General features: G+C 47.0%; 6 protein-coding genes and 1 non-coding gene across 8 annotated transcripts; 3 read left to right on the top strand and 4 right to left on the bottom strand.

Annotated features, from left to right (window-relative positions):
• The first annotated feature begins 13743 nt into the window (after positions 1 to 13743).
• Positions 13744 to 17460, top strand: LOC109774016 (protein GID8 homolog). The gene is made up of 5 exons (XM_020332736.4): positions 13744 to 14173; positions 14275 to 14381; positions 15259 to 15390; positions 15506 to 15662; positions 17075 to 17460. The coding sequence occupies exons 1-5, from the start codon at positions 13954 to 13956 to the stop codon at positions 17194 to 17196; spliced, it is 738 nt and encodes a 245-aa protein (XP_020188325.1). The 5' UTR covers positions 13744 to 13953; the 3' UTR covers positions 17197 to 17460.
• An 831-nt stretch (positions 17461 to 18291) lies between these two features.
• On the top strand, positions 18292 to 20615 carry LOC109774029 (pentatricopeptide repeat-containing protein At4g37170). Its single transcript, XM_020332750.4, has one exon. The coding sequence runs from the start codon at positions 18399 to 18401 to the stop codon at positions 20283 to 20285; it is 1887 nt and encodes a 628-aa protein (XP_020188339.1). The 5' UTR covers positions 18292 to 18398; the 3' UTR covers positions 20286 to 20615.
• Positions 20616 to 20857: 242 nt separating this feature from the next.
• LOC109774017 (protein NRT1/ PTR FAMILY 8.3) lies at positions 20858 to 24375 on the bottom strand. Its single transcript, XM_020332737.4, has 5 exons — positions 24172 to 24375; positions 23725 to 23824; positions 23048 to 23265; positions 22252 to 22808; positions 20858 to 21811 (listed from the first exon to the last, which is right to left on the bottom strand). The coding sequence occupies exons 1-5, from the start codon at positions 24340 to 24342 to the stop codon at positions 20995 to 20997; spliced, it is 1863 nt and encodes a 620-aa protein (XP_020188326.1). The 5' UTR covers positions 24343 to 24375; the 3' UTR covers positions 20858 to 20994.
• A 1556-nt stretch (positions 24376 to 25931) lies between these two features.
• Positions 25932 to 30103, bottom strand: LOC109774019 (protein NRT1/ PTR FAMILY 8.3). 2 transcript variants are annotated; one of them, XM_020332740.4, is made up of 5 exons: positions 29916 to 30103; positions 29310 to 29409; positions 28543 to 28760; positions 27722 to 28278; positions 25932 to 27030 (listed from the first exon to the last, which is right to left on the bottom strand). In XM_020332740.4, exons 1-5 carry the CDS (start codon positions 29964 to 29966, stop codon positions 26211 to 26213), a joined length of 1746 nt encoding a protein of 581 aa, XP_020188329.1. In that variant the 5' UTR covers positions 29967 to 30103; the 3' UTR covers positions 25932 to 26210. The 2 variants fall into 2 exon arrangements, with proteins under 2 accessions (XP_020188329.1, XP_020188328.1); XM_020332739.4 differs by having other exon boundaries at positions 29310 to 29412; positions 29916 to 30068.
• A 231-nt stretch (positions 30104 to 30334) lies between these two features.
• Positions 30335 to 37896, bottom strand: LOC109774018 (probable RNA-dependent RNA polymerase 2). The gene is made up of 4 exons (XM_020332738.4): positions 37296 to 37896; positions 32406 to 34309; positions 31907 to 32057; positions 30335 to 31265 (listed from the first exon to the last, which is right to left on the bottom strand). The coding sequence occupies exons 1-4, from the start codon at positions 37830 to 37832 to the stop codon at positions 30456 to 30458; spliced, it is 3402 nt and encodes a 1133-aa protein (XP_020188327.1). The 5' UTR covers positions 37833 to 37896; the 3' UTR covers positions 30335 to 30455.
• A 16294-nt stretch (positions 37897 to 54190) lies between these two features.
• On the bottom strand, positions 54191 to 57332 carry LOC109774023 (protein NRT1/ PTR FAMILY 8.3-like). Its single transcript, XM_020332743.3, has 5 exons — positions 57277 to 57332; positions 56625 to 56730; positions 56183 to 56400; positions 55536 to 56098; positions 54191 to 55456 (listed from the first exon to the last, which is right to left on the bottom strand). Exons 1-5 carry the CDS (start codon positions 57322 to 57324, stop codon positions 54664 to 54666), a joined length of 1728 nt encoding a protein of 575 aa, XP_020188332.1. The 5' UTR covers positions 57325 to 57332; the 3' UTR covers positions 54191 to 54663.
• Positions 57333 to 58061: 729 nt separating this feature from the next.
• Positions 58062 to 60382, top strand: LOC109774030 (uncharacterized). Its single transcript, XR_012182301.1, has 3 exons — positions 58062 to 58242; positions 58353 to 58454; positions 58711 to 60382. It is a non-coding gene; the product is annotated as an uncharacterized protein (transcript).
• The last annotated feature ends 9131 nt before the right edge of the window (positions 60383 to 69513 follow it).

Here is a 69513-nt window from a genome sequence, read left to right as displayed (position 1 = left end):
CTTCCTATCCACTTTGTCTCCCGCCCAATCGGAGTCCGAATACCCTACAAGCTTGAAGTTTGCTCCTCTTGGGTACCATAAGCCAAAGTTTGGGGTATGAGCCAAATGTCGAAAGATTCGCTTGACCGCCACAAAGTGGCTTTCCTTAGGTGTGGCTTGAAACCGTGCACAAATTCCCACACTCAACATGATATCCGGTCTAGATGCACAAAGGTAAAGGAAGGAACCAATCATGGAGCGATATACCTTTTGATCCACCGCTTTACCATTGGTATCGATGTCAAGTTGGCACTTGGTGGGCATTGGAGTGGACGCCGGGTTGACATCACTTAGCTTGAATCTCTTGAGCATGTCTTGAGTGTATTTGGCTTGGTTGATGAAGGTTCCTTCTCTTCTTTGCTTTACTTCGAAACCGAGAAAGAACTTCAACTCTCCCATGGAAGACATCTTGAACTTTGAGGTCATGAGTGCGGCAAATTCCTCATTGAAAGCTTTGTTAGGGGAACCAAAGATAATGTCATCAACATATAGTTGGCACACAAACAACTCTCATTTGACCTTCTTAGTAAAAAGAGTGGGGTCGATTAGCCCAACTTCAAACCCACGATCTTGTAACAACTCGGTAAGGTGGTCATACCACGCACGTGGGGCTTGTTTAAGGCCATAGAGTGCCTTATCGAGTTGATACACATGATCGGGAAAGTAGGGATCCTCGAACCCGGGGGGTTGTTTGACATAAACCAACTCATTAATAGGACCATTAAGAAAAGCACTCTTCACATCCATTTGTTGCAACTTAAAGTTGTGATGAGAAGCATAAGCAATCAACAAACGAATAGATTCAAGGCGAGCAACGGGAGCAAAGGTTTCACCGTAGTCGATACCCTCTACTTGGGAGTAGCCTTGTGCCACCAATCGTGCCTTGTTGCGGATGATGGTCCCATGAGCATCTTGCTTGTTCTTGAATATCCACTTGGTTCCAATGACATTGTGGTTCCCCGTTGGCCTTGGCACTAATCTCCACACCTTGTTGTACTCGAAGTTGTTGAGTTCTTCATGCATGGCATTAAGCCAATCCGGATCTTCGAGTGCTTCATATACCTTTTGGGGTTCAACACAAGAGACAAACGCGTGATGTTCACAATAGTTTGCCAATTGTCTACGAGTGCTTACCCCCTTTTGAATGCTTCCAAGCACATTCTTCATGAGATGACCCTTGGTGGAGAGCTTGGATGCAATCTTGGTGGCACGACGCTCCAATTCCTCCTCGGTGGTGAGTTGAGGAGCGGTCACTTGATCATCTTGAGCGTCGTCTTGAACTTGTTCTTGATCTTGAACTTGCTCGGAGGAGAGAACTTGACCTTGGGCATCAATTGGTGTGTCAGCACCGTCTTGAGCATGATCTTGCCCTTGGTCTTGTTCATGAGGTTGAGGGCCTTCACTTTGTTCTTCGGAAGCGTGTGGGCCTTGGGTTGGTGATGACTCCGCTTGAGTGGAGCATTGTCCTTCTCCTTCGGCCACAAGGGGTTCCTCAATGGGTAGGATAAAACCAACACCCATTCTTCTTATGGCTTGAGGAGGAATTTCATCACCTACATCACAAGTGCCACTTTGCTCCACTTGGGAGCCGTTATTCTCATAAAACTCCACGTTACACGTCTCCTCAATAAGTCCCATGGATCTATTGAGGACACGGTAAGCATGAGAGTTTGTAGCATAACCAACAAATATGCCCTCATAAGCTCTAGCCTCAAATTTAGACAACCGAACACCTTTCTTGAGAATGAAACACTTACACCCGAACACCCTAAAGTACTTGAGGTTGGGCTTGTTACCGGTGAGTATCTCATATGGAGTCTTATTCAAGCCCTTGCGGAGGTAGAGCCGATTGGATGCATGACACGCGGTGTTGATGGCTTCGGCCCAAAAGTTGTATGGAGACTTGAACTCCTCCATCATGGTCCTTGCCGCATCCATCAACGTCCGGTTCTTCCTCTCCACAACACCATTTTGTTGAGGGGTGTAAGGTGCGGAATATTGATGCTTGATCCCCTCATCACTAAGAAACTCATCCAAGGTGTAGTTCTTGAACTCGGTGCCGTTGTCACTTCTTATTGTCAAGATCTTTGCATTGTGTTGACGTTGGGCTTCATTTGCAAAGTCAATGACGGTTTGTTGGGTCTCGCTCTTCCTCTTGAAGAAATACACCCAAGTGTATCTTGAATAGTCATCCACAATCACCAAGCAATACTTCCTACCCCAAGACTATCAAAGGATGGAGGCCCAAAGAGATCCAAGTGAAGGAGCTCCAAAGGCCTCTTCGAGTAAATGATAGTCGTGGGAGGGTGAGCCTTCTCATGTAGCTTTCCTTCGATACAAGCACTGCAAGCACGATCTTTAGCAAAACTAACATTCGTTAGTCCACGGACATGGTCCCCCTTGAGAAGACTTTGCAAAGATCTCATATTGACATGGGCTAAACGGCGATGCCAAAGCCATCCCACGTCAACTTTAGCCATTAGGCATGTCGCGGTCTTAGTGGGTCGTTCCGAAAAGTTAATCACATAGAGACCGTTCTCGACATGCCCAACAAAGGCTACTTTAAGAGTCTTGCTCCACAAGAGGGCCACGGTATCAATATCAAAGAAAGTGGCAAAGCCCATGATTGCAAGTTGACGAACGGAAAGTAAATTGTATGCAAGGGACTCAACAAGCATGACCTTCTCGATCGTGAGATCATGAGAAATGACAACTTTGCCGAGTCCCAGTACCTTAGAAGACGAGGCATCACCCCACTCAACATTGGTGGGCATAGATGGAATCTTGTGCACGTCCACCACCAAGTCCTTGCTTCCGGTCATATGATTTGTAGCTCCACTATCGAGCAACCATGATCCCCCACCGGAAGCAAACACCTACAAGAGATCAATGCTTGGTTTTAGGTACCCATTTTGTAATGGGTCCTTTGATGTTAGTAACAAGGGTCTTAGGAACCCAAATAGACCATTCAATATACTCATGAGGAGAACCAACAAATTTGGCATAAACATGCCCATCACTAGCATGGCATAACACATAAGAAGGATTAAAGTCGCCGGCTTTGTTGGAAGGGGTGGCATTGCCCTTCTTGACACCGCCACCCTTCGCATTGTTCTTCTTCTCCTTGGAAGCACCCTCTCCCTCCTTCACAAAAGTTTGCTTGAGAGGAGGAGGTCGTTTGGTCTTGTCATTCTTCTTCTTGTTCTTGGGCTTGGGTGCGAACCCAATCCCCTCCTTGGCCACAACTTCCTTTTGATTGCTCAAAAGGTCGTTGAGGTTCTTCTCACCTTGTATGCATGACACAAGGCCTTTCTCAGGTTGCTCCTTCAACTTAGCATTCTCCTCAACAAGATGCACATGCTCACAACAAGGGTTAGTAGCATTTGCATTATCAATTAACACCATATGAGGAAAGGTGGCTTTCTCCTTGGTTAGCTTTACTTGGAGTTGATCATGAGACTCCTTGAGGCTAGCATGAACACCCTTCAAGACTTTGTGAGCCTTGTCAATAATGTCAAACTCCTCTTTGAGTCTAGCAAGATCAACCCGAAGCTTTGCCTTCTCGGAGTTTAGCACACGAGAAACAACAAGAGCATGATCAAGATCTTTCTTTAACTTAGCATGATCATCGTTGTGTGACTCCTCAAGAGCCAAACGAAGACCACGCTCTTCGTCAAGAGCATTGGAAAAATCCGAAATCTCATCGGCATAGTCACGACTATGCCCCTCCATCTTAGAGATGGTATCTTCGTGAGCCTCGATCATGTCATTGGCTTCACCAAGTTGTTCCAAGAGAGCAACAAAGTGCTTCTTGGATTTACCCTTGAGTTTACCCATAAAGGTCTCAAACTCATTCTCTTCCACATTTGTCCCCTCATGTTCATCAATGCTATCCGAAGAAGGATGATTAATGATGGTAGTTTTGATGTTGGGGGTTACCTTGTTGGTGGCTTTAGCCATGAGGCACTTGGCGGTGATGTTCTCATTGGGTGAGTCAAAGAGAGACACCCATGGAGTCGTCGCAATGGCAACGGAGGCCATGGCAACCGACTCACCATCTTCCTCATCGTCATCATCCTCATTGTACTCTTCTTGTACCACCAATGCCTTGGGAGGAGTCTTCTTGGTGAAGTTGCTCTTGTTGGGGAACGACTTGGCCTTGTCCTTTCGGATGAGCTTGCCACCATTGTCTTCCCTCTTCTCATAAGGGCACTCCGCAACAAAGTGGCTCACATTGCCACAATTGAAGCAAGTCCTCACTCGTTGCTTGCCCTTTGCGCCACTTGAATTGTTCTTGTTGAAGTTGGGCCTTGAGTTCTTCTTGCTCCAAAATTTCCTTGAAGCAAGCGCCATGTGTACATGATAGGCATACTTCGTATCTTCGAGGTTGCTCTCCTCTTCTTCCTCTTCATCCTCTTCCTCCATACTGACCTTGGCCTTTAGATCAAGGTTGGGCTTCTTTACTCTTTGAGAGCGAAGAACCGCATTGTCGGCGGTCTTGTCCAAGATGCTCATAGCAACGAACTCGTCCAACACTTCACTTGAGGACAAGGTGTGGAAGTCCGGCCTTTGACGAATGACGGAGGACATGGCTTTGTGGTAGGGCATCATTGCCTTGAGGAATTTGTGCTTGATCCAATTGTCGTCCGTGTCCTTACTTCCATGATCTCAGAGAGAGACCGCGAGTTTAGTTACTCTCCGATAAAGCTCACGAGGTTCTTCATCTTCTTTCATTGCAAACTCATCGGCTTCATCTTGCACCACTTCATAGTTGGAGCGTTGAATGCTTGCGCTTCCCCGATAGAGGGAAACCACTTGGTGCCAAGCATCTTTGGCCATGGTGTAGGGCCGGAGATGAGGAAGATCTTCGGGTGGGATTACTTCTTGGATGATGAAGAGAGCATTCTCATTGAATTGATTATCCACGGCTTCTCTAGGAGTGAAGTTACTTCGGTCATGCGGATAGAAACCTTCTTCAATGATTCTCCAAAGCTTAGTGTTCACATGATTTAAATGACGCTTAAAATGATAGACCCAAGAATCAAATTCTACATTCTTCTCAATCTTAGGGGCCGGTCCGGCATGATTCAAATGAGTGGAAGGAAGCGGTCCACCATAGACAAGTGGAGGTTCCACATGGGCAAAGATGCCGGTGCCATTTTTACCACTAGAAGAAGGAGCTTTCTCGCTAGTAGCTTCCCCCTTGTCGGAGGTAGCATCCGTCACCTTGTTAGCGGGATCACCCACTTTCAACGGTGCGGTGGAAAGTTTAAGCCCTTCTAAGAATTTATTAAACATGCTTTCGACCTCGGTCGTCATGGAGGTTTTCAATGTGTCCAACGCCACATTGAATTCCTCACAAGAGATCGCGGTTCCACCATCTCCCGTAGACGAGACCGGATTCACACCGGAGTGCTCCTCCACACCGTCTACGATGTCAACCATACTCTTCGGACGGTAAAGTCCTTAATAAAGAGATGAGGCTCTGATAGCAATTGAAAGGATCGATATAGTTGACTAGAGGGGGGGTGAATAGGCAACTAACAATTTTTAGCTTTTCTTTACCAATTTAAACTTTGCATCAAAGTAGGTTGTCTAGATATGCAACTAGGTGAGCAACCTATATGATGCAACAACAATAAGCACACACGCAAGCAAGAGATAAATCACAAATAAGCTTGCACAAGTAAAGGCACGAGATAACCAAGAGTGGAGCCGGTGAAGACGAGGATGTGTTACCGAAGTTCCTTCCCTTTGAGAGGAAGTACGTCTCCGTTGGAGCGGTGTGGAGGCACAATGGTCCCCAAGAAGTCACTAGGGCCACCGTATTCTCCTCACGCCCTCACACAATGCGAGATGTCGTGATTCCACTATTGGTGCCCTTGGAGGCGGCGACCGAACCTTTACAAACAAGGTTGGGGCAATCTCCACAACTTAATTGGAGGCTCCCAACGATACCACGAAGCTTCACCACAATGGACTATGGCTCCGCGGTGACCTCAACCGTCTAGGGTGCTCAAACACCCAAGAGTAACAAGATCCACAAGGGATTAGTGGGGGGATTCAAATTTCTCTTGGTGGAAGTGTAGATCGGGGCCTTCTCAACCAATCCCTAGAGAATCAACAAGTTTGATTGGCTAGGGAAGGAGATCGGGCGAAAATGGAGCTTGGAGCAACAATGGAGCTTGGAGGTGGAAGAGGTAGCCAACTAGAGGAGGAAGACACCCCTTATATAGTGGAAGAACAAATCCAACCGTTATCCACCAACTCAGCCTGCGCAATGCGGTACTCCCGTACCTGAGGCGCGGTACTACCGCAAGGGCACGCGGTACTACCGTAGGGCCCCGCGGTACTACCGCCCACGCAACAGAGACCAGAACTGCCTAAAATGCACTAAAGCAGAGGGCGGTAGTACTGCTGGCGCGGTACTACCGCTCCCCCTTGCGGTACTACCGCAAGGCAGGGGCTGTCCAGAGATGGGAAGGCACGGATATAAAAAAATTACATCCGTGGCTACTTCCGCAGAGTTGGAGTCGATGCAAAAACCCGACGCGGTAGTATCGTAAGCTAGCAGCGGTACTACCGCGCGAGGCACGGATGTAAAAAATTACATCCGCCCCTTACTGCCGCGTACTTGCGGAACTAAGTCAGATACCACGGTACTACCGCTTACTAGGAGCGGTACTACCGTGGGCCCTTGCGGTACTACCGCACCAGCGGGCGGTACTACCGCAAGGTCCCGCGGTACTACCGCTCTAAGGAGCAGTACTACTGCACGCCCTAGTTCAGCAAGCAAGAGAAATATTTGTATAGACAAGGAAAACATAGGATACTCCAAAGGCTAGAGAAAAGGAGGTGCAAAGGAAGATGTGTACGTGATGAATCCACCCAACCTTTCCAACGCTGACCCCCTTTTAATAGTACGGCTTCCCTACGACTCAATACCACCGAAAAGAAACGAAGAGAAACGCCGTCTTCCATAGCCTTCGAGGGGAACCAAATCATCTTGTGCCTAGTCAATATATCTGAAATATTCGATGCACATGATTAGTCCGCAAAAGCATTGTCATCAATCACCAAAACCAACTAAGGGATAAAAATGCCCTTACAGCAAGGGTAGGCCTCAGGGAGGGGGTGGGGGTTAGGGCATCTCCAAGGCGGACCCGCAAACCGCCCGCATCCGTCTAGACTGCATTGTCCGGACCGCGGAAGCCATCCAACGTGGGCTTGTATCGGTCCGCGGGGCGGTCCAGACACGTTTTCTCCCGCAAACTGGAGACAAACGTGGGGGAGCTTTCCGGAGTCCAGACACCAGACATGTAGGACTCCGACACCCCCGCCCACCCAAAATCCTTTCCAGACCCTGCGAATCCATCCTCCCCATTTTCTCTCCTTCCTTTTTTCTCTCTTGCCTTCGTCGTCTGAAAGTGCAGGTTTACTCCCAGAGGGTGGGGGTGAATGGGAGATTTTTAGAAATTTGCCAGACTCTAAGGAATTTGACGAAGATCAGAGTGAAGAAATAGAAACACTAGGGAACTTAGTCATCACAGATATAGAAAGCATGCATACAAGATACATACAGGTGAAGAACATGTAATTATAGACACATACAAGCATGAGGAAGATGAACTGAAGAAATGAAAAACAACATGATGAAAGTCTTTAGTTCAAATTCTTTAGAAGGTAGATCACAAATTCTTCAGCAGCGAAAATACGTAAAGTAAAGGGTGAGGAATTTGAAACCAGGTAGGCTCGGTGAAGACACAACTATTTGGTAGTCCAGTTCTTCTGTATCAACTGTACGTCTGGTTGAGGCGGCTGATATGAACTCAGAGGACACTTAGTCCTCAACGTATTCCTCTTGACCCAAGGTCACTTAGACCTCGCCTAATCACTCATGGTAAGTCTTCAAGGTAGACTTCCAAAACCTTCATAGACTTGTTCACCGGCACACCACAGTTACTTTTGGGTGCTCAGAACATGACGCCTAACTGTCTAGAAGAATGACAGTCTTTAAAGGTAACAGGCGTCAGATCACACAAATCAATCTCTTCAGTGATGCAATCACTTTGGCTTTGGTTGGGTTTTCCTCACCTAGGTTTATCACAAAGTCGTCAGAGAAAAGGTTGCTCTCACAAGTGTTAAGTTCTCTCTAGAGCAGTCAACCAACAAGTGGTTGTAGTGGGTGGCTATTTATAGCCAGGGGGCAACCCGACATGAGTTGTCATAAATGCCCCTTCTAGACATGACCGTTGTCAGGATAAGGATCCACTCGACAGTTGGCACATGATGCAGCAAGGGTTGGAAAATTGAACTCTTAATTTCGTTGTGGCACTCAATTTCCTCACGATAGGCAGATCGCACTGGCGAAATCCTAACTCCTCAGCATGACCAAATTCGTCAGCGACCAGATGAATTTCGTCATTGTCGCTAGCAAAGTCGTCAACTGTTCCAGAGATTTCCAAAGGCTTCACTCGAGGCGGCTTGTGTATGTATAGGTTTGAGCATCACTTCGACAATGTAAAACAAGTTTCACCAAGACCCACTTTAACAGTACAGTTTTTCTTATGACTCAAAATAAGAAGGAAGAAACTATAAAAACAAAGTCTTCAAGCTTCAAAGTCTCGCATCAATTCTTCAAAGGTCATACCAATTTCTTCACTTGAAGAAATACATTTTAGGGGTCGTCTTCCGTAGGTTAAACCAAATCTTCAGGGACTACAACTCCTGTGTACACTCACAAACACATTAGTCCCTCAACCTATTTGTCTTTAATACTCCAAAACCACTAAGGGGGCACTTGATGCACTTACACCGTTGCTCCACTACCCCGACCGTCACGCCACACCGTTGCCGGAACTCTACGTCTCCATCACCTCCAACATTCTAGCCAGTCTCCACCCCGCTTCTCCTTCGTCGCCGTTCAACCCCTATCCCATGACCGCCCCGCCAGGTACCATCCGCTAGTGTTATACTCATCATGCCCGGCAACTGTTCGATGAATTGTCGGAGCTAAAAACAGTTTCCCTTCTTTCTAGCAATGGATTTCGATTTGTAGTACATATACGAGCACTATGTTGAGTCATCCGATGAGGAGTACTCGGATGAGACAGCGATGATGTTGGCGGTCCTTGAAGACAAGGAGCGTGCGGAGGATCATGTTCTCAATTTCAAGGGCTCGATCAAGGCTCATCGAGTGCTCAATCGCAACAGGGCATGCGACCATTTGACACTGATGGCCAACTACTTTGCCCCAGATGCACTCTTCGCCGACCATTTTCGCCGGCGTTTTAGGATGCACAAGACTGTCTTTGATCGTTTGTACCATGACGTCTAGTCCTATGATGACTACTGTTGGGGAACGTAGTAATTTCAAAAAAATTCCTACGGACACGCAAGATCATGGTGATGCATAGCAACGAGAGGGGAGAGTGTCGTCCACGTACCCTCGTAGACCGTTAAGCGGAAGCGTTATGACAGCGCGGTTGATGTAGTCATACGTCTTCACGATCGACCGATCCTCAGTACCGAACGTACGGCACCTCCGCGTTCAGCACACGTTCAGCTCGGTGACATCCTGTGAACTCATGATCCAGTAGAGCTCGAGGGAGAGTTTCGTTAGCACGACGGCGTGATGACGATGTTGATGAAGCTACTGACGCAGGGCTTTGCCTAAGCACCGCTACGATATGACCGAGGTGGATTATGGTGGAGGGGGGCACCGCACACGGTTGGGAGAGATCAATGATCAACTTGTGTGTCCTAGGGTGCCCCCTGCCCCCGTATATAAAGGAGCAAGGGGAGAGGCCGGCCGGCCCTTGGGGCGCGCCAAGGAGGGGGGAGTCCTCCTCCTAGTAGGAGTAGGACTCCCCTTTAAGCGTGCGGACCCTACGGGTTCGAGAACTATGTAGACATGACCGAGACACGTCTCCGGTCAATAACCAATAGCGGAACCTGGATGCTCATATTGGTTCCTACATATTCTACGAAGATCTTTATCGGTCAAACCGCATAACAATATACGTTGTTCCCTTTGTCATCGGTATGTTACTTGCCCGAGATTCGATCGTCGGTATCTCAATACCTAGCTCAATCTCGTTACCGTCAAGTCTCTTTACTCGTTCTGTAATGCATCATCCCGCAACTAACTCATTAGTCACATTGCTTGCAAGGCTTATAGTGATGTGCATTACCGAGAGGGCCCAGAGATACCTCTCCGACAATCGGAGTGACAAATCCTAATCTCGATCTATGCCAACTCAACAAGTACCATCGGAGACACCTGTAGAGCACCTTTATAATCACCCAGTTACGTTGTGACGTTTGGTAGCACACAAAGTGTTCCTCCGGTAATCGGGGGTTGCATAATCTCATAGTCATAGGAACATGTATAAGTCATGAAGAAAGCAATAACAGTAAACTAAACGATCAAGTGCTAAGCTAACAGAAATGGGTCAAGTCAATCACATCATTCTCCTAATGATGTGATCCCGTTAATCAAATGACAACTAATGTCTATGGCTAGGAAACTCAGCCATCTTTGATCAACGAGCTAGTTAAGTAGAGGCATACTAGTGACACTATGTTTGTCTATGTATTCCCACATGTATTATGTTTCCGGTTAATACAATTCTAGCATGAATAATAAACATTTATCATGATACGAGGAAATAAATAATAACTTTATTATTGCCTCTAGGGCATATTTCCTTCAACTACTTCGTCTTGAAGAAGGACGTCGTGGGAACGATTGGCTTCCCTGGTTACCAGAAGTGCACGATCGCACTACAGATGCTTGCATATGGCACGACCACTGATTTTTGGGACGAGCACCTACAGTTGTCTGAGAGCACATGCGGAGATGCCATGGTCAGGTTTTCAACTGTCGTGGTCGAGGTGTTCGGACCTCAGTACCTGAGAGAACCAAATGTGGCGGACACCGAGAGGCTCTTGGCAATCTCGGAAGCAAGAGGGTGGCCATGTTTGCTTGGATCTCTTGACGACATGCATTGGAAATGAAAGAACCGTCGAAGGCTTTACAAGGGCAATATCATGGTCATGTTAAGAAGCCCACAATCATTCTTGAAGCAGTTGCATTACAGGATCTTTGGATTTGGCATGCTTTTTTTGGCATGCCCGGGTATCACAATGACATCAATGTGCTGCAACGATCATCGTTGTTTGCGAGGCTGACTGGAGGAAAAGCTCCTCCTTGCCACTATATACTTTCAATGGACATGAGTACAACATGTGTTACTATCTGGTTGACGGTATCTATCCTCCATGGGCTACCTTTGTCAGCACTATCTCTAACCCAGTTGGCCAGAAAAAAGGCTCACTTTGTCCAAAGACAAGAAGCAGCTACAAAGGATGTCGAGAGGGCATTTGGAGTTCTGCAGGCCCATTTTGCAGCTGTTCGTGGACCTGCTAAACAATGGGTTTTAGAGACCTTATGAAAGGTGATGACATGTTGTGTGATCATGCACAACATGATCGTCGAGGATGAGGGTGACGATGTTGCTGCAGCTCTAGAATTTAAGAACATGGATGATCCTATCCAACTTCCAGACCAGAATCCGGACACATTTGAAGAGTTTATTCACATGCATCAACAAATTGGACATCGGCCAACTCACGAGCAGTTGAAGGAATATCTGATTGAGTATCAGTGAGCGATTAAAGGGGACAACAATGTTGGGATGTAATATCTGATTTTTTTTAAAATTTGAACTAGTGCTGCATGCGGCTATTTGAACGTCCGCACTCTATGTATGCGGCTAATTGATCGTGCGGACTTAAATAAATAAGGGAGGCCGGATGTATGTGGCTACGGTTGGATGATGGTCTCCCGCATCCGTGTCCGCGAACTGGTCCCTTGTCCGTGAACGAATGCTGGAGAAAATTTGCAGGTTGCCAATGAAGATGCCCTTAATAGGCAGGGGGAGAAGGGGCCATGGGTTTCGTGGCGCTCCGACAATGCTCGGGTGGGCTGGCTTGGCGATTTAGTATGACGCTAATTTTCATGCCAAAAGCTTATACACCTAAATAACTAGAAGATACCCCGCGCGTTGCAGCGGGAATTTTAAGAAAATAAGTTGCAAGAAAAAAAATGACAACTATATTATATACATGTGATAGCAAATAAGTACTAAATGGAAGCGCCATGTGTGCATTATTAGTGAATCAAATGGTGATTCAGATGCATGAGAATAAATTGAATTCACCATAAAATTGTGACTTGTTACAACCTAGAGCACATTTATATACACGGCCCTAACATATTTCTTGCATACAAAAAAATAAAATGAGCATGTTGCATTACTTGATATTTTGCACATGCATATGTATATTTTGGCAATCACTAAATGTTCTTCCCTGAAATATAGTTGACACTTTCCAAACTCGAATGACAGACAAAGTCTCGAAACCCTCGAATCACCAAAAACACTTGGTGTATCAAGTTTGTTCTCCGCCTCCGGTGCATATTAAAAAGTCATCAAAGAGCGAAGGCATGCTCACGTTGTGCTTGAGGAGAAAACGAAGCATCCGCAAGTGGTGTGTGGTGTCATCAATAGACGGTGTCGGGAGCATTGACACAAACCGGTGGAAAGAATTCAAAAGCAAATAACAACAACGATAATAGAGAACACATAATTATACAATGCATTTAAAAAGGGAATACAGATCATACCACCAAGTAATGGCATAGCAAACAGTAATCCATGAAATAATACTTGAAAAAATGGTCCATTTCAGTTGACGACCACAAAGGTATTGTTAATGCAACGTAGTAAGCTCTGTTGATCCAGCTTGGTGTACATACGACCATCCATCTTTCTCTGAAGTAATGAGTACAATTTAAGAGAAAAATCTCAGTAGAACAGCCAGATCATATCAAGCTTTAGTATCTGGAACACAACATCTATATTTAAGCTTTGCATCGACCAATACATGAAATTTCCAAGCCAGACAACTGATGTTGTTTTAGGTACAACATTTTTAAATCTATAGATTTAAGAAGTGGACTGGCAAAAAATGGATCGCGACGGCAGAATCAAACGTACTCCGTGAAGAAGTTGTAGGGAGAACATGATATGGAGAGGATAGGGGTAGCTGCAGATCTGTTCTGACAAACACGCATGACACCTGCAAGCGGTTGGTGTCGACAACAGGGACTTCTGATTCATCCCACATCCTGCAGGATAGTTATAGCCTGTAACTGAAGCGAAAGGAATCATATACAGCAATAGTATCAAACTGTTGTCAGAGTATGACTTACCTGAAGAAAGAGATTGCACGATTGCTTCTCTGATCCAACTCTCCGCCTTATCGCTCCTTTCCACCGAGGCGACCAATTTGGAGCCTTGCTCCCTCGCCTCTATCAGCACGTCGCCCAGCAGTCCACCTGTAGGATCCTCTCTAACAGCCCAGAAGTTTGACAATCATGTACCCACCTTCCTTTGAGCGAGCAGAATATGAAAAAATGAACGAAAATTTGGTAAATGTTCCAGCTTGATGGAACGACCTGATTCTGTCTAAATTAGGGATTAAAGAAAACAGAACTCACAACAACTCTTTGCGGGGATCAACTTCTTAAGAATGTAAGATTCGAATAAGAGGTACATTTCCTCTTCCCCTTTATATTGACGGATATTTAAACTGTGGGGAATTTAGGAAATTCGCTAGAGGTTGCTTAAGAAAACAAGAACTACTCTCCCCACAGCTCCCCTCGTTCCACCGGCCCCGACCTCGACCTCGACCACACTCTTCTGCTTCTCCAAGTCTTCCAATCCACCAGCCTCCCCGCCGCGAAACCCTAGCCCCCGAGCCACCCCCTCGTCGAGGCCGCTGGCGGATGGCGAAGGCGTGACCGGCGCGGACAGCACCCCGTTCCCGCCCTCAGCCCCGCATCTGATGTTCCTCTCCCGCATCGTCCTGCGCGACCTGGACTCCATCGACTCCCCCGCCTCCATGGCGACCTCCAAGAAGGTGGTGACGCGCGACGAGTGGGAGCGCAAGCTCCGCGACGTCAAGATCCGCAAGGAGGACATGAACCGCCTCGTCATGAACTTCCTCGTCACCGAGGGCTTCGTCGACGCCGCCGACAAGTTCCGCGTCGAGTCCGGCACCCAGCGTACCGCTCGCCTCGCCGCCACACGAGTCCAGAATCATCATCTCTCGTGATGCTCGAGGTATATGGACACTGAATCGGCGTTTCTGCGGTTTTGTTTGCAGCGGACATCGACCTGGCCACCATCACGGATCGGATGGAGGTGAAAAAAGCGGTTCAGTCAGGGAATGTTCAGGAGGCAATCGAGAAGATCAACGATCTCAACCCCACGGTTCGGTTCCGTCGCCTCGCAATTTTAGTTTGGATTTGGAAATTGGATTATCAGGAAAGTTAGGATGGATGAGGACGATGGTCCTGCTGTCCTGATATTTTGCTGTGTATATGAGGACCTTGTGGTAGCTGACAATGCGAACAATCTGGAAATATGCCAGGCAATTTGAGTTAACTAATATTTTGAACTAGAAACTTATTGCTCTTCAGGTTACTAGTCTTTGTTTGGATTTTTGGATACAACTAATTGTACAAAGAAGAGAAGGGAGCTTCCAACTGAACGAATTGCACAACTTTCTCATATATAAGTATATAACCCTAAAACTGTATGCCAGATTCATGGTTGGAACTTAGAACCTGGTACTTTAAGCAGAACAATTGCAATCAGACTAGCATATGGCATGGCATTGATTAGTTGTAAACTTTGGGTTCACCATTGTTTAACCCAATGCTGGTGATTGATGAGGTGGCAACCGATTTCTCACTTTTCATAAATACCCTGTAGCACAGTGGAGCAGAGTGTTAACCCAATATGTGTGAGTTATGAGGTTTCTCTTTGAACCATGTTTGTTTTTTTCATTAGAAGTTAGCTCTTTTTCTGCATGCAACCTAGATATGTGTGTACCAGAAATTAAATCTTTGGTTGGTAGCTAGAAAACCACTCCTGCTCTGTTGTTTTTATCCAATAGGATGCTATCTTGTGTATACTTCTGAGGGAAGTTCTGTGTGGTAATATAAAACCGGTGTAGGGTTTTTATCGTGCATTTTTCACAATTGGGTGTGGCCGCACACATGTGTATATTTTGAAGTGATTACTCTATAAAGCTTGCCTTAATTAGATTTTGACTTCTTGTCCCGGTTTCAATTTTGATATGCAGATTCTGGATACAAATCCTGAATTATACTTCCATCTCCAGCAGCAAAAACTAATAGAGTTGATTCGTGCGGGGAAGATAAATGAAGCTTTGGAGTTTGCTCAAGAAGAACTTGCACCAAGAGGCGAAGAAAATGTGAGTTGTAGTGTCTCTATTACTTTAGTTAGGACTCAAGAGTTCAAACCAATCTATATTAATCACTACGCACGGCCATGTTGTGACATTATTTTTCGTTATTGAAATGTTGCAGCAAGCCTTTCTGGAGGAAATAGAGAAAACTGTAGCACTGTTGGTCTTTGAAGATGTAAAAAATTGCCCATATGGTGAACTGTTGGACGTTTCTCAACGCTTAAAGACGGCAAGTGAAGTTAATGCTGCCATTCTCACAAGCCAAAGTCACGAGAAAGGTCAGTAGCACGAGGATGTGAATGTTGTGTACTTGTGATGCCTAATATTTATCCATTTGTCTATTTCATGATTTAGTGAGACTGAGGTGTACCTGCATCCATGTGACATATGAACAACTGATATCAAATATCTTATTTCAGAATATGCTGCCTTTTGGTAAAAGAATCTGAAACTAACAAGTGTATACCCTATCTAGAACAATGGATAGAAACATGACTCATTTATTCTCATTTTGTACCTCAAAGCAAAGCTAATACTAAATTTTGCCAGAATGTCACATAACTACATCTAAATATAAGCAGATATGGCCATGCTCAATACTGGTAACGCTTAAGCTGATCATATGTGACTGGTGATATAAATAAGAAATACTGATAAGCATGAGTCAAATTATTGCATAGGGCTGCTGCTTGATAATCATTTTGAGAAGAAAAAAGTCCATTTTACTACCCTGAATAAAGTGGGTGGTTCACTTTACCCCTTGATCTATTTTTCGGCTTCTTTTACCCCCAAACAAACCCAAACCGGACAAAACACCCCCTGGCTGGTTTTTCTCCACCCGCTGATGACGTGGCACTAGTCAACGGCGGTTTTGACCTGGGTGGGCCCCCCTTGTCAGGTGGTGCTGGGATAGAGCTGCCGCTGCACCCGCCGGTGAGCAGGGCAGGGCCAGGCAGGGTCGGCAGGAGGCGGTGGCGTGCGGGGTCGAGGCGGTGGGTACTCGGGGCGGACTCGCGCGGCGGCGGGATGGCGTGGCCGGCAGGGTCGGCAGGGGACGGTGGCGCGCCGACGAGCAGAGCAGGGCTAGGCGGGGTTGGCAGGAGGCGGTGGTGCACGAGGTCGAGGCGGTGGTGGCAACCATCGGCGGTGGGTACTCGGGGCGTGCTCGCGTGGCGGCGGGATGGCGTGGCCGGCGGGGTCGGCGCAGGGGTGGGGCGATCCGCAGCAGCGCAGGACGGGGCTCCTCTGGCAGGACGCCGGTGCGATGGCGGGGAGATGGCAGCGGCTCCTGGGCGATGCGGTGAGGGAGGTGGGGCGCGGGTGGCTCGGGCGCGGATCGGCCCGAGGCGAGCTCCTTCGGGCGGCGGCAGATCTGACCTGGGGAGAGAGAGAGAGACCTGACAAGAGGGCCCCACCCAGGTCAAAACCACCGTTGACTAGTGCCACATCAGTAGCGGGTGGAGGAAAACCAGCCAGGGGGGTGTTTTGTCTGGTTTGGGTTTGTTGGGGGGGGGGGGGGGGGGGGTAAAAGAAGCCGAAAAATAGATCAGGGGGTAAAGTGAACCACCCACTTTATTCAGGGTAGTAAAATGGACTTTTTTCTTTTGAGAATGTGCCATTGAAAAAAACATGAATTTCAAACTTGCTTTCATCGAAGGTCCTTGTTCCTTATATTTGTTGCATATTACAGATCCAAAGCTCCCCAGTCTGTTGAAGATGTTGATTTGGACTCAAAACCAGCTGAACGAAAAGGCAGCATATCCCCGAATCAATAACTTGTCCACCGCCGCACTGGAAGATCCAGCTATATGAGCTGCGCCCAAAGTGTCCGAGTGCTGACTACGTTAGGCACCAGCAGCCATGTCTGCATGTACACTCTGTCGTAGGTCTGTTGTTCGTTTCATCAGTGTTCTAGCTTAATGCAAAAAAAGAACATCAGATAGATAATCCTGCTCTCTCCTGTTGTATAGGTTGTTCTTGTCAATTTCTTTTTGAAAACAGAGATAAACGTTGCATTTGATTGTTGTTTACAAACTATGTGTTGTTGAACTGTTGGCGATAATGTGTTGCACACCATTCATGTGTTATGCTGGAATGATGCAAAGCAAGGCATCAAGTTCAAGCTTGCCAACTGTACAGAAGAATGCTATTGTTATTTTTTTTATGCAAAGCAAGGCATCAAGTTCAAGTTCTAGCTTAACGCTATTGTTATTAATTTTACTGGTTTCATAGGCATACCATAAGTGAAAAATCATACTACTATTCAAATATGTACCAAAAACCGTTGAAAATCAGACGTCACACATTTTCAAACCGAGGGAGTATCTTATTTGAAGGACCCTGATAACTACCATATGTGTGGCACGAAGCAATTTCGCCCCGGCGTTTTTTGGCAATAAGTTTAGTTACCCGAGGATGACAACTTTAGTTGTGAAGCATTTCAACTTTTGTGTTGTAGATGGCAAGTTTCAGTTTCTTTTTTCTTTTCTTTTTTCGGATGGCAATTTTAGAGTTAGAGGATGGGAATTAAAATGGTATGAGACTTCAAATCTATTGTTTGGTTAGGGGATAGGAAATTTATAAAGGAATAGGCACGTGACTTAAGACTTTAACTCCCATCGTTTTATTAACAAGGAATTGTTTTAATGAGTTAATCTTAACCCTTCATCATAACTTATATTCTCTTCCCTGGTCTAGTCCCTCGTCAACCAAACAAGAAAATACAAATTCTTTTCAATTTTCAAACATAATTCTTATCATGTGCCAGGGATTAGGGATAAAATGACTCATCTCATGTCTAATCTCAATACAATTCCCTACACTAAACTTCCATTCCCCTTCCTAAATATTGCCAAACGCGCTGTCATTTGGGTATTTGAAACAAGTTTTGGACAGTTCGTAGGGCGCTGCGATCCTCGCTGCCGTCCTCTACGGGGAGGTAGACGCAACTGCAGTGCAGTCTCGCTGCCGCCACCGCCCAGCATGCATGCCGACGCCATTGGCACTACTCATCCATGAGGACCAAGCCCCCGACCTTCTCGGTCACCACCGCGTCGCAGCTCCACAACGCCATCGACCGCCTCCTCCCGCTGCTCCGCGCCGACGCCGCCCACGCCCCGGCCGCGCGCGCGCTGGCCGCGGCCGCCGCCTCGCTCCCGCCCTCCACGCTGCTCTTCAACCGCCTCCTCCACCTCCTCTCCTCCAACGCCGTCTCCCTCCCCGACGCCCTCACCCTCCTCTCCTCCATCCCGAGCCCCGACCGCTGCTCCTACAACACCCTCGTCTCCGCGCTCTCCCGCTCGCCGCGCCACCTCGCCTCCGCGCGCGCGCTGTTCGACCGAATGCCCCACCGGGACCACTTCTCCTGGTCCGCCATCGTCTCCGCCTACTCGCGCCACGGCCGGCCCCTTGACGCGCTCGCGCTCTACCGCCGGATGCAGGAGGAGCCCCGGAGCGCCGGCGCTGACAACCAGTTCAGCGCGTCCAGCGCGCTCGCCGCCGCCACCGCGGCCCGGTGCGCCCGCGCGGGCAGGGAGCTGCACTGCCACGTGGCCAGGAGAGGGATCGGCGCGGGCGATGCCGTCATGTGGAGCGCGCTCGTGGACATGTACGCCAAGTGCGGCCGGTTGGAAGACGCCAGGAGGGTGTTCGACGGGATGCCGCTCCGGGACGTTGTCTCCTGGACGGCGATGGTGGAGAGGTACTTTGACGCCGGGCGCGCCGGGGAAGGATTCAGGCTGTTCCTCCAGATGCTGAGAACCGGAGGTGTTCGACCGAATGAGTTCACCTACGCGGGGGTTCTGCGTGCTTCCGCAGAGCTTGCCATCGAGAGCCTCGGGAGGCAGGTGCATGGTCGAATGTCAAAGAGCAGCATCGGAGACTCGTGCTTTGCAGAGAGCGCGCTCCTGCACATGTACTCCAAGTGCGGGGACATGGCCAGTGTGGTGCGTGTATTCGAGGGGATGCCAAAGGTAGACCTGGTGTCCTGGACGGCGATGATCTCTGGCTATGCACAGAATGGTCAGCCAGAGGAGGCGTTCCGCTACTTCGACATGTTCTTAAGGTCAGGAATTAGGCCTGATCATGTCACGTTTGTTGGTGTTCTCTCTGCGTGTGCTCATGCTGGTCTGGTCAACAAAGGTATGGAGGTCTTCCATTTGATAGAGGATAAGTATGGCATTGGACACACCCCTGATCATTATGCTTGCGTGATCGATCTACTCAGCCGATCGGGCCAGTTTGAACGGGCAGAGGAGATGATCAACAAGATGGCTGTCAAGCCTAACAAGTTCCTATGGGCATCCTTGCTTGGTGGCTGCCGGATTCACAAGAATGTCCGCTTAGCTAGGCGGGCAGCGGAAGCGTTGTTCGAAATAGAACCTGAAAATCCAGCGACGTATGTTACTCTCGCTAATATTTATGCATCGGTTGGTCTGTTTGATGAAGTTGAGGGTGTAAGAAAGATCATGGAGACAAAGGGCATAACGAAAATGCCGGCCTCAAGTTGGATTGAAGTTGGAAGAAGGGTGCATGTATTTCTGGTCGGTGATAAGTCGCATCCTCGAACTGAAGAAATATATGCGCTTCTGAAGAAGCTGTATGGGAAAATGAGGGAAGAAGGGTATGTAGCGGACACCGGATTTGTTCTGCATGATGTCGAAGATGAGCAAAAGGAGCATGACATTGGCTACCACAGTGAACGACTTGCTGTTGCATTTGGGATCATTGCTACTCCTGAGGGTTCCCCTATCAAGATTTTCAAGAATCTGCGGATCTGTGGGGACTGTCACACTGCTATTAAGCTCATATCGCAGATTACTCGGAGAGAGATCATCGTAAGGGACTCGAATATATTTCATCACTTCAAGAACGGGGTTTGTTCTTGCAGAGATTATTGGTAATCTATGCTGCATATGTGGATTGGTTTGACTTCTGATATAGGCAACTATTATTCATTTTTTCATGGCTAAAGTCGATGTGCAGCATCTATTGATTTAGCAGCTGGTGTCGTATGAGGCTATTGCAATGCCAGACTCCAAGAGATTGTCCTTATCAAGCTGCTATTAGGAAAATGGCCTCCAAGTTTTGTAGCTCCAGTACCTTGGACAATTTTTCTCCTCTGTTCAAAGGTTAAGTTATATACGTACATGTTTGCTTTCTTGTATTAACATATCTTGTAAAGATGAGCATTTTGTACAACTGGTTTGCTAGAAATGATCAACCAACAAAAACCTTGTCTTTGTTTGGCAAATCAGAAGGAAATCATACTTCATAAAGTTGGATTTAATTTCAGAATTGTGGATGCTCTAAATTTCCCATATGCAATGTTTCCCTCATACACGAGCATGCTACCCACAATTATCAGTACATCAGTGAACAACATGATGCTTTGAAACAGGTATAACTCTCATGGTACTCATTTCATACAAAACCGAACCACCAAAGTATTAAAAAAATCACTAGAAGAATTGCAAGAGAAACCCAATTGTAAGTCTTTTCTTGAAAACTTGCAGAGGAGGGTAGCTCTCAGTTTAGTCTATACAATGCATTGCCTCCATGAATATGGAATCTGAAAGTAGAGAAAGCTGATTTTTACAGTAAACATAACCATCACACATTCTTATATTTGTATCTCATTGCGCAACCAATGTAAACCAGCAAATTTACAAAGCTGATCCCTGCCATCAACCAAAAGAACCGGTCAAGATGGCCTTCATTCAAGTTATCTGGGATCCATCCTGCATCTCCTCCTTGAGTTGTAAGGTATGACACCAAGGTCAATATGATTGAGCTTAAATAGCTTCCTACCGTGACCGTAACAAGTGCCAATGCAGCACATAAGCTCCTCATGGCATCTGGGGCCTGACCGTAGAAGAACTCGACTTGACCTATAGCGGTGAAAACCTCGGCAGCACCAGCAAAGCAATACTGTGGTATTTGCCAAAGAATGCTCATTGGAACAGCAACATTCTCATGGATAAGGCCTTCAGTCCTGGCAATCTCTAAGCGCTTTAACTCAACAAGAGCTGCAGATACCATTGTCACAATGGAAAGGACTAATCCAATGCCCATTCGCTGTAGCTCAGAGAAACCCTTTTCCCTTCCAGTGAACTTTCTAGCTATGGGTATGAGGACGCGGTCATAAATTGCAATCCAGATCATGACACTGATTCCGTTGAAAGTAAATAGGGATGCCGGAGGAATATCGAAAGATCCAACCCGTTTGTCAAGGACCATTCCCTGCTCCACGAATACGGAGCTCTGAGCAAATACCGCGCTGAATATGATGGTAGTAGCCCAAACCGGGAACATTCTTACAAGGATCTTCAATTCTTCCACTTGGGTGACAGTGCATAGCCTCCATGGGTTTGCAGAAAAGTCACTCTTGGCATCAGTAGATGAGATGATGGCTGCCTTGTCAAGGAATCTGTACAAAAGGGAAATCGATGAATTTTTTTAACAGTCATACAGCAAAGTAGTTTTGCACTAACACGAAATCTACCTACAAAAGTAACACACCGGGAGAAAGACAAGTATAACATTGAAAAGCAATAGTCCGTCCTTATCCTGAAGTTATATCAGATTGAGCCCTACCACACCAATAACCCTCATTATACTCCTATTGTATTATGTACCCAGTACCCACCATGAACTAGGGCCATACATTTTGGCATGGACGCCCCCTATCCACATTCCTTTTGTTGCATTTAGGTATTCATTTTCTGCAAACATCAAACTGAAACCTTACTAAAGGTTGTGTCACACTTCAGTGTCTACATTGGTAGTGTAAGTAACCTGTGTTGTTTCATAAATACATCGACAGATGACACTAAAAGTAAAGCAAAGATGCAGGATAAGGATCATTACTCAAATTCACTTGTGTGCTCCAGCTTCCGGCTTCCCTCTATTGCTGAATTTTGACCATCAACTTCATACAGAAGAGATGCATCGAGTGGCAACTCGATATGCCACTTACGGAATGCTGCGACAACAACCTGGCACACTCTTGTTATTGGACTCCCACCGGGTTTCTGAAATCTGTACATATTTGAGGCTGAAAAGAAACTTGCAATAGCCAATGCCATAAATACAGTAGGAATGGCAAATCCTATTACCCAACCTGAGTTATCTTGTATCCAAACAATAACAGTGCCTGATAACAATGCACCGACATTTATGCAGAAATAGAACCAATTGAAGAAGGAACCCTGCTTTACTCTCTCTGTCGGATCACTGTCATCAAATTGATCCGCTCCAAAGGATGACACACAAGGTTTAATGCCTCCAGTTCCTAGGGCAATCATATAGAGACCCAGGAAAAATGTGCCATTCTGAAGTAGGCTTGGTTCTGGACAGACAGATCCTAAACATGAAGGTGGTTGAAGTGCTGGAAGTGATGCTGAAATCGTCAAACCAGCCAGACCCTTCAGCAAAAAGGGCGACACATGATTAAAATGGATGACTGAAGATATTGAGATGGACGGATAGATGGTTCATTAGAATAAACCTGAATATAACAAAACCTACATGCTCATTATAGCTGTTCAAAAGTACAAAATCTTTTGTATTCAAACATTCAAGTACATGGATTTATATACCAGGATGGAGCATTATGGAACAAAGGAAGAAGAGAAAAGTTTGGGTTGCTTTATCTTATACTTACAATGAAATAAATTGACGAGAAAACAGCAATAGTCCAGTACTTTCCCCAATAGGAATCTGCTAGGATGGCTCCAACGAGGGTCGTCAGATAGCATGTCCCTTGCCAAGTGATAACATTTCTTGCAGCTTCAAGATTGCCTTGATGAAGCTTTATTTTCAGATAAGTAACTAGGTTTGTTGCAATTCCATAGTAGGCCAGACGCTCACAACACTCGGTTCCTGTCACCAGACTAGCATCATTGGAAATTGCCAAACATCATGCACAAAAGTCTCAAAAATGTTTTATATCATATGGTCAATAGTTTTTAGGCTAGTTAAAATTGTTTGGTACCATTTAGCTCTAAATAAAGGTTTCTTGAAGCTGCAAGATATAATCTGGCATACTATTATTACTAACAAGCAGTACCAATAGGTCAAATATTTAATCATTCATTAAAAATGGATTGAGGGATGTGCTAACTAGGCAAAATAGCTCACTACCACAGTAATGATATGTTTATGAGATTGCAAGGAGCTCTTGAGCATAATTCGGTGCGATATGGCACTCAATTTGGCACTCGATTTGATTTTTCTGCAAAACTTTTGCAAGAATACAGCAATGGCCAGTGCCAGCCGAATCGGATGAAACAGCGCAAACCGTGTACAGAGGCTCCTACATTGTGTCACCTAATTACGTACCTAGGATGAAGAAGCAGGCTCGCCAGTTGCCCGTGGCGCGCCTTGTCGCAGGACGGCCTTTGATGTCGACGGATCCATCACCTGTGTAAAGACTTGCATCCTGCAAATTAAGAAATGGCAGCACTCAGACCAAACCACCCAAGGACATACCGGGGAATCGGTACCAGGTTGCATCCCATAATTTCCCCAACATGTGCAAATAGTAGTATTACTGCTGGGCAGTGCCGCGCGGCGTCAAGCTTTCGGCATCACTGCCTGTCTCCAGTTTCAGTTTGAACCCAGGGGGGTGGAGGATTTGACAACTTGCTCTTCTCTCATTCAAGAGAAAAGAAGAGGGTGGGTAACCAGCAGGATAGAACTGGCCGGGATGAAGCTGTGGTCTGCCTGTGGCTCTGTGTAACGAAAATTCAGAGAAGAAGAGGGAAAAACCAGTGAATTTTATACTACCTGGGAAGGAAGGAGGAGCGGCTCGTGATCCCCGTCCCCTTGGACCAGCAGTCTCCTCTCCTCTGCTTCGTCCATGGAGACGGAGGGGTCTCCGTCGCGGAGATCGAATCGGCAGGAGCAAATCAAGAAACTGGGTAGAGGGAGGGTGGGCTGGGTTTGACCGCCGAGCATGGTCCTGCCTGACTCTTAGAGAGCTACTGCTCTTTTTTAGTATTTTGTTTTGCGTCCAACTCTTTTTCTAGTTTTTCTTTAGGGGTCTGATCTGGCCTGGCCTGGGCCTGAGCCTGGGTACGTTGGTGTTTGTTTGGTTAAGGCCTCCGGCCCATGAACCAAGCCAATAGCTCACCCAAAAGATTGTCCTTGCACAATAGGCATATGGCGGACAATCCTACCTGTGGTTTGTGCGGGTCTGTGGACTCATGGAGACACTCATTAATCAATTGTACAACATCATGATGCACATGGGCCCTACTTGATGATGACATGGCTCAGGTCCTGATCTCCACAACCGAGCCAAGTGCTAAACATTGGCTTTTTACACTCATGGATTCTTTATCACATGAGAAGTTCGTCTTGCTGACGGTCACTCTGTGGGCGATATGGACAGCACGTCGCAAAGCAATCCATGAAGGCATTTTTCAGACTCCACAAGCTACCGTTTCCTTTGTTAAAAGATTCATTGATGAACTTGGGACAATCAGCGACAAGAAGCAAGTACAACAGTCCCATAATGCTAACGCACCTCATCCTCAGCGACCAAAGGCGCCTCCGGCCGGGTTTGTGAAAATTCATGTAGATGCGGGTGTAATACAAGGAAGAGGTGGTTCAGCGGCAGCGGTCTGTCGGGATAGCGACGGTTTTTTTTTGGGCAGCTCAGCACTGATCATCGAAGGAGTAGATGACCCTGCAATTCTAGAGGCTATTGCTTGTCGAGAGAGGATTGCTCTAGCTGAGGACCTCAACGCCCAGAATCTAGTCATTGCATGTGACTCCAAGCAAGTAGTCTCCGACATCAACAGAGCCAGCAAAGGAAGATATGGTGCGATAGTTAGTGAGATCATTCTCAATTCCGCTCATTTTCATTGCAATTTTGTTTTCGAGGGTCGTACTGTTAATTATGAAGCACATAGGTTAGCTAAACATTCGTTACGCCTTGGTCTGGGACGCCATGTATGGCTTGGCCAACCCATGACCAAAATTGTATCCCACTATCTGTGGATTTTGAGTAATAAAATGCGTTTTTACCCCTAAAAAAAAAGATTGTCCTTGCATAAAAAAAACAGAGAGATTGTCCCTCATGCTGTCATTAGGGAAATGCCCTCCAAATTTGTAGCTGCTACACCTTTGCACAATGCATCTGCTATTTTGAAAGATTAAATTGCGTGCACGTCTTTTTTTCTATTACCATATCCACTAATATGGACATTTTTTAAGCAATTGTTGGTTTGCAAGAAATGGTAAAACAACAGCAATAGAGAATTCATACAACTCCCTCCGTTCACTAGTATAAGATGTTATTACTATTTTCTGAATCGGACGTATATAGACGCATTTTAGTGTGTTTGTTTACTCATTTCAGTCCGTATGTAGTTCATATTAAAATATCAAAAACATCTTACTGTATAAGTGATCAGAGGGAGTATATAACTTTGATGTTTGGTTCTGGAGCTTCTCAATTTCTCAGTTGCAGCTTACATGCATGTGCAACGCGTAATTTTCAGTAAACAAATCTTTACGATCGCTTTAAGGAATAACAGGATGCTTTTGAACAGGAGAGTATTAGATATGCATGTACAAAATTGTCTTTGTATAACTCTGGTGTTACAAATTTCATACAAAACACACTCACCAAACTAATAATTTGTCTAAAATACATCACTAGAAGAATTGAAGTCCTTTTCTTGAGGACTTTCTGAGAAGGGCAGCTCATGTGATGTCTTAGTCTATACAATGAACTGCCCCCATGAATATGGAATCTGAAATTACAAGAACTTATTCCACAGTAGGTATGACCATCACACAATTTTTTGGAGAAACCATCACACATTCTTATATTTGTATTTCATCGCACAACTGATGTAAACCAGCAAATTCACAAAGCTGATCCCTGCAATCAACCAAAAGAACCGGTCAAGATGGCCTTCATTCATGTTATCCGGGATCCATCCAGGATCTCCACCTCGAGTTGTAACATACGACACCAGGGTCAATATGAATGAGCTTAAATAGCTCCCCGCTGAGACCATGACGAGCGCAAATGCAGTACATAAACTCCTCATGGCATCTGGTGCCTGATCGTACGAAAACTCAAGTAGACCTATATTAGTGAAAACCTCGGCAGCGCCAACAAGGAAATACTGTGGTATTTGCCAAAGAATGCTCATTGGAACCGCAGACTTCTCATGGATAAGACCTTCAGATGTGGCAATCTCCAAGCGCTTCAACTCAACAAAAGCTGCAGACACCATTGCAATAATGGACAGCACCAATCCAATGCCAATCCGTTGTAGTTCTGAGAAACCCTTTTCCCTTCCAGTGAACTTTCTGGCTATAGGTATGAGAACACGGTCATAAAGCGGAACCCAGATCATGACACTGATTACGTCAAAGCTCGAGAGGGACGCAGGAGGAACATTGAAAGACCCGACCCGCTTGTCGAGAACCATTCCCTGCTCTAGGAACATGGAAGAGTTCTGAGCGTACACCGCATTGAATATGATAGTAGTCGCCCAGACCGGGAACATTCTTACTAGGATCTTCAGTTCTTCCACCTGGGTGACTGTGCATAGCCTCCATGGGTTTGTAATGAGGTCACTCTTGGCATCAGTAGATGAGATGATGGCAGCCTTGTCAAGGAATCTATACAAGACGGATTGATGAAATGTTATAACAGTCATCATTATACAACAAAGATAAGAGTTGCCTACAGAAGCAATCATAGTTTTAAATAGCGCGCTAAGCCTCTTAGCGGCGAACCTCTTCTAAACGCTATAGCGTGCTATAGCGGAGCTATAGTGCGCTATTTAAAATGTTTATTCATTTGTTTGGACTAATGTCTCTTAGCGCAAAACCTTTTGTAAATGCTACAGCATGCTATAGCGGAGCTATTTAAAACAATGGAAGCAATACACTGGATAAAAAAAAAGTGACAGTCCAGCCCTATCCTGAAATCTTAGTTATATAACGTTATCATTTTTATACTTGTAAATAAAATATCCGGGAAGGACTTATGAACATGCCTTGCACACATTATTAATACCAGCAGTAATAATTCTGCTTCTATTGTGTTATGTACCTAGTACCCACGCGGGAACTACTGTGATGGATATAGTATGATTGCTTGGCTCTTCTCATACTATTTTTATTGCATATATTTAGTTTGCACAAGAATCAAATTGAAACCTTACTGAAGGACCTTTTCGAAAATAAGTCTTACTGAAGGTTGTGTCGCAATTCAGTGCCTTCATTAATACCGCAAGTACCTTTTGTTGTTGCATTAATACATTGACATAAAAGTAAGGCAATGATGCAGCATAAGGAAGATGATTACTCAAGTTCGGTTGTGTGCTCCAGCTTCCTGCTTCCCTCTATTGCTGAATTTTGACCATCAACTTCATATAAAAGAGCAGTGTCATGTGGCAATTCAACATGCCACTTACGGAATGCTGAGACAACGACCTGACACACTCTTGTGAGTGGACTGCCACCAGGTTTCTGAAATCTATACATATCTGAAGCTGAAAAGAAGCTTGCAATAGCCAATGCCATAAATATAGTAGGAATGGCAAATCCTATTCCCCAACCCGAGTTATCTTGTATCCAAACAATAACAGTGCCTGATATGAATGCACCGATATTTATGCAGAAATAGAACCAGTTGAAGAAGGAGCCCTGCTTTACTCTCTCTGTCGGATCACTGTCATCAAATTGATCAGCCCCAAAGGATGACACACATGGTTTAATACCTCCAGTCCCTAGGGCAATCATATAAAGACCTAGGAAAAACGTGCCATTCTGAAGTAAGCTTGGTTCTGGACAAACAGTTCCTAAACATGAAGGTGGTTGAAGTGCTGGAAGTGATGCTGAAAGCGTTAAAACAGCCAGGCCCTTCAGGGAAAAAGGAATACATGATTAATATGGGCGATTGAAGATATTGAGATGCACGGATTGATGGTTCACTAAAATCAAATTGTATATAACAAGACCCGCATGTTCATTATATTTACTGAAAAGTAAAAATATTTTGGTTTCAAATGTTAAAATGCCCAGAAATTACCAAGTTGAATGTGCAACATTGTTTTCTATGCCAGTATGGAGCCTTATGGAGCAAAGGAGGTAGACAAAAGTTGGTCAACTTTATCATGTACTTACGATGAAATAAATTGATGAGAAAACAGCAATAGTCCAGTACTTTCCCCAATAAGAATCTGCTAGGATGGCTCCAATGAGGGGAGACAGATAGCATGTCCCTTGCCAAGTGGTAACATTTCTTGCAGCTTCAAGATTGCCTTGATGAAGCTTTATTTTGAGATAAGTGACTAGGTTTTTTGCAATTCCATAGTAGGCCAGACGCTCACAACACTCATTTCCTGTCACCAGACTAGCATCATTGGAACTTGCCAAAGCTCATTGCTGTATATACAAAATATGCACAAGGGTCCCCAAATGCTTTGTACCATATGGCCAATAGTGTGCTAGGCAAGCTAAAACAGATTCGTACCACATATCTCTAGATAAAGGATCTTATAATTTCTATAATTCAAATTTCAAGAAGCCGGCATACTATTATACTAACTTACAGGCAGCACCAAATAGTTCAAATGTTTAATCGTCCAGACAAAAAACATGTACTGGGACTGGGGATGTGCTTACTAAGGAAAATAGCCTGCTGGTACAATAATGATTTGTTATGAGAAAGTAGGGAGTTTCTTCAGTGAACAAACACTTTGCCAAAATTTGTGGGAGACGTCATTCAACACGGATTTTAGCAAACCATGTAAAAGGCTGACATAAGGAAGCAATTTGGCATTCAATTTGATTATTCTTCAAAACTTTGTAAAACTGCAACTATGGTCAGTGCTAGCCGAATTGGATCAAACGGTCTGAACCGTGTATGAACACCCCTGTATATATATTACCTAGGATGAAGACGCATGCTCGCCAATTGCCTGTGTCGCGCCTTGTTGCGGGACGGCCTTTGATGTCAACGGACCCATCACCTGTGTAAAGACTTGCATCCTGCTACAAAATAGCAGCACTGAGACTCAATCTTAACCACCTAAGGGCATACTGAAAAAGTGTACCAACTACCAGCTGCATCCCTAGATTTTTTTAACATGGACAAATAGAAGGGAAGGGATTATATAGTGATTTCGTACGAAATTCCTGCGAGAAACATTAACTCCAACTAAGGATTAAAATATTACTACTATGCATTTGAGAAAGAGTTGTGCGTCAGTCAAATTTTCAATATAACTGAAGCAGATGTCAGGAGATAGCATCCAATCCCCATCTTGTTGTCTCCAGTTTCAGTCTGGACCCAAGAGGCCAAGAGGACGAAGGATTTATCAGCTCACTCTTGTCTCTCAAGAAAGGAAAAAGAAGAGGACGACCAGACAGATACATACATAGAAGAAAAGTTAAATTCTAGTACAGGCTACAAGCCTACAACTACCTAGGATGAACTGTAGTAGTACTTGCAATGGAACTTCAGATAAGAAGAAGAAAAAATCAGTGAATTTTACCTGATCCCCATCCTCTTGGAGCAGTAATCTCGTCTCTTCTGCTGCGTCCATGGAGATGGAGGGGCTCCGTCGCGCAGACTGAATCAGCTAATCAACAAGTATTGTGCTGGGTTGACTGGAGGTGGAGAAGTGAGTGCTTATTGTGGTCTTTCGCTGTCAGGCCCTTGTATTTATTTATTTATCACCGTAGTGGGCGTAGAACTCTGGAATGTCTCTATCAGGTAGTACAGCTACAGCACGCCATCCCCTTCCGCTGCTCCATCCCTGTCCAGTTCTGCAAGGCAGCAAGGGAGCGGTGTGGTCCAAGCTTTATAGATAGATACATTTGTACAGTCTCAAACTTTGAAGTGTTAACCGGAAGAAATAACCAAGGTTTGTGCAATGCAAAGCAGTAGCATTGTGATAGTTGTAAGATTGGGTGGAAGCAAGGTAGTAGTATATCTGATGCATGAATGCTGAAAGCCTACTGTTATTATATGCTTTATTTAATCTATTTGATTTGATTGATTGATGAAACCGGGTTTCTTTACTTTGTGCCTACTAACTGAGGCATGCCAATGTATTCCAATCCATCATTTGTTCATCTACAACGCGCTGCAGTCCATCGCCGTTATTCGACTCCTCGATCTTCAGCAGCTCGTCACAGATGATCCACGGGAAGCTCCAGAACCACTTCTTCTCCCGCCGCCGGTGGTCGGGGTGATAGGTCACGCGGTACCACGCCGACGCCCTCCTCGACGCCTCCGCCTTTGGGCGGGACGTGAACCAGCCCCTCGCCTCCTTGTGCAGGCCCTCGACCGAGTCGATGATGCGATCCTTCATCTCAAAGTACCGCTTGTTGTCCTTCTTCAGGTACAGGAGCCTGTTCCGGATGTTGCCGGTCAGGATCTCGTCTTCTTGCTCCGCGCCGTAGTGGCCCATCAGGGCGGTCAGCTTCTCCACGTACAGGTCGTAGCACTCCTCTGCGGACTCCAGGAACTCCTCAAAGCCAGGGACCTCGAGGTCAGGATCAAACACAGGATTTGGCTGAGCAAAGGAAGGAGCAGGAGAGCTCTGCATCTGACTCGCAGCCGCCCGGTAGAGCTTGCCGAGAGCTCCATTGGAGATGTACATTGGTTTGTCCCAGCGTTCCATGAAGTCAGGGTATTCCCTTGGTCTCAGTGACCGCGGCATTTCAGCTGGAGCTCCTGACTTGGCGAAGTCGACTGCCATTGAATGCAAAGCAGCTAGCTGGAGGCACTCAGGGCTCCGAGCTTTCATTGGATGACGGTCTGCGTGGACCAAGTGAGCAGTTGAGATTGCACCGAGCGAGTCATTTATCATGTAATCCACAAAGTACTTCTGGATTTCCTGCAGTTCATCACATATTTTGTAAGATTTCGGGTATAAACGTGTCAGGCGAGGAAAATACATTTGCTTGTCCAAAAGACGACTCTGAACTGCTTACTCGAGCTAACCGGTAAATAGTAGTTGCGAACCTAACAAAGTTAGAGATATTCATTCAAGAACATTTTAAAGCTAAGACTACTTTAATACTCAAATCATGCACAGCTGTTTTCATTAGACAGCAAAAAATGTCTATTTTTTTCCTGAAATAAGTACCCACATTTCTAAAGAATTTTATTAATTGTGCATGGTGAGCATAAATTTGGTTCAAAGCATTCAAAATTTTGTGTTGGCTGGTATGTCATCCTGGTTGAGCTTGACACTCGTGGCCAGTTCTCTCTGATCATGTTGCTCTATCGCATGTTATATGAAGTCCTTGGGTATTTTCCCAATTTTTTCCATGCAAAGAAATGTTTTAGAAAGATGTGAGGTGCCTCGAGATAATAAATATTATTGAAATGCTACTGTTTGTAAAAATACTGATATTTTGATTATATTTGCAAGTATAAAATTGATGTTAGTCCAATAAAGCAATCTTTGGTAAAAAAAATAGCAGCAACAACCTAGGAAGAAAGATTAAAATGAATAAACAGTCAGGAATATACCTCGAGTGTGACAACATGATCCATTATGCGTGGCCTTGCTGCAGTGTAGTCCATAGGTGAATCAACCTTCTCTGGAATCAGTTTCTCATCCCAAGTGATAAAATAGAGGTCACCGTCCAAATCACCCCCGGAGCATTCATTTGGATGAGGCCTGATTAACATCAAAGATTAAAGTCTATATGGATGATGCCTATTAAACATCAAAGATTAATTTAAGGAGAAAGCAAAGATTGGCAACATCCATCAATAGGTAGAGATATAAGTATGTAACATGATTGGATATCAATCTAACATGGAAACTAATGCTGACAAACACTTCAATAGATATTTGAGCTCCTCTGAAGGCAATAACAGAGCAATATAAACTATAAAGTACAGTTTCAGTATAACATGGAAACTAACGCTGACAAACACTTCAATAGATATTTGAGCTCCTCTGAAGGCATTAACAGAGCTTAATAGGTTGTCTTTCAGTTTCAGTATTAACATACAGCATTACCTTTCTCCTCTTTGAGGGAAGACAACACAATCAACCAGGTTGTTAGCATATAATCCATGGTCATAGACAGCTTCAAGTACTCTGATGTCACCAGGATGGAGACAAGGATTTTTCGATATTGCAACTTTTCCAACAACAACTGCTGTTTTGTCTTTCCTGTTATCTTTAGAAAAATATGGTTGACCATTATCCTTCTGCTCTTTGCTGTTCTTTGTAATTCTGATGTACACTTGACCATATTTTAATTCGCCTGTTTCATCCAAACAACCAATAAGAACACGGCCTTTTGGAACATGAATCTTACATCTAGTTCTTATGTCAGTCAGCCTATTATCCTGATGAGCCTTAAGAATCATCAACAGGTAAGGCTCTAAACTTGGTTCATAACCTTGCAGTAACATTTTCGATGCTGTCTTTGTTTCGGTACTACCAATTTTCCCCAGAACAGAGAGAGCAGCTTCTCTGTTGGTCAGCATTTCATCTAATTCACGCATATCATCTTGTTGCATCAACTCAAATATCTCATCTCTTATCCCCAAAGTCGAAAGGAGAGAGATAATTTCACGATTCATATAGCATGGCTGGGGTTTGCTCCAACTTGTAATGTTAAACATTGTGCTCTTTGATTCAAATTTCTTCATACTAGGTCGCAGAGAAAGACGACGAAAGGAATCAGGGTCGACAGCAATAACTCCTTTGTAGCCACCATACCTTATTTGAAAAGCTGAAGGAGGGTTCATAGGGTCTAATCCAATTTCGTAAGCCACATCTTTGGCAAATTTCTCAGAAATCTTCCCAATACCATCAGAAAATATGTGTTTAGTGCCATCAGTTGTGACTTCAATATCTGGAATCTCTTCCACATCCCGCGGTAGGATTTCAACTGTTTGTCTGGAAGAGCTGAACAGTTGGCCCATTCTAGCCGCACACTTAGATACTGAACGGATTTCTTCGAAGTGGCCCATCCACCTTCTTATATCCTCGGCCTTCAGGGAATCATTAGAAGCAAACATCCAAACAGAACTTCCACGAAGTTGACTTGCTGAGAAGGCCAAGAATTCATACTTCTTTGGACCAATGGAAAATCCTTCTTTCAGGATGGATAAAATGCGATAATACAGGCCAGTTTTCAAGGGTTGGGAAAAGAACCCTCGTCCAGTTCTAGCTGAGATAGCATCTGGAAATAGTTTACTCCAGTCTTCATCAACAAAAGTAACTCTAGCAAAGTCAGAAGCATACTTTTTATGATGCTTAACCACATAATTTGTAACTTCTTCCTCAGGTCCCAAGCAGTATATTCTGGATGGAGTAATGTGAATTCTGTAGCACATCATTAATTTTCCTTTACCTTCAGTCTTACTGGACAGCAGAGCATTGTGGCTCCTCTTCCTGCTATGAACCTCCTTCTGGATGAATTCCAAAGGTTCATAGCATGTAAACTCTAACTTGCTCATTTTCTCGAAAATCCTCCTTGAAATATGAACTGGAATTTCTTCAAGAGCTTTAAACAGACCAGCATTAACATGCTTGGCAATTATCTTTCCCATGTGAACAAGAGAATTGACACGAAAAAGAACTTCATAAGACACTGAACAACCAGTCGGGCAGTCAACAAGGGGAACCACCTTGGACGACGGGCCAACAAATTCCATTAAAGAAATGACCAATTCCCCTAATTCTCCTGACAAAGGTAAGCTGTTGAGAATAAATGGCACTGGTGCACCTTCATCAAGTACGAGGGCGAGAGTTGAACACTTTCCGAAAGAGTGGTTAGGAGTAAAATCTAGTGCTCTGACCCAGGTAAACTTCACATCCTCCTTGCATGCATGAAAGCGGTCATCTGAGAACCTTGAATAAACTGCAGGCCCAGAAATTTTAGTGCATATTCTTGGTGCATACATGAGCTGGAACAAACATCAAATTAATGTTAGATAATATATACTTTTAACAGCTTCAGAATTATAGACGTATTAAAAGAGTGTTGCGCCTGACCAACTAATAGCCTAAGTATGGCAATCAGTAAATTAAGAGAAGTATCTATGATGTGTATTCCTTAGATAAGCTTCATATCTGTTTCACTCTAATCAGTAACCACCTACTGAGATATCTATAGGAGTGGAAATAAATAGCAGAACTATCCATCTTACTCTATGGGCTCTATCGCATAACTGCAAACCAGATGACTGAGATAGTTCACTCTAGTTTCCTGTCTCAAGAATTCACCAATTTTTTAGCTCATGTAAGTATCGACGGAGGAAGTACATCTAAAGCTTCCTGCTTCAAAGTTCTTCCCTCATTTGACATACTGGATGGTAGGAGTAGGGTTCCTACCGGGCCTCCGGCGTAGATTGTACGGACAAGGAGGAGGAGGACGAGGGCTGGAGCGGGCGCGCCGGCGATGAGGCGCCGTCGCGGCTAGGGTTGGGTGCGGCGGCTAGGGTTCCGGCTCCTTGGGGAGCCGAGCAACAGAAGATTATAATATCTTTATTGCTTGCCTCAAACGGTGTCTTACAACTAGTATTTATAACTTTAGCCTAAGATAACTTGCCTAATATAACTTGCCTAAGATAACTTGTGGGTCAAGCCCCTAATACTAATGCCCGGTGGGCCTCTTTCTGGTATAGACCAAACCGGTCATAACATCTCTCCCCGCCTGCGCAAACAGCTCGTCCTCGAGCTGAAAGTCTGGATAGTGTTGGCGGAATTCGTCACGCTGCTCCCAAGTAGCCTCCTCCTCCGGAAGGCCCGCCCACTGAACGAGGATGAACCAGACGCCACGACGGAGCTGCGCCTGCAACACCTTTGCCGGCTCGGGAAGAATGCGACCATCGGCGAGTGGAGGAAGCGCCGGAGGAGCCGCCGGTGGCTCGCCTCGGAAAGGCTTGAGCAGCCCAACATGGAAGACATCGTGGATGCGAGCACGGGCTGGAAGCTGAAGACGATATGCCACCTTCCCAATGCGCTCCAAGATAGGGAAGGGCCCGGCGTAGCGAGGGCCGAGCTTGCGCTTCGCGCGCGGGTCGAGTGACTGCGTAGAGCGGTGGAGGAGACGCAGCCACACCCAATCCCCCACCGCGAACTCCGCCTCGCGATGATGATCGTCGTAGTAGTGCTTGGCCAGCTGCTGTGCCTGAAGGAGACGCTGACGAACCTCAGCAAGCATCTCGTCACGAGTGCGGATAAGGTCACCCGCAACCTCCGTCCGAGCCGTCTCCGGGTCCACCGGAAGTATAGGCGGGGGTGGTCGACCATAGACCACCTCAAACGGCCTCACGCTTGGGCTGGCTCTGATACCAAATTGGTAGGAGTAGGGTTCCTACCGGGCCTCCGGCGTAGATTGTACGGACAAGGAGGAGGAGGACGAGGGCTGGAGCGGGCGCGCCGGCGATGAGGCGCCGTCGCGGCTAGGGTTGGGTGCGGCGGCTAGGGTTCCGGCTCCTTGGGGAGCCGGGCAACAGAAGATTATAATATCTTTATTGCTTGCCTCAAACGGTGTCTTACAACTAGTATTTATAACTTTAGCCTAAGATAACTGGCCTAAGATAACTTGTGGGTCAAGCCCCTAATACTAATGCCCGGTGGGCCTCTTTTTGGTATAGACCAAACCGGTCATAACACTGGATACAACTAGATATACATATAACATCTTGCTGTAACATTTGCCAGTATATAAGTAGTTAACAAAATGGTAGCATTGGCGCACATTATCTATTTTGACACTAAATGGCCCCCAGAAATAGTCCAGCACATGCATTGGAAAGAAAAAGAAGGCGGATCCAATTCATTAATCCAACAGGACAAAATTTCATAAACTGCTAACAAAAGCAAGAGTCTTATTCATATGAGTCAAGATTCTGAAAACCCTTCAACTAAATCTAATTATGTCTACAAACAAGCAACCATTTCGATAGTTAGGATAGCATTTTGTGAAACAAGCTTTATATATTCAGGTTCTAAATATACCAAAACAAAACAAAAATGTAGTTTTTTTTTACGGGCAAACAGTAGGGTAATCCCCTACGGTGCAATTTTCATTAATATAAGGGAGGAAACAGAAGGAGTTTACATATTTACATAGGGGTTGAGATGGCCCCCAACAAACAGAAGAAAAAGAGAGAAGCAAAACTAAAAGAAACGTAAACAGTAGTCAACCAAAGGTTTAAGAAACAGAGGCAGTCCAAGCTTTCAGTGGTTCAACGTCCACTGATTTAACCCTATAAGCAATGAGGTTCAGGTCATTGACCAATCTTCTGTGCCAACCAACCAGCGAAGCAGGCTTTTTTTCAAAGATCAAATCATTCCTCTGTTTCCGACTGTTCCATCGGGCCGAAGAAACGATTTTCATGCAACAAGGGCCGCTGAAGCCATCCCTTGCAGACCTAAAGAGAGTCATAATATCTGAGCCCGCATCCCATTGGCTGTTGATTTTTCTCCAACATCTCTGTGCAAACCTGCAGTTAAAGAAGAGATGCTCTCTAGACTCCCTAACCCTGCTTTGACAGAGAGCACAATTTACCCCAGATTCAACGGTCCAATGTCGTCTGTCCATCATATCTCTTGTATTAAGCCGATCCACAGTTAACAGCCACATGAAAACTTTCTAAAGTACCGGCAAATTGAGTTATCACTCTACTCACATTTCACGAATTCCAGTCGTGAACCATACCGGAAGTTAATTCAAGGTAATGCACAACATGCATATCAAACCTACTATTTGTAGGTCATCTTTTTCTTCAAATAAAAATTATCAGATCTCACTTCACTTGCTCGAATCTCATCTGTGACATGTAAATGCATCTAATGGAACTTTCTACCTCACCCTGTAACCGCAACCTCTGACTAATATAACGCAGAAACAGAAGCATCAGAGCAACACAGTGAGGAGCTCACCTTCAGCAAGATGGCGCCGGCCCCATCGAAGCTGCACTTGTAGCAGTTCCTGATGTCCTCGAGCCTGTACCTCTGGGAATCGTGATCCAGGTACAGGTCTATGCGCCGCTTCCCCGGGATGACCTCCACGCGGACGCTGTCCCAAGAATCAGCCGCCTCGAATTCGCGCTCGGCGATGCGGTTGCCGACGAGGAGGCGCGCGTCGGCCGTGCGGAGAGAATGGTCGGGCGCTCGGGGGAGAAGGTCCGCGGGGGCAGGGGAGACGGACAGGAGGGAGCCCAGGAAGCGGGGTAGGCGACCGGAGGAGGCGAGCTCGGCGGCGAGTGTTGCAGCGGCGGTCGAATCGAACTGGACGATCCCAATGCATCGACTTAGCCAGCCGCGTCGGGCGGCGGCGATCTCGCAGGCGTACGCGGCGCCGGCAGCGGCGACGGCGGAATCGAAGAAGGCTAGAAGCTCCTTTGCGACAGCGGAAGGCGGGATATTGGAGACTCGAACCGTGGCCGTGGAGACGGGCGCCGACACCGCCGTCGCCATCGGGGGGGCAGAGGGGTTTGGTGCTCCGGCGAGGTTAGGGGTTTATGTGTCTCCCTTTTGGTCCTTTTCACAGTCTTCACTGCACGATTTATGTGTATCCCATTTGGTCTTTTTCAGTCTTCACTGCACGATTTTGAACTGTAATTTTTATTTCTACTAGTACATCTATGAGTAGAAAAAAATACAAGTGTATATATTTTATACGAAAAGTTAAAATTTATTTTTAGTACACCTAGAAAATAATAGAAGTGTATATATTTTTATTTTGAATGGCGCATGGGTGGCGCGAAGAAAGGTGAAAGCACGCGGGAAGAAGGTCGGCATGGGCGAAATGGGGTAGGCGATCAGAGAACACAAGTTCGGCAAAGATTGTTGCAGTGGTAGTGGAATTGAACTAAATACACCCATTGCATTAACTTGGTCATCCCGCTCTAGTTTGTAGGCGTCGTGGCGACAATGAAGTCAAAAAAAAAAATGAGAAGCTCGTCAGCAACGAGGATGGGATGCTGAAGTCTCACATGATAACCATAAGATGGCACCATTGTCACCATTGAAAAGGGGAAAAGGTTGTTATGGGTTTGATACTCCCTCGAGGGTAAAGATGGGTGGGAGTTTAGTCTTGCTCCCCATAATTTTGTGCTTGTATAAAATAAATTATGAGTAGAGTTTTTTTTAATTCAAAACTGCAAGCTCCGTTTAGATTTACATGGGGCACTCCGTTGAAAATGGAAAGTATGCTATATATCTATTACTTATAAACAATTACCATAACTAGCCTAAAATGTTACAAAGGAGTTTATGACATTGAAAAGAGAAAACCACCCCGCAAAAAAAAAAGAAAAAGAAAAGAGAAAGCCTTTCTGTTGGAAAACAATTGCTCCCGTTAAGCATGTCGGCGAAAGTAAAAGGGGCCATGCACTTCATAGTTAATCATTACACACAATCGATTACCAAAAAGAGTTCTCATAATTTTACTTGAGATGGTCAATATGCTATATATCGAGCAATAGGGGAGTATTTTTCAAAAAGAGAATTATCTCACAAAGCAAGACAATTGTTACATACTTGAATGTTATACCGAGACTTGAAAAATGACTACAATAAAAGTGAAAATTGTTGCCATACAAATTACAATATGATGATCTTTTTGTGTGCGGGGTGATATTGTGGTTTCGTACAAAAGACATGAAATTTCAGAGTTTTCAACCCTTAAACAAATGGACTGCTTTGCTAAGAAAAATAAATGAACGGATTGAGTTCACTTGTGATTAAATCCGTACATAATTTCACCTGCTATATGTGCTCTTGCTTTACCGACATGAATCCAAATCATAGGGTTTTCCGGCCCGATCCATGCCATTTCGATGGAGAAATAATCCACCGATCGACTCAAGCAATGTTTTTTTTACAACGGAACATGGCACCTACATGTTGCGGCAGTGGCCGACCTCCTGGATGCGAATGGCGAATGGAGAATGCTGGTGTTGCAGCGGCATTTTCTCCTTGCGGACGTGGACACCATTAAGAGCATATGTACGATGTCCTAGTGTTGCACTCCGCTACCGCCTCGTCATGGATGAGCGCGAGCATCCATCGACGACCGCCACGAGCAGGGCACAGAATGGTACCATCTGGAAGACCATATGGGGATGCCTTACTCCCCTAAAGGTACGCATTTTAGCCTGGAGGGCCGTTACCGCTCGCGGCATGGGCTAATAAGTTATCTCGACACCTTGAACTTACAGATGGTATGGAACGAGAGGACACTTTCCACGCTATGTGTAGATGCCCCGTCACAAAAAATCTATAGCGAGCCATGACGTCGGATTGGCCAATTCCGAATGTGGATTCCATCTACAATAATGGCCCTGAATGGTTGTTCTATCTGCTAGAGCCACTCACAGATACATCACGTATGGTGGTCCTGATGACTATGTCGTGTGTGGCATGTTCGTAATGAGATAACTCATGGAAGAATGCTCCTCCGACAAAGGCCTCTCACAGATTTCTTCATGGGTATTATTAATTCCCTTCTTTATATCCAGTAAAATCCTCAAGATGATATGGTTAAAGGTAAAATGGTGGTGTGTAGGGAGAGTTCATCCATCCTTTATGCAAAACATAAGAAGAAGAGAAGCGTTGGATGCCACCGCCAGCTGGCTAGGCGAAACCAGCGATTTCAAAAACCGTATTCCGTGTTTTTTTTGCTCACGATGTTTTCGTAACCGCTCTTTTAGATACGGCACTTCACAAAGTTGAAACCATCCAAGCCATCCCGTATTAGAAATTGGGACTTCACCACGCGAACCAAATAAAGAATGTTTTACGTAAAAATATCCCAAAGCAACGCTTCCCAATACGCTAAGCTGAATATGTTACATTCGCAGAACCAAACACGTCATAAATATGGACGGGAGCCACGTCGCAGCTACAGGCGCAACGAGTGGAGGCAAGGTGTTGCGCAACGAAAATGGAGATACCATCTATGCCGCATGTAGGTAACTACTTACATGCATTAATGGGCTGGAGGCGGAGCTAGCTGCATTTAGAGAACGGCTTGCCATTTCCCTTCGTCGGAGAGAACACTGGATCATCGTTAAGATGGATAGCGCAGAGGCGGTGACGATGCTTAATACGTCATCTGTAGACCGTTCGAACCACCACGTACTGGGGTTGGAGATTCTTGGGTTGATCGCTGATCCTAGGAGATTTCTATTATTACCTATATTAGTCGTTCCCAAAATACCATTAGCCATGCTCATGTTTCCTACTGAAGGAAATATGCCCTAGAGGCAATAATAAAGTTATTGTTTATTTCCTTATATCATGATAAATGTTTATTATTCATGCTAGAATTGTATTAACCGGAAACATAATACTTGTGTGAATACATAGACAAACTGAGTGTCACTAGTATGCCTCTACTTGACTAGCTCGTTGATCAAAGATGGTTATGTTTCCTAGCCATTGACATGAGTTGTCATTTGATTAACGGGATCACATCATTAGGAGAATAATGTATTGATTTGACCCATTCCGTTAGCTTAGCACACGATCGTTTAGTATTCTGCTATTGCTTTCTTCATGACTTATACATGTTCCTATGACTATGAGATTATGCAACTCCCGTTTACCGGAGGAACACTTTGTGTGCTACCAAACATCACAACGTAACTGGGTGATTATAAAGGTGCTCTACAGGTGTCTCCGAAGGTACTAGTTGGGTTGGCGTATTTCGAGATTAGGATTTGTCACTCCGATTGTCGGAGAGGTATCTCTGGGCCCACTCGGTAATGCACATCACTTAAGCCTTGCAAGCATTGTAACTAATGAGTTAGTTGCGGGATGATGTATTACAGAACGAGTAAAGAGACTTGCCGGTAACAAGATTGAATTAGGTATTGAGATACCGACGATCGAATCTCGGGCAAGTAACATACCGATGACAAAGGGAACAATGTATGTTGTTATGCGGTCTGACCGATAAAGATGTTCGTAGAATATGTGGGAGCCAATATGAGCATCCAGGTTCCGCTATTGGTTATTGACCGGAGACGTGTCTCGGTCATGTCTACATAGTTCTCGAACCCGTAGGGTCCGCACGCTTAAAGTTTCGATGACAGTTATATTACGAGTTTATATGTTTTGATGTACCGAAGGTTGTTCGGAGTCCCGGATGTGATCACGGACATAACGAGGAGTCTCGAAATGGTCGAGACATGAAGATTGATATATTGGACGACTATATTCGGACACCGGAATGGTTCCGGGGGTTACCGGATATATACCGGAGTACCGGGGGGTTACCGGAACCCCCCGGAGGTTATTGGGCCTCATGGGCCCAATTGGTGGAAGAGGAGAGGCGGCCAAGGGGCAGCCGCGCGCCCCTCCCCCCCCCCAAGTCCGAATTGGACAAGGAGGGGGGCGCCCCCCCCCCTTTCCTTTCCCCCTCTCTCTCCTTCCTTCTCCTCTCCTAATCCAACAAGGAAAAGGGAGGGAATCCTACTCCCGGTGGGAGTAGGACTCCTCCTGGGCGCGCCTCTCCTGGCCGGCCGCCTCTCCCCCCCTTGCTCCTTTATATACGGGGGCAGGGGGCACCCCAAAGACACAACAATTGATCAGTTGATCTTTTAGCCGTGTGCGGTGCCCCCTCCACCATAGTCCACCTCGATAATATCGTAGCGGTGCTTAGGCGAAGCCCTACGTTGGTAGAACATCATCATCGTCACCACGCTGTCGTGCTGACGAAACTCTTCCTCAACACTTGGCTGGATCGGAGTTCGAGGGACGTCATCGGGCTGAACGTGTGCTGAACTCGGAGGTGCCGTGCGTTCGGTACTTGATCGGTCGGATCGTGAAGACGTACGACTACATCAACCGCGTTGTGCTAACGCTTCCGCTTTCGGTCTACGAGGGTACGTGGACAACACTCTCCCCTCTTGTTGCTATGCATCACCATGATCTTGCGTGTGCGTAGGATTTTTTTTGAAATTACTACGTTCCCCAACAGTGGCATCCGAGCCTGGTTTTATGCGTAGATGTCATATGCACGAGTAGAACACAAGTGAGTTGTGGGAGATATAAGTCATACTGCTTACCAGCATGTCATACTTTGGTTCGGCGGTATTGTTGGATGAAGCGGCCCGGACCGACATTACGCGTACGCTTACGCGAGACTGGTTCTACCGACGTGCTTTGCACACAGGTGGCTGGCGGGTGTCAGTTTCTCCAACTTTAGTTGAACCGAGTGTGGCTACGCCCGGTCCTTGCGAAGGTTAAAACAGCACCAACTTGACAAACTATCGTTGTGGTTTTGATGCGTAGGTAAGAACGGTTCTTGCTAAGCCCGTAGCAGCCACGTAAAATTTGCAACAACAAAGTAGAGGACGTCTAACTTGTTTTTGCAGGGCATGTTGTGATGTGATATGGTCAAGACATGATGCTAAATTTTATTGTATGAGATGATCATGTTTTGTAACCGAGTTATAGGCAACTGGCAGGAGCCATATGGTTGTCGCTTTATTGTATGCAATGCAATCGCCCTGTAATGCTTTACTTTATCACTAAGCGGTAGCGATAGTCGTAGAAGCATAAGATTGGCGAGACGACAACGATGCTACGATGGAGATCAAGGTGTCGCGCCGGTGACGATGGTGATCATGACGGTGCTTCAGAGATGGAGATCACAAGCACAAGATGATGATGGCCATATCATATCACTTATATTGATTGCATGTGATGTTTATCTTTTATGCATCTTATCTTGCTTTGATTGACGGTAGCATTTTAAGATGATCTCTCACTAAATTATCAAAGTATAAGTGTTCTTCCTGAGTATGCACCGTTGCGAAAGTTCTTCGTGCTGAGACACCAGGTGATGATCGGGTGTGATAGGCTCTACGTTCAAATACAACGGGTGCAAAACAGTTGCACACGTGGAATACTCAGGTTAAACTTGACGAGCCTAGCATATAACAGATATGGCCTCGGAACACGGAGACTGAAAGGTCGAGCGTGAATCATATAGTAGATATGATCAACATAGTGATGTTCACCATTGAAACTACTCCATCTCACGTGATGATCGGACATGGTTTAGTTGATTTGGATCACGTGATCACTTATAGGATTAGAGGGATGTCTATCTAAGTGGGAGTTCTTAAGTAATATGATTAATTGAACTTAAATTTATCATGAACTTAGTACCTGATAGTATTTTGCTTGTCTATGTTGATTGTAGATAGATGGCCCGCGCTGTTGTTCCATTGAATTTTAATGCATTTCTTGAGAAAGCAAAGTTGAAAGATGATGGTAGCAATTACACGGACTGGGTCCGTAACTTGAGGATTATCCTCATTGCTGCATAGAAGAATTACGTCCTGGAAGCACCGCTGGGTGCCAGACCTGCTGCAGGAGCAACACCAGATGTTATAAACGTCTGGCAGAGCAAAACTGATGACTACTTGATAGTTCAGTGTGCCATGCTTTACGGCTTAGAACCGGGTCTTCAACGACGTTTTGAACGTCATGGAGCATATGAGATGTTCCAGGAGTTGAAGTTAATATTTCAAGCAAATGCCCGGATTGAGAGATATGAAGTCTCCAATAAGTGCTACAGCTGCAAGATGGAGGAAAATAGTTCTGTCAGTGAGCATATACTCAAAATGTCTGGGTATAACAATCACTTGATTCAACTGGGAGTTAATCTTCCGGATGATAGCGTCACTGACAGAATTCTTCAATCACTGTCACCAAGCTACAAGAGCTTCGTGATGAACTATAACATGCAAGGGATGGATAAGACGATTCCCGAGCTCTTCGCAATGCTAAAGGCTGCGGAGGTAGAAATCAAAAAGGAGCATCAAGTGTTGATGGTCAATAAGACCACCAGTTTCAAGAAAAAGGGCAAAGGGAAGAAGAAGGGGAACTTCAAGAAGAACAACAAGCAAGTTGCTGCTCAGGAGAAGAAACCCAAGTCTAGACCTAAGCCTGAGACTGAGTGTTTCTACTGCAAGAAGACTGGTCACTGGAAGCGGAACTGCCCCAAGTATTTGGCGGATAAGAAGGATGGCAAGGTGAACAAAGGTATATGTGATATACATATTATTGATGTGTACCTTACTAATGCTCGCAGTAGCACCTGGGTATTTGCTACTGGTTCTGTTGCTAATATTTGCAACTCGAAACAGGGACTACAGATTAAGCGAAGATTGGCTAAGGACGAGGTGACGATGCGCATGGGAAATGGTTCCAAAGTCGATGTGATCGCGGTCGGCACGCTACCTCTACATCTACCTTCGAGATTAGTTTTAGACCTGAATAATTGTTATTTGGTGCCAGCGTTGAGCATGAACATTATATCTGGATCTTGTTTGATGCGAGACGGTTATTCATTTAAATCAGAGAATAATGGTTGTTCTATTTATATGAGTAATATCTTTTATGGTCATGCACCCTTGAAGAGTGGTCTATTTTTGTTGAATCTTGATAGTGGTGATACACATATTCATAATATTGAAGCCAAAAGATGCAGAGTTGATAATGATAGTGCAACTTATTTGTGGCACTGCCATTTAGGTCATATCGGTGTAAAGCGCATGAAGAAACTCCATACTGATGGACTTTTGGAACCACTTGATTATGAATCACTTGGTACTTGCGAACCGTGCCTCATGGGCAAGATGACTAAAACGCCGTTCTTCGGAACTATGGAGCGAGCAACAGATTTTTTGGAAATCATACATACAGATGTATGTGGTCCGATGAATATTGTGGCTCGAGGCGGATATCGTTATTTTCTCACCTTCACAGATGATTTGAGCATATATGGGTATATCTACTTAATGAAACATAAGTCTGAAACATTTGAAAAGTTCAAAGAATTTCAGAGTGAAGTTGAAAATCATCGTAACAAGAAAATAAAGTTTCTACGATCTGATCGTGGAGGAGAATATTTGAGTTACGAGTTTGGTCTTCATTTGAAAAAATGCGGAATAGTTTCGCAACTCACGCCACCCGGAACACCACAGCGTAATGGTGTGTCCGAACATCGTAATCGTACTTTACTTGATATGGTGCGATCTATGATGTCTCTTACTGATTTACCGCTATCGTTTTAGGGTTATGCTTTAGAGACGGCTGCATTCATGTTAAATAGGACACCATCAAAATCCGTTAAGACGACGCCTTATGAACTGTGGTTTGGCAAGAAACCAAAGTTGTCGTTCCTTAAAGTTTGGGGCTGCGATGCTTATGTGAAAAAGTTTCAACATGATAAGCTCGAACCCAAATCGGAAAAATGTGTCTTCATAGGATACCCAAAAGAGACTGTTGGGTACACCTTCTATCACAGATCCGAAGGCAAGACTTTTGTTGCTAAATTTGGAATCTTTCTAGAGAAGGAGTTTCTCTCGAAAGAAGTGAGTGGGAGGAAAGTAGAACTTGATGAAGTAACTGTACCTGCTCCCTTATTGAAAAGTAGTTCATCACAGAAACCGGTTTCTGCGACACCAACACCAATTAGTGAGGAAGTTAATGATGATGATCATGAAACTTCAGATCAAGTTATTACTGAACCTCGTAGGTCAACCAGAGTAAGATCCGCACCAGAGTGGTACGGTAATCCTGTTCTGGAAGTTATGTTGCTAGACCATGACGAACCTACGAACTATGAAGAAGCGATGGTGAGCCCAGATTCCGCAAAATGGCTTGAGGCCATGAAATCTGAGATGGGATCCATGTATGAGAACAAAGTGTGGACTTTGGTTGACTTGCCCGATGATCGGCAAGCCATTGAGAATAAATGGATCTTCAAGAAGAAGACTGACGCTGACTGTAATGTTACTGTCTATAAAGCTCGACTTGTTGCAAAAGGTTTTTCGACAAGTTCAAGGGATTGACTACGATGAGACCTTCTCACCCGTAGCGATGCTTAAGTCTGTCCGAATCATGTTAGCAATTGCCGCATTTTATGATTATGAAATTTGGCAAATGGATGTAAAAACTGCATTCCTGAATGGATTTCTGGAAGAAGAGTTGTATATGATGCAACCAGAAGGTTTTGTCGATCCAAAGGAAGCTAACAAAGTGTGCAAGCTCCAGCGATCCATTTATGGACTGGTGCAAGCCTCTCGGAGTTGGAATAAACACTTTGATAGTGTGATCAAAGCATTTGGTTTTATACAGACTTTTGGAGAAGCCTGTATTTACAAGAAAGTGAGTGGGAGCTCTGTAGCATTTCTGATATTATATGTGGATGACATATTGCTGATTGGAAATAATATAGAATTTCTGGATAGCATAAAGGGATACTTGAATAAGAGTTTTTCGATGAAAGACCTCGGTGAAGCTGCTTATATATTGGGCATCAAGATCTATAGAGATAGATCAAGACGCTTAATTGGACTTTCACAAAGCACATACCTTGACAAAGTTTTGAAGAAGTTCAAAATGGATCAAGCAAAGAAAGGGTTCTTGCCTGTGTTACAAGGTGTGAAGTTGAGTAAGACTCAATGCCCGACCACTGCAGAAGATAGAGAGAAGATGAAAGATGTTCCCTATGCTTCAGCCATAGGCTCTATCATGTATGCAATGCTGTGTACCAGACCTGATGTGTGCCTTGCTATAAGTTTAGCAGGGAGGTACCAAAGTAATCCAGGAGTGGATCACTGGACAGCGGTCAAGAACATCCTGAAATACCTGAAAAAGACTAAGGATATGTTTCTCGTTTATGGAGGTGACAAAGAGCTCATCGTAAATGGTTACGTTGATGCAAGCTTTGATACTGATCCGGACGATTCTAAATCGCAAACCGGATACGTGTTTACATTGAACGGTAGAGCTGTCAGTTGGTGCAGTTCTAAACAAAGCGTCGTGGCGGGATCTACGTGTGAAGCGGAGTACATAGCTGCTTCGGAAGCAGCAAATGAAGGAGTCTGGATGAAGGAGTTCATATCCGATCTAGGTGTCATACCTAGTGCATCGGGTCCAATGAAAATCTTTTGTGACAATACTGGTGCAATTGCCTTGGCGAAGGAATCCAGATTTCACAAGAGAACCAAGCACATCAAGAGACGCTTCAATTCCATCCGGGATTTAGTCCAGGTGGGAGACATAGAAATTTGCAAGATACATACGGATCTGAATGTTGCAGACCCGTTGACTAAGCCTCTTCCACGAGCAAAACATGATCAGCACCAAGGCTCCATGGGTGTTAGAATCATTACAGTGTAATCTAGATTATTGACTCTAGTGCAAGTGGGAGACTGAAGGAAATATGCCCTAGATTTAATAATAAAGTTATTATTTATTTCCTTATATCATGATAAATGTTTATTATTCATGCTAGAATTGTATTAACCGGAAACATAATACTTGTGTGAATACATAGACAAACAGAGTGTCACTAGTATGCCTCTACTTGACTAGCTCGTTGATCAAAGATGGTTATGTTTCCTAGCCATTGACATGAGTTGTCATTTGATTAACGGGATCACATCATTAGGAGAATGATGTGATTGACTTGACCCATTCCGTTAGCTTAGCACACGATCGTTTAGTATTCTGCTATTGCTTTCTTCATGACTTATACATGTTCCTATGACTATGAGATTATGCAACTCCCATTTACCGGAGGAACACTTTGTGTGCTACCAAACGTCACAACGTAACTGGGTGATTATAAAGGTGCTCTATAGGTGTCTCCGAAGGTACTTGTTGGGTTGGCGTATTTCGAGATTAGGATTTGTCACTCCGATTGTCGGAGAGGTATCTCTGGGCCCACTCGGTAATGCACATCACTTAATCCTTGCAAGCATTGCAACTAATGAGTTAGTTGCGGGATGATGTATTACAGAACGAGTAAAGAGACTTGCCGGTAACGAGATTGAACTAGGTATTGAGATACCGATGATCGAATCTCGGGCAAGTAACATACCGATGACAACGGGAACAATGTATGTTGTTATGCGGTCTGACCGATAAAGATCTTCATAGAATATGTGGGAGCTAATATGAGCATCCAGGTTCCGCTATTGGTTATTGACCGGAGACGTGTATCGGTCATGTCTACATAGTTCTCGAACCCATAGGGTCCGCACGCTTAAAGTTTCGATGACAGTTATATTATGAGTTTATATGTTTTGATGTACCGAAGGTTGTTCGGAGTCCCGGATATGATCACGGACATAACGAGGAGTCTCGAAATGGTCGAGACATGAAGATTGATATATTGGACGACTATATTCGGACACCGGAATGGTTCCGGGGGTTATCGGATATATACCGGAGTGCCGGGGGGTTACCGGAACCCCCTGGAGGTTATTGGGCCTCATGGGCCCAATTGGTGGAAGAGGAGAGGCGGACAAGGGGCAGCCGCGCGCCCCTCCCCCCCAAGTCCGAATTAGACAAGGAGGGGGGGGGGGCGGCGCCCCCCCTTTCCTTTCCCCCTCTCTCTCCTTCCTTCTCCTCTCCTAATCCAACAAGGAAAAGGGAGGGAGTCCTACTCCCAGTGGGAGTAGGACTCCTCCTGGCGCGCCTCTGGCCGGCCGCCTCTCCCCCCTTGCTCCTTTATATACGGGGGCGGGGGGGGGCACCCCAAAGACACAACAATTGATCAGTTGATCTTTTAGCCATGTGCGGTGCCCCCCTCCACCATAGTCCACCTCGATAATATCATAGCGGTGCTTAGGCGAAGCCCTGCGTTGGTAGAACATCATCATCGTCACCACGCCGTCATGCTGACGAAACTCTTCCTCAACACTCTGCTGGATCGGAGTTCGAGGGACGTCATCGGGCTGAACGTGTGCTGAACTCGGAGGTGCCGTGCGTTCGGTACTTGATCGGTCGGATCGTGAAGACGTACGACTACATCAACTGCGTTGTGCTAACGCTTCCGCTTTCGGTCTACGAGGGTACGTGGACAACACTCTCCTCTCTCGTTGATATGCATCACCATGATCTTGCGTGTGCGTAGGATTTTTTTTGAAATTACTACGTTCCCCAACACCTACAACTGTAACACCCATCGCACCGCAGTGTCGTTGGGATCAGGCCTGAGCAACATTGTAAACTTGTGTATGGCTGAACGGCCTTCTTAAGTAATGAAATCTTCTTTACCCTAAAAAATAGTGCTAAGGCGCACAAGCTAGCGACCGCAAACTTCCTGATAGCTTGAGCATTGGCCTGGCTAGCCACGCACACACTAGGAAGAGAAACCCCAAGGGCATCTCTAGCCAATCCCCTAAAATTTAGAGTAAAACTCTGAGTAAAGTTAGTGGAGTCAAATTTTACTCCACCACTAACTGTGACCGGACCTAGCCGAACTACTAAATTTAGTGGAGTAATTTTATTCTTCTAGCGTAGCCGCATGAAATTCAACCAATTGCATAACAATAATTCAAATATTTAAAGATAAACATGCATAACGTATAAACCATTAACAAGCATATAGTTTCACAGATCGAGATTATATCGAATTAAAACATGAATAGTTCATCCTAAAATCAATCACTTCACCAATCAAGTTTGATCCAAAATCATCACAATATAACATGTTTTATGTTGTGGATCAAGGCCAACCAATGATATGCACGAACTCAAACACCGTATTTGTCAAGAAATCACAACCGCCACCACCATACAGAAGGCCGCCATCATCACCACCACCACCATCCTCTCGGCCACCACCACTACCATCAGCGTCACAACCACCACCACCATCTCGAAGAGAGACCCCTGTTTGGGTCAAGATCTCTCCACGAGTGAGCTACCAAAATTTTCTTACGGTATCATCCATTGTGATTGGGTTCATGAACATGATAGCACGATCCTCGGCTCTCTTGACATCCCGAAGCCTCTCTTCCTCAGGTGCAAGCCTATGCTCCTTAGTCTTCAACTTCCTCTCTTCGGCCACCAACTTGGATTTCTATTTCTTGTCTTCCAACATCTTGACCTCGTTCCATCTCGTCGTCTTCTCTTCTTTGCGTTCGGCCGCCAACACTTTCTTGGCCTCAATCATGTCCACAAGTTCATTTTTGTACGTGCCACCAAATGTACCTCTTCTATTTCTCTCCTTTGCAATTTTTTTGCCATCCGGTATCTTGTTGGCCTTTTCATCCTCATCATCATCCTCCTCAATGGGAGTGCTGAATCTTGATCTCTTTGGAGTGGTCTCTGCAAGTCTCCGAATCCACTTCTCATTGGCACATAGCACTTTGAAGCACATCAATAAACTCCATCATCAATCGGCCGCCAACAATCACCGCAAAATGCATATGAAGAAATGGAAAAAAGTTTTTTACGTACTAGGAATTTCATCAAGCACTTGGCGGCCGAGACCCTTGTTGACAGTTGTGGCGGCCGAGACCCTTGTTGACAATTGTGGCGGCCGAACGAGCTGGAGCAGTGGCCGTGGGGGTGGCCGGAGACGCAGCACGAGCCGCCGGACAAGGGCGAGGGGGCGGAGTGGCTTTCTTTTGTTGGAAATATGCCCTAGAGGCAATAATATAGTGGTTATTATTATATTTCCTTAATCATGATAAAGGTTTATTATTCATGCTAGAATTGTATTGACCGGAAACATAAATACATGTGTGAATACATAAATAAATACCGTGTCCCAAGTATGCCTCTACTAGACTAGCTCGTTGATCAAAAGATGGTTAAGGTTTCCTAACCATAGACATGTGTTGTCACTTGATAACAGGATCACATCATTAGGAGAATGATGTGATGGACAAGACCCATCCGTTAGCTTAGCATATGATCGTTCAGTTTATTACTACTGCTTTCTTAATGTCAAATACATATTCCTTCGACCATGAGATCATGCAACTCCTGGGTACCGGAGGAATACCTTGTGTGCTATCAAACGTCACAACGTAACTGAGTGATCATAAAGATGCTCTACAGGTATCTCCGAAGGTGTCTATTGAGTTGGCATGGATCAAGATTGGGATTTGTCACTCCGTGTATCAGAGAGGTATCTCTGGGCCCTCTCGGTAATACAGCATCACAAGAAGCTTGCAAGCAAAGTGACTAAGGAGTTAGTTACAAGATGATGTATTACGGAACGAGTGAAGAGACTTGCCGGTAATGAGATTGAACTAGGTATGAACCTTGGGCAAGTAACATACCGACAGACAAATGGAACTACGTATGTTGTCATAAAGGTTCGACCGATAAAGATCTTCATAGAATATGTAGGAACCTATATGGGCATCCAGGTCCCGCTATTGGTTATTGACCGGAGAAGCGTCTCAGTCATGTCTACATCATTCTTGAACCCATAGGGTCCGCACGCTTAACGTTTGTTGACGATATAGTATTATATGAGTTATGTGAAATAGTGATTGAATCTTGTTTGGAGCCCCGGATGAGATCACAGACATGTCGAGGAGCTCCGGAATGGTCCGGAGGTAAATATTGATATATAGATGATAGTATTTGGTCTCCGGAAAGGTTTCGGGATGCACCAGGTATTTATCTGATCACCAGAAGGGGTTCCGGGAGGCCACAAGAAGTTACTGGGCCTAACGGGCCAAGGGAAAGGGAGCACACCAGCCCACAAGGGGCTGGTGCGCCCCAACCTGGCCGCAGGCCTTGTAAAAGGAAAGGGAGGGGCTGGCCCCTCCTGCCTTTCTCCATGAAAGAGAGAAAGGGAAAGGGGGGGGGGCTAAGGCAGCCAGCCCCTTTCCTTTCCCCCTGGCGCCAAAAAGGGAGGGGGGTGGCGGCCAGGGTAGGCCCTAGGGCTGGCCGCCGGCCCCCTTGGGGGCGCCCTAGGCCGCAGATAGTTTCACCACCACTGTCACCACGCCGTCGTGCTGCCGGAACTCATCTACTACTTCACTTCTCTTGCTGGATTGATAAGGCGAGGACGTCATCGAGCTGAACGTGTGCTGAACATGGAGGTGCCGTGCGTTCTGTACTTGATCGGAAGGATCGTGAAGGTGTACGACTACATTAACCGTGTTGATAAATGCTTCCACTTAACGGTCTACGAGGGTACGTAGACACACTCTCCCCTCTCGTAGCTATGCATCTCCATGGATAGATCTTGCGTGTGCGTAGATTTTTTTGTTTTCCATGCAACGTTCCCCAACATCTTCTTGTTCATCATCACTGCCGCTTCAGCGAGGGTCAACGCGGCCATCGTCGGCTTCCTAGCACGTTTGGCACCCGCGAGAGTAGCGGGAGGGCGACCGGCCATCGCCGGAGAGGCAGTGGCCACCCGACCGACCTTGCTACCCACGGTGGCAGCTAGTATGGTGGACTGGATGGGATTTTTTTATCCCCAACCTCTTGTTCGGTGCGGGCGGTTGCGCAGGGGTGGTTTGCGGCGGCGACGCGCCGCCGGCGGTGGCCGGGGGTGGCAGAAGTATCTTGGGAACCATTATGGCCGGAGTTGCAGTCATCGGCGCCGATGGTGGTGCGTGGGGAGGCGGCGGCGGGAACTAGCTATGGCGCGGCGCAAGAGGGAGAAAGAGGTGGGTGGGGGGTACTCAGCCGGGTGGGGGATGAGTATATTCTGGTGCCGCGGGTAAAGTTTTCGGCGGAGGAGTAAATCTTTTACTCTCTAACCGATTTGAGACTTTGGCCAGGTGCGTTGTTTTTATTAGGGGATCGGCTGGAGATGTCCTTATGCCGGTATGATTCAATCAATGGAAACGGAAGAAACAATCCGGTGTTGGAATTAACGAAAAGGGCAATGATGGGCGCCGGTGCGCCGGCCCAAATTTGGGCCGGTCGCATCCTCAGCATCCGATGCACTGCCTTTTTAGCCGTCCAGATCGAGCGTATATTACGTTTCTTATCCCCTCGTGCTTGTCTTCTTCCCTAAATACGTGAGTAAGGAGCGACAGCGAGCGCCGCAGGCCGCCTTGCTCCCAGCCATGGGCACGTGCCTCTTGCTGTTGACGGTGCGCTTGCAACCTTCCCCGCCGCCGTTCAGATCGCTCATCATGGCTACCTCGTCTTGCAGCTCCTGGCCGTGGACGTGTCTCGCTACTCCGGCAGCGTCGTTCCTAGCACCGGTCGGCAAAAAAGGTTGTAGCTCGTGGCCTCATGGTTGCAGCACCGGGTTGCACCGCCCCCGCCGCCCCTCGCCGTCAACGCTTGGCGCACCGGTGCCCGTCCGCCGCCCCTCGCCGTCGTCTCTTGGCTTATCGTTTCGGCACATAACCTTTGCAGCAAAATAAAACGCCGGATGTAGCTTTTGATGGTGCTGGTTGCTGCCCACCGCGGCGGCACCCGTCGTTGTCTCAGCGCCGCTTCGTCGGTTGAAGCAAAACAAAACGCCGGCTCCAGCTTGTGTCGATAACAGTTTCAGCCTCTACATCACATGGTTGTAGCTCCGCTACTAGTCGGTTCCAGCAAAAATCAGAGGATTGCGACTCGTCGCCTCCGTCCACCCTTGCTGCAAATAAACCAACGGTTCCAGCATCCCGTCTGCCCGGTTGTAGCAAATCGTTGCCGATGGCGTCGCAGCTGCAGCTTCGGTGAGCACGATTGTAGCATCTGCGAGCATGGTTGTAGCAAAAATCGTCGACGACGGCGTCGCCGGTCGCAGCCCCGATGAGCATGGTTGTAGCAAAAAAATGTTGACGACGGCGTCGCCGGTTGCATCTCCGGTGAGCACGGTTGTAGCTTCTGGGCGATGCCGTGGCCGGTTGTAGCACACAAGGACATCGGTTCCAGCAAAAAACTTGTCATGCCTTGGCCGGTGCGCACCACCACTACCGCTCGTTGTAACAGCCGTCGACAGCGGCTGTAGCAAGGCCATGCGCAACACCACCATTCGCCGTTGCAACGCCCTGATGGACGGTGCCCGTAGCTACGTCAGCCGGACTCAAAGCCGGGGTTGGGCGGAGGACATCCCTGGGATCCGCAAGGGTTGTAGGCGGCCATGGCCGCGGGGATGGGAGAGGGTCTCGCCGGCAACGATGGAGCGACGAGGTTGGGAGCCGAGCAAGCTGTGTAGGTGCAGTGGAGGTGCACCGGTTTCAGCTTATCGGGGAGTCGCTCGGCAGCCATGGCTGGGAGTTCAGAGGTACGGAATTGGGAGCGGAGAAAGACAGGCGACAGCGAGTGGCTGGGCCTGCGTTGCGGGAGATAAGAAGGAAAAGCAGTGTGCTTGGGGCCAAGAGCGACGTGGTCGCATGCACGAGGGCGCAAGTATGTTAACGAGCGAGGCGTCCGGCGCAACGTTGGGCCGGCGCGCCGGATACAACTGATTCCCTAACGAAAAATCAATCATCCCACGTTTAGGAATTTACATGCCGTCTGCATACTGCAGGACACCAAAAAAATAAAAAATCCTAGAGCATTTCTACGATCAAGAGACATTCTTGCACTTGTATCTCTTGGCACACCAGACGAAAACTGCGAGATTGAGCGCGCTAAGCGCAGCGATGAGCCAGAAGAACCGGTCGAGGTGGCCCTCGTTGAGGTCATCCGGTATCCACCCGGGCCCGCCGCCCCTCGTCGTGACGCCGGACACGACGGTCACCACGAGCGAGCTCAGGTAGCTCCCCAGCGACACCGTGAGGAGCCCCAGCGCGGAGCAGAGGCTCCGCATGGACTCCGGCGCCTCGTTGTAGAAGAACTCCGACTGCCCGACGCACGCGAACACCACGCTGGCGCCCACCAGGAGGTACTGCGGCACCTGCCACAGGATGCACATCGGCGCCGCCGCCGCCCGGTCCAGCGCCAGCCGCCGCGCTTCGACCGCCGCCGCGGCCACCATGACCAGCACGGAGAGGAACAGGCCGACGCCGAACCGCTGCAGCTCCGAGAACCCCCGCTCGTTGCCGGTGAACCTCCGCGCTGCCGGGATGAGCACCCTGTCGTAGATGGGCACGAAGAGGATGACGCTGACGGCGTCGAAGGAAGCCAGGGACGCCGGAGGGATGGCGAAGGTGCCGACCGCCGTGTCCATCCTCCTCCCTTGCTCCAGGAACGTCGAGGAGAACTGCGCGAGGACGGAGAAGTACACGATCCCGGTGGCCCAGATCGGGAGCATGCCGATCACGATCTTGAGCTCCTCGACTTGCGTGACAGTGCAAAGCCTCCATGGATCCGAGTAAAGCTCCTCGGCCGAGGAGACCACGGCAGCCTTGTCCAGGAAACTGGGCAAGAAACACTCTCAATCAGCTTTTACTTTTTAGATTCAGCCAGTCAAAATTATGAAGAAAAGCTAGTAATTACCTGAGCACTGGTGTATGCTGCAATTTCTTGGCACCGTCCGACTCCGCCATTGATTCAACCTCGGATAGCTCGTGGAGGAGAGAAGCATCACGCGGGAGACCTACATTCCGCTTCCGCACGGCCGCGACGACGACCTGGGAAACTCTTGCCAGCGGGCTTCCCAGAGGCTTCTGCACCCTGTACGAGCCGGAGCCCAGCAAGAAGCTCGCGATGGCCAGCGCGATGAACAGGGTGGGGATCCAGAGGCCGACGACCCACCCGCAGTGGTCCTGCACCCACACGACGACGGTGCCGGAGACGAAGCTGCCGATGTAGATGGAGAAGAAGAACCAGTTGAAGAAGGAGTTCTTCTTCAGCCTCTCCGCCGGGACGCTGTCGTCGAACTGGTCGGCGCCGAAGGAGGAGACGCATGGCTTGATGCCGCCGGCCCCGATGGCCATCATGTAGAGCCCGAGGAAGAACACGGCGGACTGGGACGAGGGCGAAGAGCCAACGTCCTGCGGGCAGTCGAGCCCGGTGCACGCCGCCGGGAACGATGCCGAAACTGACATCGCAGCCATTCCCTTGCGTCGCGCCAGAAGAAAAAACCTTGAATTGTCAAGAAACTAGCTCCATTATTTGAAGGATGATTTGACAGTATGCCTTACGATTAGGTAGACTGCGAAGAAGGCCAGCGTGGTGAGGTATCTGCCGAGATAGGAGTCGGCGACGATCGCTCCGACGAGGGGGGCGATGTAGCACGTCCCCTGCCAGTTGGTGTAGTTCCTCGCCGCGGACACATTGCTCTCCTGCAGTATCGTCTTGAGGAAGGTTACCAGGTTGAACTGGATCCCGTAGTACGCTAGCTCCTCGAAGCATTCAGTCACTGCAGTGCAAGCCGGAATTCAGATCTATAGTTAGTAGTAGTATTTCTCAAGCAAACTCCAAAGTAATTAATGGGCAGCGCAGGGAAGCAGCAGTGATGTTCATGGAAAAAGCCATGCATCTGTGCACTCTGAGCACAAAAATTGGACAAACTGAACTGAAATGAAGCACCCTTGATGTTTTTCTACCAGTTCTGCATGAAAACTTGACAGTTTCATTTTATACCTAAGATAAATTTGCATGCTTTCCAACTGCCCGTACGGTGCTTGGTTATAGGAGTTGGAGCTCCTTTGATGTCAACAACTCGGTCCCCTCTGTGTACAGCAGAACCCTGTATAAGACAAGCCTGATACTCTTTAGTAGAAGTACTAGTATGTATCTTTCTGCAAAAGCATGAAGTAACTGTATATGGAGTACATGATAGGAAAACAGAGGCTGGGATCAGAATTTGAATAGGAAGACAGAAACGGGTGCCAAGTTAATTCCTAATGATTTTTGCTGTTTACTGATGTTGCCAAGCAGACCATCCATTTTCGGGGACAATATTATTATGAGAAAAATCAGTATTGCATCAGGCATGTAACAGCCACCACTTTGCACATCTCAGCACAGCAATATGCAGGTCATAATGGTAAAAAGAAAAGAGATCCATTTGTTTCCAATATTTCAGTGTCCAAGGATCGATATGACATTCATATATATGCTACCCATCATATGGTACTTTGGGCAGCAAAACGAGCTAATTCTCTCCAAATTTGTCAAGAAACATATATGTCCGTACTCCGTAGGACGTCGAAGCACATAAAAATGAAGAACCGCTTTAGAAAATCAAGCTACTGCTGGACATGAATGTAGAAGAAGTAGCAGAGAAACTGACCTCAAGAAGTGGTTCTTCCAGCTGCAAGTTTTCCTTGAGAGATGCCATGGTGGTGTACAAGCTGAACACAGAGGTACGGCACCTCAATATATATAGATCACGTAGTGTAGAAATCTGCGCAAGGTCAAATTTCTACAGTAAACTAAAAAAGCATTAGTTTAATACCAGCATGCATGGCGCACTTTGGAAGTATGAGCGCTCACGATCGAAAGGTGGACATTAAATTCCATCGATCTCTAGAGGGGTGACCCACTTTGATTCCACATTCCACTGTGCGTCATCATACAACAACGTTACTGGTACGAAACAATATAACAATATCACCGACTTTCCAAAGCAACGGCGGCTTACATCTTCAGCGTGCATATACAGCTTTGTTCTTTAACCTTGTTTGAGAAGCACAGGGCGAGAAGATTTAGAGCATCAAACTCCAACAGCGGCGGCAAAAACCCCCGCGCGCGGTAAACTGCTATTTTAACCCGTGCGGAACGTTTTCGCGCGCTCAAGCGAAGGCGGAAAACTCCGACGCATTGCGCGCCCGGGAAAAAGCGCGAGGTCGCGCGTTAAATTTAGCGCACCGCTTCCGGCGCGCCTGTAAATTGCTGCGCTCGGCACGTGGCCACCCATCGCTATCCACATTGCCACGCGCTCTCTCCTCACTTCCTCTGCTTCCTCTCATTGGCGGCGCCAGGGTATTCACCTGTATTCATATGAATACCCAAGTTTTGGCCCAAAAAAATTAATACATATCTTATTTAGCGGCCCACAAGCCCAGCCCCAGCACTGCTCAGCCCCGCTCACTCGATCCATTCCCCAGCCCCAGCACCGCCCAGCCCCCACTCGGCCGTTCCCCAAGTCCCCAACCTAACCTAGCGCCTGCGGCCAGCGGCGGCGGCAGCTGCGAGTAGCGGCCAGCGGCAGCGGCAAGCGGAGCCGCTGAACGGGCAACCAGCGGCAGCGGACCAGGTTCTATTCTCCTCTTCTCCTAGTTCTAGTTCTCACTGAACGCCAGCGGCCAGCCAATTCTAACTTCCTAAATCCTATGGGCTCATGCGGCACCCAACTATTATCTGTAGGTGGATTTGTAGAGTGCAGTCAAATTGGACGAATTGCTGCTAGTGCTGGATTTGAACGCAACGAGCTACTGCATACTAGTGCTGGATTTGATTAGTCTGAAGGTGGGTATTCCGGGTTATAGTTTTTGGGACAAATTGCTGCTTGTGTTGCTGTCAAATATGCACATCACTCTGCTACTGTGTACTGAGTGCGTGAAAATATTATTGGTTGAATAATTTGGTACAACTCCTCTGCTGTTCATGATGCTGTAGAATGATTTTTCTGTGTCAGGACAAATTGCTTGTGTTGTAAAATGCATTCATTTGTTTACTAGATTACTAGATTGCTGATCTATTTTTTTCTAATCTTGTATCACAGATGAAGAAGAAGGGTGTCAGCATTGTTGCATTGTGGGAAAGAGTTTCCAAGGCAAATAAAAGAACTTCGACATCTACACCAAATCCTCCTGATGTTGAAGTTGAGAGCAGTATCATTCCTCCTACTATTGAGAGCAATCTGCAACTGGCGCTTGTGCAAGCACATGAACCTGATGATGGCCACACAGAACCTGAGAGTGCAGTTGGCTCCCCAACCCCAATTGTAGAAGATGATGAAGAAAATGATGAAGTTCAGTTTGAAGTATATTTGGAAGCACTTGAGTCTGATCCTGGGAAACAGATCCCCATCTCTAGGTACAATGTCAATGACCAGGATAAAGTTAGAAGGAGATACATCGAGTTGGGGGCATGTCAACCAAAGAATCATAATTTTCAGTATAGAGATATAAGTGGATTACATCGTCGCTTTTCTCCTTCTTGGTTTAAGGATTACAAGTGGCTTGAGTATAGTGTGGACAAAGAAGCCGCTTTCTGCTTCGTTTGCTATTTCTTCAAGGATAAAACAAGATGTCCCGGTGGAGATGCTTTTGTGAAGAAGGGATTTAATAACTGGAACATGAAGTCGAGATTGAAGAAACATGAAGGTGAGGTTTTTAGTGCTCATGCTGAAGCTCAAGAGAAGTATGATAGGTTCACTACACCACAAACATCAATTCGGGAGTCTATTTCTTCAAACACCTCACAATACAAGGCTTTGTATAAACAACGTTTGACATGGACACTCAAGTGTGTGAGATTTCTGTTGCACCAAGGCTTGGCATTTAGAGGACATGATGAAAGTGAAGACTCACTAAATAAAGGAAATTTCCTTGAGCTTCTAAATTGGCTAGCAGTAAAAATTTGAAGAGATTGACAGGGTTGTTCTCAAGAATGCTCCACGGAACTGCAGGATGACTCACCATGATATACATCAAGAGGTGATAAAATGTTGTGCACAAGAGACTACTAAACTAGTCATTGAATAACTTGATGGTGGTCATTTTGCGATACTTGCAGATGAGTCTAGTGATGTGTATCAGAATGAACAGTTGGTTGTTTGCTTGCGTTATGTTGATAAGAAAGGAAGGGCGGTTGTAAGATTTCTTGGTCTTGCTCATGTTGAAGATACTACCTCTTTGACACTAAAAGCTGCAATTCAGAAAATGCTTATGGACTACAATTTGAGCTTTGCAATGGTTCATGGGCAAGGATATGATGGAGCTAGTAACATGAGAGGTAATGCTAATGGCCTGAAAAAACTGATTATGGACGAGTCCCCTTCTGCCTACTAAGTTCATTGTTTTACCCATCAACTACAGTTAACTCTTGTTGCTGTTGCTAAGGAGAGTGGTGATTGTACTTGGTTCTTTCAGCAGCTTGCACACTTGTTAAATGCTGTTGGCATGTCTTGTAAAAAGATGAGAATGCTTCGGATAGCTCATGCTGAAGAACTCATTGATGCATTGGAATAGGAAGAAGTAGAAACAGGAGTGGGCTGAATCAGGAAATGGGTTTGGGAAGGCCATGTGATACACGTTGGGGCTCTCACTTCAAAACTGTGAACCGTGTCATCTCTGTATGTGTAACACCCCGGATGTAACTTTCCATATTTGTAACTCCAACTCTTGCCATTTTTGGCTATGTGCTATGATATTCCCTCCGTGGTTGGGTTTTGTCTTTCGTTTTGCATTTTGTTCATGTCATGCATCTCATATCATGTCATCATGTGCACCTCATTAGCATACGTGTTCGTCTCATGCATCCAAACATTTTCCCCGTTGTCCGTTTTGCAATCCGACACTCCCACATGCACCGGCGCACCCCTCTTGTCTCTTCTCGTGAGCGGGTGTTAAACGTTATCGGAATGGACCGAGATTTGCCAAGTGGCCTTGGTATACCACCGGTAGACCACCTGTCAAGTTTCGTTCCATTTGAAGGTCGTTTGATGCTCCAACGGTTAACCGGGTAACCCAAAGGCCTTTTGTGTGTTGCAGCAAAACCCCCTCCAAACAGCCCAATAACCCATCTAAGTTCCCTCCATGCTCTCGGTCGTTCGATCACGATCGTGTGGGCGAAAACCGCACTCCATTTGGAGTCTCCTAGCTCCCTATGCCTATATAAACACCCTCCCCGTCCAAAATCCCGGATGAAACCCTAGCAAAATCGCCCTCCGCCGCCACCGGACATGTCCGCCGCCGCCGGACGTTCCCGCTGCCGCGCCCGCGCCAATCGGACGCCGCCATGTGGCAGGCGCGCCCGCCGCCAACCGCGGCCTGCCTGGCCTGAGTCGGCCCCCCCGAGCCCGTCTCCTCCGCCCGCGCCCCGCTCCTCCAGCGCCGCCCGCGCCCGACCCCGCCGCCCGGTCGCTGCCGCTCTGCCTCCAGCGCCGGCGCGCCTCGCCGCGCCGCCCCCGCGCTCCTCCTCCGTTCGCCGCCGCCCGCTCGACGAGCTCGGCGTCCGCGCCGCCCGAGCCGCCCACGCCTCCCTCGGTGACCGCGCCCCGTCTCCGGCCCCGTCCCTCCTTCTTCCCTGAGCTCCGGCCTCCTCCTCTCCAACTCCGGCCGAACCCCGGCTGTTGGGGATATAACTACAGGAGTCACCCGCCCGGGAAGGGCCGGGTTATGTCATGACGATCATCACGTGAAGCCCGATATCAAGCTTGAGGATGGCGGTTCAATAATGGGCCTAAGGCCTAGAGGCGGCTTAAGGCCCGTAGTGATAACCCGCCGTTAAGGCATGACTTATAGTGTAAGGCAAGAATAGTTAAGAGTCCGAGCCGGACACTGTTTATAAGCCGGCCGGGTCTCTGAGAGCTGCTGGGCGTTAACCTCTCTATATAAAGGGACGACCCAGCGGCGGTTCAGGACAAGTAAGATCAGATCGATAACTAGGCGCAGCGGTTTAGCTCCCTGGTCATCGAAACCCTAAGTAATCCAACCTCAACTGGAGTAGGCTTTTACCTTCACCGTAAGGGGCCGAACCAGTATAATCCTCGTGTCCTTTGTCCCGTTTAATCCCTTTAAGCTTCCTAGTTGCGATGGCTCCACGACTAAGTCCTTGCACGAGGACATCTGCCGTGACAATTCCACGACAGTTGGCGCCCACCGTGGGGCCAGCGCATGGTGGATTTGAGTTCTTGAAGGGCAGCTTCGAAGGGCTCAAGGGATACGCTGTGGGCCGGATGACCAAGAGTCGTCGCGGCAAGCTCTACATCGACGACGCTGGCTGGGGCCCCGACGCCGGCTCAATTGAGTACGGGTACCGGGTCCCCTTCGGCGGAATCCACGTTTTCATTGGCAAGATTGGTGAGCCGGGCCCTGAGCCGGACATCTGCACGGACCCCGTCGAGACGGCTCAGCGTGCAAGACCCGCCCGGACTCTGCCGGCCTTGAGGCGTGCTTTCGTGGGATGTGTCCATGGAGAACTCTCTGAAGGATCTGGATCTGGCGAGGAGACGGCCACCCGCTCTGACGGTGAGTCGTCCACAGGTGAGACCGACTCGTTATATCAACTTCAAGATGGCAGGCTCAGGGGTTGTTCCGATGGCGACAGTATTCTGGACCCCTTTGAGCCGCCGAGCCGGGTTGGAATCTTCATGGCCGGCACACAACCTGTCCAAAACTCCGCCGCTGGGGCAGGAGGCCCTGTGCACTCGCCGGCTCAGGTGCTGATGGATCTCACGGACAAGATGACGGCCCTGTTAACCGCTACGGTCGCCCCAGCAGATCAAGCTCAACATGATGCGGAGGTGGCACAGTTAAAGCTGGATGTAGCAAGAGCCAAGGAAGATCTGGCAGCGGAAGGGATCAGGATGGCTGCAGAGCGGGCGGCTCTCGACGCCCAGACTCAGCTGATTCAGGCGCAGTCTTTCCGGCTCACGATGGATCAGAACGCATCCAATGAGATCATGAGAAGGAGGCATCAGAAGGCTCAATCTCGACTCCCTCCGGTTTACGATCCTCGAAACCTCTTCAACACGCCTGGTGCAGGGCCCAATAACCCGCCAGAAATCACGGCACCCGGGGCTGGAACGCCGATTCAACCGCAAGTGATGGGGCCTCCCCGTGTGAACACTGCCCCGCCTCAATACGTGCCTATACCACCGGGTCATTATGCCAACCCGTTGGAAAACATGATCGCCGCAGCGGCGCGGCTGGCGGCTCTCCCAGTCGAGGGCGACTCTCCGACGGCGGTCGAAACCCGCCGGGTCAGAGAACTTCTTCAGACGGCTCTGGCGCAACAGGAGGCATATTCATATAGCCGGGACATGATTCATTCAACCCCTCGTCCAAACCGGAGCCCAAGTTATAGCAGACACATGGTTTCAGCGACCGGCTCAAGCAACGTCCGGCGCCGTGACTTGCCAGCTGGCCACGGCCCGGCACATAATGGAGCCTTTAACGCGGTAGACCAAGACAGAGCACGACAAGAGGCGGAGCAGGTGGCTCAGCTGACAGCTTACCAGCCCCTCCCGGTTTATCCGACAGCTTCTATCGAGGCGGGCGTACCTACGAGGACCGGAGGTGTCCCGTGTCTGGTGCCGGCTCTCCGTAATGAACGTCTGCCCAAGGATTTTAAAGGACCTAGGAAGGTACCTAATTACACGGCTGATTTACAACCCGGAGCATGGATCGAGAGCGACGAGATGGCTATGGAGTTGCTGGAGGTCAGCGAAGCGGCAATGGCCAAATACTTCACCATGATGTTGGATGGGACTGCCCGCACTTGGTTGAAAGGACTGCCGCCTAATTCTATCGGGTCATGGGCAGAGCTAAAAGCCCGGTTCATCCAAAACTTCAAAGATACATGTAGGCAATCTATGTCAATTGTGGATTTGACTAACTGCAAGCAGCAAGAGGGCGAGTCTACAACCCATTGGGTTCGCCGGGTCAAAGAGATAATACATTCGTCTGATAAGATGGATGCCGGCTCTGCAGTCTTAATGTTGGAGCAAAATTATCGTTTTGCGCCCCTGAAGATGAAGCTCGGGCGGCTAAAGCGCGATTGCAATGATATGGGTATGCTGATGGCGGCTCTGGTCAAGTACGCCGACTCTGATAGTACCAAGGATCCCGCGTCTGATGATGAAAGGACAGGGAAGGGAAAGAAGAATGGCAACGGCAAGGGCCCTCAGCATAACCCGGTGAACCAGGGAGGTAACAAACGTAAGGCTGATGGTAGTATGGAGTTTGTGGCCAACACCAATGCGCAGGGTAACAACCACCGACGTAAGGGGAGACCCCTCCCCGAGCCGGCGGGTCAGGCCCGACGCTTGAGCAATTATTGAATGAGCCCTGTCCAAGGCATGGCTCTAGGGAGAAGCCGACCACTCATCTATGGAAAGACTGCGCAATCATGAAGGCCTTCAAAAATTCCAACGCTTTTAATGGCAACAATGGGCAGGGCGGCGGCTCAGGCGCCGGCGGCTTTCATGGCCCGGGCGGCGGCTCTAATTCCAATTCTCAGAATTTTCAAGGAGGATTTAATCAACAATCTGGCCAGGGTAATCAGCAGCAGCAGCAGGGGGGATACCAGACCAATCCAAAGCAGCTCAATGATGGACAGTATCATGTGTTTACTACCAGTCTGTGCAAGCGAGACCAGAAGCTTCATAAGAGGGCTGTAAATGCTGTTGAGCCGGCGGTTCCACGCTATTTAAGATGGTCTGAGCAGCCTATTGTATGGAGTAGGGAAGATCACCCTCCCCGGGTTGATAATCCAGGTCACCTGGCCTTGGTGGTGGCTCCTCAGGTTGGCGGGTACAAATTCACTAAAGTGCTCATGGACGGAGGCAGTAGCATCAACATCCTCTATTATGAGACCTTCCGTCGTATGGGATTAACTGATAAAAACCTCAGCCAGTCCAACACTGTTTTCCATGGGGTGGTGCCCGGTAAGTCGGCATATCTAGTCGGTAAGATCGAGCTGGAAGTAGCCTTTGGAGATGAGTACAACTACAGGGCGGAAAAACTGACTTTTGAGGTGGTTAAAATAAGAAGCCCGTACCATGCTTTATTTGGGCGGCCGGCTTACGCCAAGTTCATGGCACGACCGTGTTACGTGTATTTGCAGCTCAAGATGCCGGGTCACAATGGGACCATTACGGTTCATGGCAGCCAAAAGATAGCCTTGGAGTGTGAGGAAGGTGACGCTGCTTACGCTGAATCTGTTTGTGCAACAGAGGAGTTGAAGTTTTACAAGGATAATGTTGACCCGACAGATATGACGTCTTTGAAAAAGCCAACCACGGAGCATGAGCCGGTAATGAAATTTAAGTCGGCCGATGAGACTAAACTTGTTGACTTTGTTCCAGGTGACTCATCTAAGCAGTTCAGCATCAGTGCCAATCTGGATCCGAAATAGGAAGGCGCGCTCATCGAGTTCATTCGTGAAAACAGGGACATCTTTGCATGGAAACCTTCTAACATGCCGGGTGTACCAAGATAACTCGCTGAGCACACTCTCAATATTGATCTGAAATTTAAGCCAGTCAGGCAATTTCTCCGGCGGTTTAATGAGGAGAGGTGGAAAGCCATTGGTGAGGAGGTAGCCCGGCTCTTGGCGGCCGGGTTTATCGTTGAAGTCTTTCATCCGGAATGGTTAGCTAACCCGGTGCTCGTGCTCAAGAAGAATGGCACCTGGCGTATGTGTGTGGACTATACGGATTTAAACAAGGCTTGTCCGGCTGATCCTTTTGCTCTCCCCTGTATTGATCAAATTATTGATGCTACGGCAGGTTGTGAGCGTTTGAGTTTTTTGGATGCGTACTCTGGTTACCATCAGATCAAAATGGCTATTAAGGACCAAGAGAAGACGACGTTCATTACTCCCTTTGGAGCCTTCTGTTATGTGTCTATGCCCTTTGGGCTCAAGAGTGCACAGGCGACTTACCAGCGTTGCGTGCAGAATTGTCTTCATAATCAGATTGGGCGCAACGTTCATGCCTGTGTGGATGATATCGTGGTCAAATCCAAAGAGAAGGAGACCTTGATAGTTGATCTGAGAGAGACCTTTGATAATCTCCGGGTATACAAGATGATGCTTAACCCGACCAAGTGTGTTTTTGGTGTTCCTGCAGGCAAGCTCTTGTGTTTTCTGGTTTCTCACAGAGGCATTGAAGCTAACCCGAAGAAGATCAAGGCAATCACCTCTCTGGCTAAGCCGGCGTGCATAAATGACGTCCAGCGTCTGGCGGGTCGCATCGCTGCTTTGAGTCGGTTTATAAGCTGGTTAGGTGAAAAGGCCATGCCACTATATCAGATGATGAAGAAAACAGATGACTTTGTCTGGAATGATGCTGCTAATGCTGCTTTTGAGGATTTGAAAAGACAGCTGGCTGAGCCGCCAGTCCTTGCTGCTCCTGTCAATAAGGAGCCCTTATTGTTGTATGTAGCCGCTAACACACGAGCCGTCAGTGTGGCCGTCATGGTGGAGCGCAAGGAGGCGGGTAAGGAACATTTGGTTCAGCGGCCGGTTTACTACGTTAGCGAAGTACTCATTGAGTCCAAGCAACAGTATCCGCATTGGCAGAAGCTTGTTTATGGGGTGTTCATGGCAAGCCGGAAGCTTAAGCATTATTTCCAGGGCCACCCCATCATTGTGGTTAATTCTGCTCCTTTAGGAGATATCATCCAAAACAGAGAAGCCACCGGAAGGGTTGCTAAGTGGGCCATTGAACTTGGGCCTCATGATTTAATGTATGTGCCACGCACTGCTATCAAATCTCAAGCATTGGTAGACTTCATCAACGACTGGACAGAACTGCAGATGCCTGAGGAGAGGCCAGATAACACATACTGGACTGTTCACTTCGATGGGTCCAGGCAGTTCGAGGGCTCGGGGGCTGGAGTCGTTTTAGCTTCCCCTCGAGGTGACAAATTTTGTTATGTGCTACGGTTGATGTTTCCCTGTACTAATAATGCAGCTGAGTATGAGGCCTTGCTCCATGGTCTTTGGATGGCTAAGGAGATGAGCTTAAGCCGGGTGAGATGCTTTGGCGACTCCGATTTGGTGGCTCAGCAGGTATCAGGCAAGTGGGATTCCAAGGACCCCCTCATGGCGGCTTATCGCCGTGAAGTTGATGCCATCGCCAGGCATTTTCAGGGTTATCAAGTGGAGCACATTGACCGTAGAAAGAACGAGGCGGCTGATGCCTTAAGCCGGCTCGGCTCTCAGCATAAGCCGGTGCCGCCTAATACTTTCTTGGATATTCTGCATAACCCTTCTGTCAAGTTGCCCACGGAGGAAGACTTGGCTATTCCTGACCCAGAAGCACAGTTGGTGGCGGCTTTTCACGTCATCCCAGATTGGACAGTGCCATACTTGTCTTACATGACCCGGGGAGAATTGCCCGAGGATGAAACTTTGGCCAGATAAATAACCCGGCGTTCTAAGTCAATGATAATTGTCAATGGCGAGCTGCATCTCGCAGTGTCACTGGAGCTTTTCAGCGTTGTGTTTCCTCTGAGGAAGGTCAAGAAATTTTAAGTGAGATTCACGAGGGGGATTGTGGCCATCATGCCGGCTCAAAATCCCTTGTGGCCAAGGCTTTTCGTCATGGTTTTTATTGGCTGACGGCTCATGCTGATGCAGAGGACTTGGTCAGTAAATGTGACGGTTGTCAGAAGTTCTCAAGACGGGCTCACGTGCCGGCTCAAGAGTTGAGGATGATTCCAATCACTTGGCCGTTTGCAGTCTGGGGGCTTGATATGGTTGGGCCTTTCAAAAGGTCCAAAGATAAGAAGACCCACCTTTTGGTGGCGGTTGACAAGTTCACGAAGTGGGTTGAGGCAGAGCGAGTTAGTAAGTGTGACGCAGCCACGGCGGTTCAGTTCATGAAAAAGGTGATATTTCGCTTTGGTTTTCCACACAGCATTATAACCGACAATGGTACCAATCTATCTAAAGGCGCCATGGCGGATTTTTGTCAACGAGAGCATATTCGGCTTGATGTTTCATCAGTGGCTCACCCTCAATCCAATGGTCAAGCTGAGAGAGCCAATCAGGAAATCTTGAAGGGCATCAAGCCCCGGCTTTTGGTCCCTTTGCAACGGACGCCAGGTTGTTGGGTGGAGGAGTTACCATCTGTGTTATGGAGCATCAATACTACTCCTAACAGGTCTATGGGTTACACGCCTTTCTTCATGGTTTACGGAGCCGAGGCGGTTCTCCCTAGCGACATCCGTCATGACTCGCCTCGAGTGGCGGCTTATGTCGAGGCGGACAATGAGCAAGCACGTCAAGATGCTCTTGACTTGTTAGACGAACAACGTGACGTAGCAGCAGCTCGCTCGGCGATTTACCAACAAGACCTGCGCCGCTATCACAGCCGCCGGGTTAAGTCCAGGACCTTTCAGGAAGGTGATTTAGTGCTCCGGTTCATCCAGGATCAAACAGATGCACACAAGCTATCCCCACCTTGGGAAGGGCCCTTTGTGGTCAGCAAGAACTTGCACAACGGGTCATACTACCTCATCGATATTTGAGAGCACAAAGATTCACGTAAGTCGGAGGAGGAGACCCGCCGGCCGTGGAATATAGCTCAGCTTCGGCCTTATTACACCTGAGCCACCGGCTCTCATAATGTACATATTTCTATAGCCATGTATATATTATGATGGATAATAAAGTAGGACCTTTGTCCTTTTTTCCCTCCAAAGGTAAATGTGTCATGGTTATTTTCATTATGATATTACATGATCACTTGGAGGCTGATCCGGCTTATGATCGTATTCGAATCTAGCCATTAAATATATGATCACTTGGGGGCTTCCTGTTCAAACATAGTTCGTATCCGAACCAAAGAGAACATAGCTGTCGATACCCACTTGATTGGCATATTGCCGAGCTCACTGGGGAGTTTCTTGGTCATATTTGAATCATAGCTCAACCCCCTTTGGGAACCGACGTGGATCATATTCGAATCAGCGTCGTTAAACAACTTTCAAGATCATTTGGGGGCTTCCTGTTCAAACATAGGTCGTATTCGAACCAAAGAGAACATAGCTGTCGATACCCTCTTGATCGGCAACGCCAAAGCCACTGGGGGCTGTATGATCGTATTCGAATCTTAGCTTAACCCCTTTGGGACGGTTCTCTGGTCGTATTCGAATCAGAAGCCTCAAAATTTTTGAAGTCTCTTTGTTGCAAACAAGTTCTTTTGATTATATATAAAGTGTTCAAGGGTGGTTTCTACTCCACCGGCTTACCTTTGGTCAATAAAGTTGATCGCACATGATAAGCATCATGTTACATAGTGGGGTCTTTCCTCATTGTTCGGATCACATAAACCGGAGGTTTACTTGAAGGATCACAGGTATGTTGTTATGGTTGTCTCAAAGATATAATGGAGAACCGGTTTGTTATGATTCCGGGTTATATGTAAAGTGTATGACTCTCCATGCGGTAAGCCGCCAAGGGACTTGTGATTTGTTTTTCTATGCAGGACAATTAAAGACAGCTCTTTAAACATAAGGAAAACAGAGGATCAAGCATAACCCGGACGAATATAAAAGGGCAGCTTAAACAATGTTGAGCACTACACACGTGCGCGATGGCACGACGAAATTAAGTGTTTGTCCTACTCTATTACATGACTCCCCGAGTCCAAAAGGTGAGGCATCGTCTTTTAAGACATAACCATGAGCCGCCTGCGAGATCAAGGGCGTTGTTGGCCTGAGGTTTCCGGGTCATCCCTCTCCGCTCCTCCGGCTGTTTCCATGACCTGGAAGGTTGATGATTTCCAGTCAATGCCACTCAAGGCTTCAAATTGAGCCTCATCATCAATTAACCCGGCCGGGTCAAC

Source organism: Aegilops tauschii, chromosome 4 (genome assembly GCF_002575655.3).
Source record: "Aegilops tauschii subsp. strangulata cultivar AL8/78 chromosome 4, Aet v6.0, whole genome shotgun sequence".
In the NCBI taxonomy this organism is placed as follows: domain Eukaryota; kingdom Viridiplantae; phylum Streptophyta; class Magnoliopsida; order Poales; family Poaceae; genus Aegilops; species Aegilops tauschii.
Note: the sequence above shows the minus strand (reverse complement) of the source record. Positions and strands in the feature narration are given on the sequence as shown.

What these genes read in the sequence shown, in the direction of transcription:
- LOC109774016 (XM_020332736.4), top strand. Translation starts at nt 13,954, where the DNA reads ATGTTCCTCTCCCGCATCGTCCTGCGCGACCTGGACTCCATCGACTCC. An exon ending in CGTCGAGTCCGGCACCCAGC is followed by an intron (nt 14,174 to 14,274) that starts GTACCGCTCGCC and finishes TTTTGTTTGCAG; the next exon opens with CGGACATCGACCTGGCCACC. An exon ending in TCAACGATCTCAACCCCACG is followed by an intron (nt 14,382 to 15,258) that starts GTTCGGTTCCGT and finishes TTTGATATGCAG; the next exon opens with ATTCTGGATACAAATCCTGA.
- LOC109774029 (XM_020332750.4), top strand. Translation starts at nt 18,399, where the DNA reads ATGAGGACCAAGCCCCCGACCTTCTCGGTCACCACCGCGTCGCAGCTC.
- LOC109774017 (XM_020332737.4), bottom strand. Translation starts at nt 24,342, where the DNA reads ATGCTCGGCGGTCAAACCCAGCCCACCCTCCCTCTACCCAGTTTCTTG. An exon ending in TCTCGTCAATTTATTTCATT is followed by an intron (nt 22,809 to 23,047) that starts GTAAGTATAAGA and finishes TTTTTGCTGAAG; the next exon opens with GGTCTGGCTGGTTTGACGAT. An exon ending in GAGCACACAAGTGAATTTGA is followed by an intron (nt 21,812 to 22,251) that starts GTAATGATCCTT and finishes CCTTTTGTACAG; the next exon opens with ATTCCTTGACAAGGCAGCCA.
- LOC109774019 (XM_020332739.4), bottom strand. Translation starts at nt 29,966, where the DNA reads ATGGACGCAGCAGAAGAGACGAGATTACTGCTCCAAGAGGATGGGGAT. An exon ending in TCCAAGAGGATGGGGATCAG is followed by an intron (nt 29,413 to 29,915) that starts GTAAAATTCACT and finishes GCTATTTTGTAG; the next exon opens with CAGGATGCAAGTCTTTACAC. An exon ending in TCTCATCAATTTATTTCATC is followed by an intron (nt 28,279 to 28,542) that starts GTAAGTACATGA and finishes TTTTCCCTGAAG; the next exon opens with GGCCTGGCTGTTTTAACGCT.
- LOC109774018 (XM_020332738.4), bottom strand. Translation starts at nt 37,832, where the DNA reads ATGGCGACGGCGGTGTCGGCGCCCGTCTCCACGGCCACGGTTCGAGTC. An exon ending in TTCCCTCAAAGAGGAGAAAG is followed by an intron (nt 32,058 to 32,405) that starts GTAATGCTGTAT and finishes GATGTTAATCAG; the next exon opens with GCCTCATCCAAATGAATGCT. An exon ending in ATCATGTTGTCACACTCGAG is followed by an intron (nt 31,266 to 31,906) that starts GTATATTCCTGA and finishes GATGAACTGCAG; the next exon opens with GAAATCCAGAAGTACTTTGT.
- LOC109774023 (XM_020332743.3), bottom strand. Translation starts at nt 57,324, where the DNA reads ATGGCATCTCTCAAGGAAAACTTGCAGCTGGAAGAACCACTTCTTGAG. An exon ending in AGCATGCAAATTTATCTTAG is followed by an intron (nt 56,401 to 56,624) that starts GTATAAAATGAA and finishes CTTGCACTGCAG; the next exon opens with TGACTGAATGCTTCGAGGAG. An exon ending in CAGCATACACCAGTGCTCAG is followed by an intron (nt 55,457 to 55,535) that starts GTAATTACTAGC and finishes TTTCTTGCCCAG; the next exon opens with TTTCCTGGACAAGGCTGCCG.